Raw genomic sequence first — 72089 nt, 5'->3', positions numbered from 1 at the left:
CCTAGTCCAACCTTCGAAGCGTCGGTGTAGACTACGTAGTTCACTCCAGGCTCTGGCACAGTTAATACAGGTGCGGTGGTCAATTTATCCTTCAAGAGTTGAAAGCTCACTTCAAACTCCGGGGTCCAATTTACCTTGACTCCCTTCTTGAGTTGTTGGGTCATTGGTCTCGCTATCTTGGAGAACCCTTCTATGAACCTTCGGTAGTATCCTACCAAACCTAGAAAACTCCGAATCTCGTTCGGTGTGAATGGGGACTTCCATTGTTGCACGGCTTCCACTTTGGCGGGGTCCAGTCGGATTCCTTCTGTCGATACAATGTGTCCAAGAAAGTTTACATCGTTCAGCCAAAATTCACACTTGCTGAATTTGGCGTATAGCTTCTCGGTCCTCAATGTCTCCAAAACGATTCGTAGATGCTCCTCGCGCTCCTTCTCGTTCTTCGAGTATACTAGAACGTCATCTATGAAGACTAAAACGAATTTATCGAAGAATGGGTGGAATACTCGATTCATCAGGTCCATGAATACTGCAGATGCATTGGTTAGTCCGAACGGCATCACAACGAACTCGTAGTGTCCATATCTTGTGCGAAACGCAGTCTTCGGTATGTCCTGTTGGAACATATATACTAAAAAGCATTTTTCGAGTTCATTTTGAATTTGATAAATTGCTTGTATATTGTAAACACTCTTCATTTAATGAGAATAATAAATGTTTTCTTCACACTGTGTATTTTACTTTAATGGGTATTGACCGTATTTAATTATATATTAAATTATATAATTAAAGAGCCGGAAAGTAAAATCAGTCTAAGTCTTCTACATTGAAGGTTGGGTCGTGGAATAGGTCATCACAGTAGGTGGCCCAACCGGTACCTTGTAGAAGTAAAACTTTTTCACAACCTAGATAGGCTTTGGCTACCTATCGTGAAAGGTTGCAGTGTCCATCCGAAAGTCGTCTTTACCTTGAGAATGACTAGTGACACTGGTGTGGTATAGCATTCAATGGATCTAAAGTATAGACACGTCTTTGTCGCTATCTACTGTAAGACGATGTCTTGGAGATTTAATATTTCCTAATCTTTGTAATAATATAGGACACACGTTATTTAATCATACGCTGCTTTTATTTATCAATAGGTGCGGGTTTTTCGTAACCCAATTTTCTTGATATCTTGAGTAGTAGTAATTAATAACTAGTATGGTGTCAGTTTTATTATTACATTGAATCGTGTGCCTGCGTGGTTTGACTATATCCCCAAGAGGTGTTCGAGAGAAATTCTATTATTCGGAAACCCGACCGGTTTGGATTTAATCCAAGAATAAATAGAAAAGGAAAAGTATATTTTGATATACATCTCGTACTAGACAAACTCTTGGAAATAAAAAGATATTAATTAATTTAAAGTCTATAGAAGACTACAAATTAATTAATGGATATAGAAAATGTTAGACACGGGAAATAATATATTAAAGAGGTTAACCCGGATTGCTTGTAATCACGGATTGGATGGGCGGTCAGTATTTCTTCGATAGTGGCACAAGAAATATTCCATTGGTCTTATATTGAATTATGGGTTATAATTTAATTAGTAAAGAAGGTCCAATTGGGGAGGCCCAATCCAAGCCCCATAGATCCCTAACCTAGCCCATCATAAACTCTATAAATAAGGATGTAAGGAGAGGAGACAATATACATTACACAAAAACCTAAACCTAGCCTCCAAGCTTGCAATTTTCGAGCTCCTCACTAATAGGAGATTTCGAAATTTGCATAGTGTGTGCAATTGGTTTTTCTTGTCTTCTCCTTCAAGATCCTTATAATTTCTAAGAGATTCCTCCCACAAGGAATTTAGATCTATTTTGTCAAGGGTCATAGGTTAGAAGATCTTTGGTCTTGCAATCAACATCAAGCTTCAAGATCTACACGTGGAGAAGTAGCGAGCCACTTCGATTCTTTGGAGAATCATAATTGTAAGTATTCAACATCATAATTTAATTCTAAATTATGTGATTAATTGCGCAATAATATGTCTCTACATGTTCAAGCATGAAATTGAATCGACCCACATAATCACCTAGATAGATTCTTTTGTGGATTTATTTAATCTTGCAATTTCCGCTGCGATTATCCCCAACATGTCCTCCCTTCGAACTCTTAGTTGGTGATATCCGGACCTCAAGTCCATCTTTGAGAACACGCCGGCTCCTCGAAGTTGATCAAACAAGTCATCTCTCCTTGGCAGTGGATATTTTTTCTTGAGGGTCAATTTGTTCAACTCTCTATAGTCGATACACATTCTCATCGACCCATCCTTCTTTTTAACGAAAAGCACTGGTGCGCCCCATGGCGAGACATTAGGCCTAACCAAACCTAGGTCCATGAGCTCTTGAAGTTGTATCTTGAGTTCCTACAACTCTTTGGGCGCCATTCGATACGGTGCATTGGATACAGGTGCGGCTCCTGGTTCAAGGTCAATGGTGAACTCCAATTGCCGATCTGGCGGCTGTCCAGGTAGCACTTCGGGAAAAACGTCTGGAAATTCTCATACGACAAAGACGTCTTCCACTTTTCTTTCCTCTTTCTCACCTCCGTGGAGATAGACGAGATATGCAAGACGCCCTTTTCTCATCATTGTAGTAGCTTGGAGCGCGGAGATTATGGCGGTTCGCTGGTTCCTCGAGATTCCATGGTATACGGTGGGTTCCTTTCCCAGAGCTTGTAGGAATATTTGTCTCTCTTTACAATGACTCGTCGCAAAATTCGCGGTCAACCAATCGATTCCTAGGATTACATTGATATCTCCCATCGCCATAACTTGCAGGTCGTGAGCGACTAACTTAAGCTCTCCTAATACAATTTCTACGTTCGAGCATGTTCGGGATATTTATATTGTCCCAGCCACTGGTGAAGACACTAACATCTTATCGATCAACAATTATCACATTAAAAGTCATGCATACTTCAGAATAAGCAAGTAACTAAATAACATTTCGCATCTATTTTCAACCATTTTCTTCAAACTCACACTTTTTCCTCAAAGTTTCCATATCGCCTCTTATAACGGTGTTGATCTTGAGTCTGGTGCTAACAAGAAACTATTCCATCATCTTTTCTCCAAGCATTCGATTATAACAAATATCTAAATTCTCCACTTTGTTATTCATGCATTGATCATCAGCTACTCGTAAGCATATTTCATTTATCAAGAGTTTATTGCTTAAGTTCTATCTTCTAGCAGCTTGTGGCAGGTAGTTCGTTGTTGCAGAATATCTAACGTCTCGTTTATTGGTTATGTCGACGCTTTTAGTTGGTGTGTAAATTTCCACGCGTGATTGGCCATAGGAACTTATTCCTTCTGTGTATCCGAAAAGTACAACTCTAACATTTCCTTGAGTCTAGTATCAATAATTCGAATATTGATCAAACAGCCTTACTTGGATAGAAATTGATTTCAACTCGAAGAAGCACAACTAAGAATGTCTTTAATCGGAAAGGCTCAAACTTAATCAAGGAAACAAGAACAACATTTCTAGCTCGACACTTTCAAATCTCATAATTGACAATTGGTTCGAAATAAAGCAAGGACTAAGTTCCATTGAACTTAACCCGTCCATTTTGAGGATTAAATGGTTTACATGTATCAAATAAAACCCATAGAGCATGAGAATTTACTTCTGGCGACAGCTCGAAGAACATGAGATAGGTCATGAAAACAGGATGAAACTACAATAAATCTCAAAAATTCCATAGCAGAGTGCCCAATCAAAATTTGGAAAAAAATTCTGGACAGCAATGAATGATATCGTTCAAACATGTCGAGGCCTAGAATAATCAGTCGTGGCAGGATTTAGAAACATAGACATAATGTCATGAAGTAGCACTAAAATGGTTCAACGACATCATGTTCTTGAAAAAAAATGGAATCACATCAATGGATTTGCGGTTTGTTAAAGGCAACTCAAAGTGAATGGAACTTTTCAGAAATTTAATACGATCGACCCGTTAAGGAAGAAGAGAACATGATAGCCTTAACTTAGTGTTGAAGAAAGAAAAATCATTGAGTATGAAACAATATACGAGCTAAAAAGAATTTCACTTCTGCCAGAAAGAGCTTGCCACAAGCATGGTTACAAAATAAAGGGGTGAACCAAAGTTCCAAGAAGAATATTCCATCCTTTGAAGAAAATATGTCTGGAGATGTTATCATACTGAAGGTCATAACTGCAAACAACTTTTAGGATTAAAGTTCAATGACGGAAGCTCATAAAATCAAAGTATCGTCCTTATGATGAATCAAAGGAGACTAGTCAATCAAGATATCCAAAGTTACAAAGGCAAACACCAACTTTCGAGACAAGTGACTCATGACTCGATATAGGAAAAGAAATAATGGGTATTACTTGCAAATTGTGAGTCCAACAAGGTCTTAGATAAATAAGGGCTCACTGTTAATCGAGAGGTTTTGAAAAAATTTCTTAGGATCCAAGTAAGTATTGTAGACTAAAAAGAATCGTTCATTCTAGCTACAAGGGTCGCACTCCCTCGCACATTTTTCCCGAGCCTGAACATGGAAACGTCGTTCTATGAAACCGTGGATTCCAAGTTGAGATTCATTGTATCGTCGAAATTAATAACTATTTTTGGTGGTCGCATCTTCAAAGTCTTCTTCTTGTCATGCCACATAGTCATTTTCGATTGCCATTATACACGTGGTCTTAATGTGTCATAAACATCGTCGTATTTGAGTCGCGTCGCCACTTTGGCATGGTATACATGACTGCATAGTTTTATTAGATCTTAGGTATGATCTTACCATTGTAAGGATACACCAAAGTTCGAAATATATATTTTTTCGTTGGTTCTATCACTCAGGAAAGTGATATTGCGATTGTCCTCATACAACTAAGTTCTAGCCTACTTCTTAGGCACTTGACAATTTCAAGCATAGCTTGAAGTCTCATACTTCAACATATATTCGATCATTACTTAAATATTATTCAAGCTTCATAGGGCTTCCACGTTCGCAACAGAGTTCAAAAATTTCACATTTCACTATCATAGTGATTCTATACGATACCTTGTACTTCATCGGTCATAGATTATCACCACATGAAACTTCATTCAGACATAGCACAATCAAGCATGTTTATCCCCATAAGTCATATGGCGTTCCATAGCATAACATCCATCGTATATTAATATATGCAAAGATTAACACTTAGTCAATGCATCATCCACAAAATCGCATTTCCAACTTCATGCAGTTCATGCCATCTATTTCACAATCACATAATTGCAACCACACGCGTCATACTTCGCCTTCACATTTTCAAAATCATATAATTTCAACCAAATATGCATTATAATTTTCGTCTTCCCAGTAATCAACATGTACGTCCTTCAAGTTAAATTTGCAGTTTGAACATGTAATAACAAATCTCAACATCAAGCCACACGTGTTCACAATCATACTTCAATATGTGATACATCATGCCTCATTATTAAACAAAAGCAATTACACATTCGCATAGTGTCTCCAGTTTCATAACTTCACCACATTTTTTAAAAGCCATAGTATTTTTTACTACACATTTCCCGTAGGAGTTGCTTCGTAGCAGCCAAGTAATCACAATCATGCCTCACGTTTCACAATAATTATGCATCCCCGATCATATAGAATTATATCTATCCAAACTCATAGCAGTTCAACATATATTCGCTGAAAATTCTCTATCGAGCACAAATACAAATTTTCGTGCATAACAATATTCATTATATTCGGCATGGTCGCATTAAGAACTTTCACATTCATGTATATTCATCATTTCATGCTCCAAGCAAAATCTCAAAACGTCACATTAACTTCCATTTCATTGCAATTCCCGACATTTCATGAATCAATATTCATCAAGGTACTTGTTACCTCATTCTTCGTGGTTGAGCGGAGACGAGTCGTGGTGCTGAGCCATCGATGTTTATTCACTTAACCAATTAACACAAGAATAGATTTTTGACTCAATAAGACTCTTGGGTCCAGAGCAGAAAGAACTGAGGCTCTGATACCAAACTGTCATGACCGCCCTTCTAGGGTATAATAAATGTGACGATCGCGACCTGGGCGGACTTAAATGCGACAAGAACGTAGGCTAGGGTTTCATTAAAAGGGTTTGACCAACGTAATTAATGAACAATAAAACAATAAGGCGACGGCTTACCAATGAAATCCAATGAAGAATATATATCACAATTTATGCTGAAAACGACAAGGGTTTAATATAATCCAAAATGTATCATGTCTCGATATTCTAAACAAAATGGAATAAGTTCAAACTCAATCAAACGATAAGAAGCCCATGTTTCAGCGGAAGCATCCAAGAGAAAAGTGAAGTCATGTATGAAGACACAGCTCCACTCGATGTTTCAAAATGATCATATTATTATTCAATTAATTTGCTCAACACCGCCAACCGCTCATCGCCGCTCAACCTGCATATAGGGAAAACACATGCAGGGCTGAGTACTTTAAACATACTCAGTTGACTCATGCCAAAACATTTTAATACATATGTCATCCTTACCATAGTGAACTCGAGTTTGCAGTTATAAAAGAATATCATCGAGTATCACAAAATAATTTCATAGACTGGTCAGTCAAACAATTTTTCCCATTTTCTTAACAATCCACAATTCACATCAATTCCATAGTGCGACGAAAATGTGGCCACACTATTCGCCCACGAGACTGGCCGACTAGCAAGGACGGCTCCCGATCCCAACTGTGTACACTAGCCTGATAGGGTTTGCGGCCCTACTCAGACCCGAATTCGTTTATATAGCCCTATAGCCTAATGGAGCGAACTCACAAACTAGGCATCAGGCACACAACATCATCAAAACAATCATAGGCATGGCATAACGTTTTAAACCACCCTTATAACACCATAATCATTATTTTGGTAATAAAAGAGTTTACTAAATAAAGCCCACCTCGACTCCTTAGATCTCAAGTACGCTCTTACCCTTGCTATCACGCCGAGAGCGCGAGTTATCACCTTTAAATTATGTGTATCACAAGTAAGTCTCAATCACCTACTCAAAATCATGCATGTTCACAACGTTTCCCTTTTTCCCATCGATTAATTTTATATTATCATTCAAAAATCAAGACATGCTCATCATATCAATTTTATTCACACCACAACTCCAGATCTATCATCAAAACATGTCACGCATGAGTGTCCTTCAACACATCTCACACGCACACACATAAACACACACGCACACATACCGATGCGCACACACACGCGTGCACATCACTTCATGTTCATCAATTTTTTTCCATTTTCACTCAATCTATATGCATGAGGGTTCAAGAACACCTATTAATCGGATAGATGAGAAAATATAGATCAAATACCTCTTCTTGAATAAAACGATCGGTAGAAACAAAGTAAAATCTTGATTCTTCAATAATTCTTGAGGCTTCAACTTGAACTCTTTACAAAAGGTGAAGAACTCTTGGAGAAAAATAGAAGAAAATTGAGAGAGAGTGGGAGAGAAAGTGGCGTGGATTGAGAGAGAGTGGGAGGCGTGTATTTTGATTCTAGGTTTAGGGTTTCACTCTTATTTATAGAGTGCAAAATATAATATCTTTAATTAAATAAATTAAAGATTTGAGAAGATTTGGAGGAGGGAGTTGGCGTGATTTTTGGTAGAGAATAAGGAGGAAATTTCGAAATCTAGGCTATTTAATTAGCCTATGATTTTATTTGGTATTTTACGAAGTAGAATAAAATATCACGGAGCAGAATAAAATAATAAATTCTCCCAGTAAAATATGGAGTAGGCGATTTTTTTAGCTCCTCTCACAAGGAATTTAATTAAATTCCTAAATTAAATAGGATATGGCAAGATCTCTTTAGATATGGTAAGATATGCTAGAATATTTATATTTATTCATGGAAGAGAATAAATAAGGGATCAAATAGTATAGTAAAATAATTCCTTCTCCCATAAATAGAAGATTTTCGAAATCTCCTTGGAATAAACATGGGTATCGATTTTTCTCATGGAAAAATAAGAAATAATTGGACTCCTCTCCAATAAATCATGGGGGTTGAAAATTCCAAATAATGTGTATGATATTTATGAAAATCCCATTTAATCTCACTCATCCCTTAGAAATTAATTCGCCACAATATATTTCACCCCGCATCAAAATATTTACGCAATCACGTCATAAATTTCAATCATTACCACTTTCACCTCATATTCTCAACACATTGACCTTTCAACAGCCACGTCATATATTCCACATATTTGACTATTCAACAGTCACGTCATATACTCAAATAAATCTCAACTCCAAATCGCAATTAGGTCACAAAGAATCATGCAATTAATTCACTCATCATTTAATCCACATAGTTCACGGCATTAAAAGCATTTAATGCAAAAATTTTATGGTTCGAAATTTAGGGTTCAAAAAGTGGGGCGTTACAGATAGGGAGTTTGAATCATTCCCCTAGAATTTAGCAATCCATGGTACCACCACATGCATTGAATTTTAATTTTGTTGTGCATCAATTACTTATGCATTGATACATTATTCAATCTTACGTGTACATCAAGTCTTCTAATTGAAGCATCATATTACATCGATTATTTCGATATGTTCAATCCTTATTCTACATTAATACGCTGTGTTATTAGACATTCAATTTACATCTAGACTAATAAATGTACGCTTGTCTTATTAGAATTAGATTGGCCAACTTCGATGATGACTTTGAAGAAGACATCCCCTTATCATTTATATCAATTTCTAGAGGAAATGCATGTGGATAGGGAGGCTGGCGTACTTCCGCGCCAAAACGTTTACATTGTTTATAATATTTATGTTTTAATGTACAATTTGACTTTAGTACATTAATGATAGGATTGTGTGCATTAAACAATTATACACTATTTACGGTATGAACAATACATTAATTGTATAAAAATGCGTACATTATTTATCAAGTTTGTTGGTAATGTACATGTAGGGAACAATAATATAACGTATTATAACATAGTAATGTACCATTGTAATAGAATAATTGGAAGATGTACCTACAAGTAATTCCCTTATAAATAATGTACGAGAACTCATTATTAATAATAATGTCATTCAATAGTAAATGATGTAGTCATTCATTGCCTAAACGAACGATGTGTATAAAATACATAACTAATGTACTCATTCACTAGTGAATAATGTACGAAAACTCATTAATAATGTAATCCTTCAGTAGTAAATAATTTAGATGTCAAAGTTGTTGTAAAAAAAATAAGTTTGGGAAACAAACGATAAATATCAACATGTCTTGATCCCTTTACGTTTCTCTTTGCCTATATCCGTATATTTTTGTGGACATGATCTCGAATCATGATGGCACACCGCACCACATGTCCTACACTTTTGAAGCAGTCTGCTCGCCTCCTTTATAGCCTTTTCCCTTTGGGAGATCTAAGACTAGCATGTGTACACAAGGGGTGTGATCCCCTTGCTTAGTTTTCTTAAGTTGCTAACTTGCTAACCATCAACGTAGTATATTAAAAATATCAACACGATGAAACTGAAATGTCAACATAAACATAAGTTGATATTTTAATACATTGTGTTGACATTGATATTTAAATGTCAACACAAATATGTGTTGACATTTTAATGTGCTCGTGTTAACATTTTAAATACACTACGTTGATAAGTTAGCAAGTTAGCAATTTAAGAAAAGTTAGTATTTTAACGCACCCCCTGTACACAAAAAACTAATATAATTGTTACCAAACAGAATCCAAAATAGTATACTGATACGCTCGGATTTTGTACTGTTTTAAGGCCATTATTTGGTCCGTTTTTTATGTCAAAGTCACTCTACACGTCCATTATTTGCATATTTTGTCTATTTTGGTATTTTGACGTGTTTTGTGAGAAATGTGCATAATTGAGCCGAAAAAGGGAGCCAAAATGCCAAGTTTGGAAATCTGGAGTCAGACGGTGACCGGCGAACGCCGGCGCCCGGCGGGCAGATCAATGCAGCAGTCCGCCTCGGAAAAATGTGCTTGGAAGAGAAGTCTCGTCCGGCGACCGCCGGAAGATGTGCGGCGGTCCGCCGCCGAGAGAACAGACTCTCTGGAATCCAACGCGGCGACCGTCGGCCAAGGTGCGGCGGCCCGCGGGAGAAAGGCGGCGAATCCGAGAAGCCCTAGATTTGCACCCAGTTTTACCATATTTTGGAGATTTTTTCCTTCTACAACAAGGCATGGCTTTTCCCTATAAATAAGGCCTCAAGCTTCATCAAAAAGAGAGAACTTCTAATTGCAAAATACTTCATAGAGATCAAGACCTAGAGTACTTCATTGGTGCAAGGAGTTGGAGAAGGATTTCAAGAACATAAAGAACGACAAGGATTCAACCCACGGGTTTTATTTGCTTTAGTTTTATGTTCAAATTGTCTTCCCTTCAATCTATGTTTTTAGCTTATTCAATTATGTGTAACTAAACTCATAGGATTCTAGGGATGTGTTAGTAATGACTTTGGTTATACAAATTCCTTTTTCTATTTAATATCCGTTTTGTTTTTACTTTGTTTCTTCCCTAAGTAGTTTTGATGCTGCATGATTGAGTGACACAATCGTGTATGATTTAATATAACTTGCTTCATAACTATGACAGAGTTCTAGCGGGTTAGATTCACATTGTGTTCGTCTTCCCCGTGTTCGATATCCGGTACTAACCTTTAGCTATACTATATATACTCTGTATACTTGCAGGTTTATTTAGTGCTAATAAAAAGTGCATCAAGTTTTTGGCGCCGTTGTCGGGGAATTGGAGTGATATCTTCAAACGGATAATATTGCTACTTTGGACTTTAATTTCTTTCAGTTTTTAATCTTAGTTTTTAAATCGTTTTTGTTTTTGCTTCTTGCAGGTTTTGTATGCGAACGCGCTCTGGGAAGGACAACCTAGAACCGTTCGATTTAGAACTTGAGAGAACTCGTAGGAAAATAAGAAGTGAAAAAGGATCAGGAACAATGGGTGACCGAATGGACATCGAAAAACTGCAGGAAATGGTGAAGCTACTGATGGATGAGAGAGATGCGGAAAGGGCGGTCCGAGAGGCTCTAAACAAGAAGAATCAGGAGATACAACCCGTGATGAACATGTTCAATCATGGGAATATGATTACCTTTCCCGAAGGACCTCGTATTGACGCTAATAATTTTGAGTTACGCATGCCCCTTATTCAAAGGGTCGAGCAAACTCCTTTTGCAGGTAGGGCTACAGAGGATGCTACCGCCATCTCTCCAAATTTGTGGAGATCGCAAACACTCTCAAACTGAACGGTGTCGACGATGATGCCATAAGGGTAAGACTCTTCCCCTTTTCATTAACTGATTCTGCTAAAGAGTGGTTTGAATGTATGCCCAGAGAAAAGGTCTCCACATGGAAAGACATTGTAGCTGCCTTCCTCGACAAGTATTATCCGCCGGGCACAATTTTGAAGCTCAAAAGCGAGATCTTCCAATTCATCCAAGGCCAGGACGAACCCCTCTATGAGGCGTTTTCTCGTTTCAAAGCCCTTCTCCGAAAGTGCCCTAACCATGGTTTCACCGTGGACCACCAGGTAGAGATTCTCTATAATGGGTTTAACGAAAAAATTTGTGATATGCTTGATTCAGGTGCAAATGGAGGGTTCTTAAGGAAGTCAGGTGAGGAAGCCATGGCAATGATAGAGGAATTCGCCACCAACAGCAGGGGGTGGTCGAAAGAAAGGCATAGACCTAAAAAGGATAGTTGCAGTTGAAGAAGCCGAGGAAAGCTCCTTTGCAAAGAAATTGGCCGAGCTTCGAGTTAGGGTGGACCAAATGGATTCATCAAGGAAGGAGAACCCGATTCCACCAACCTCCATTATTGCAGTCTCTAAGCCTGAAACTCTTACCCCGACAGTGGAAGAAATCAACTACATGCAAGGAGGCGGCTCCAATAGAAATTACAACAACAACTATCGCCCAAACCAGGGGGCGGTAATTTCAATAATTATAATGGAAACCGACCTCACCCTAATCTCTCTTATTCTAACAATAATTACTTGCAATACCCCGCATGATTTAATTTTAGCAAGGGAGGAGTAGTTGACACACTCAAGAATGAGGAAAAGTATGAACAAGGGATCACAAGGATCTTGGAGTAATCGCACAAGACAGGAAGGTTAATGACACCAAGATCGGAGTGGTCGAAGCTAGGATAAACAACCTCGAGCAGGGAATGAACACGATCTCAACAGCCATAGCATAGCCAACATCAACACACAAATGGAGCAAATCCAAAAGAAATTGGATGAGGATAGGGCAAAGGCAGCCGCACTAGTGGACGACGTCAACAAAAAGTGGGTGGCAAAGCAGCAAACTGGGGACTGCCAAGACGCCGGCGGGCCGCCGCACAGCACGCGACGGGCCATCACTGAAGCCCAGAATGCAGTCTGCCCAGCCGCCGGCAGACCGCTGGACTCTACGCGGCGAGCCGCCATCGAGAAGGCAGAAGCACCCGCCCAGCAGGGACTCGTGCGGCACAATGGGATTGTGCTACCTTTCCAGCCAAAGAGGAAGTTTAAGCTCGAAGAGCAGTTCAAACACTTTCTGAACATGTTTTGTAAAGTTCATACTAACATTCCTCTAGTTGAATCGTTGCAGGAAATACCTAAATATGCGAAGCTATTAAGGGAGGCAGTGATAAGAAAGAGAAAGCCGACAAAAGCCGACCTTAAGCTACCACATCATTGCAGCGAGATCATCCAAAAGGAGAAGGCAGTGAAGCAGAGAGATCCGGGCCAATTCATTATCCGATGCCGGATTGGAGATGGAAAGGTTGACAAGGCCCTATGCGATCTAGGATCTTCCATCAATCTCATGCCGCTGAAGTACTACGAAAAGCTCAACATTGGGCCACTCAAAACTTCAGATGTAACACTCAGGTTGGCCGATAACTCGACCATAAAAACGTTTGGTATGATTGAGGATGTCTTAGTGAAAATAGATGATTTCATTTTTTTCGCCGATTTTATTGTGCTTGACATGAAAGTAGACAAGAATGTCCCTCTAATCTTAGGGAGAGATTTTCTCGCTACTTGCAAAGCTTTGATTGATGTAGGTCGTGGCGAGATCACAATTAGCGATAACCATAGCCAATCCACCTATAAGATCGAAAGCGAGATGCTCAAGTTTGAGGAAGCTAAGCAGGCAAAGATGGAACGGCAGTGTAAGGCAATCATGGTCACGGATTTGACCAAACCTCAAGACCCCTTTGAAGTGGAGGATCCTACTACCTCCACTATCTACATTGTCAACGAGGTAAGACGTTCTCCCAAAAAGGACGATACTAACCTCTCCACCTCTATCCCGCAGAAAAAGAAGCTAAAGAGGAAGAAGGCAACCAATGAGGACCCCGAGATTTATGTTATCAAAACAAATAAGGGGAAATACAAGTGGTGGAAGAAGCTAGGGACCAAGTTGCTCCCTATGCCCATTTTCAACACTAGGATCGCTGATCCGCCCAATTAGTGGGCCACTTCAAGTCGAGCTAACGACTAAAAACAAAAGCGCTTGTTGGGAGGCAACCCAGTTTTTCGTTGATTTAATTATTTTCTTTTATTTTTTATTTTATTTTATTTTTTTCATTTTCGTTTTTCTCTAAACAAAAAAAAATATTCTGGAGCAGGGTTGGCGGTCGCCGCGTTAGTTGCCGCGGCCCGCCGAAAGAAGAACAGTAAGGATAGACCATCCACGGTGGTCCGCTGAACTGCATTCAGCGACCGCCGCAGCGTGTTAGACGCGAGATTCTCACATAAGGTATGTTTCTTCTTTCCTTCTTTCATTCTTTTTCTTTCTAACCCTAGCATCCACTTTCTCCCCTCTTTCTAAATTCTATTTCTCCACATTATTCACACACCCACACTCCAAATTGACATCATTCAATTAAGTTCTTTGGATTCTACCGAATTGTTCTTGTGCTCAATTGTCAACCAACGCAATGTACGTTCTTCTTATAATTTCTGAGCTTTGATCTTGAATACTTTCATTGGATGACTTTGTTGTTGGTATATATTTTGGTAGTTTACCATGGAGTTTGATGGGGGATGATATTCTTTTGATAATTTGTTGGTGAATTTGTGAGTTGGATTTTTTTTGGAGTTAATCATTGTTGGGTATGCTTGAATTAGCTTCTTGTCGTGGATGAAATTTGAATTCCTCGTTGTTTTGATTGTTGATACGCATAGTTCATGTTCATAGCATTGTGAGGCTATTTTATCTTGCATGACTTGTGTAGATTCTTGAGCTTATATTGTTTTGCATGTTCTTGGTCTATGGTTGAAAATTCTTGCAAATTATTGGGGGATAGAGATCTTGATGGGGGATGATTTTTGAATCAAGGTGGATTACTTGGTCTTGCATGTAATTATGTTTACACCTTGATTTGGTTCAAGTTTGGGGGATTGCCAAATACTATGTGTTGTATCCTACTATAATTTTCTTCATTCTATGCTCACATTGCGAATTTGTAGGTACAAAGGCATCCCAAAGGAATCCTCACGATGGGGGATAACATGAGCTTCAAAGAACGTCAAGCTAAAGACGAAAAATAAGCGCTTGTTGGGAGGCAACCCAACCATTTATTTCCAGTTTTTGAGTATATTTTGGTTTTTGTTTCGTTTTATGCTTTGAAAATTTTTCGCAGGTTCTGACCCTTACGTGACGACCGCCGCAAGCGCTGCGGCGGTCCTCCACCAGCTCGCTGGAACAATCTGACGATGTGCGGCGACCGCCGGACAGGCCGCGGCGGTCCCCCACCTGAGCACAGTTTCCAGCGCGATTTTTCGAATTTTCGCCCCGTCAACCTCTACGCGAAATTTTTCAAGGTATGTTTTCTTTTTAGTAGTTCACTCACGTCCCTACCGACTCTACAAACTTATTTTACACTTTGTTGTAAATAAGTTTGGGGGAATGAAGTGGTGGACCGTGAGTTTAGGTTTTTGTTTTAAAGCTTTAAGTTTTTGTTTCAATAACCCCGTAGGTGAATTTTGTGTTCAAAAAAATGTTTTCTTGAATCCATGTCGTGAACTTAACATGAAGAACTTAGAAACACGCATGCTTAGGGACACACTTTAGATTGAGTTGCCGATGATATTACATCCCATCTATGTTTAAGTGTGGCTTAACGTGTTGATTTGATGGTTTGGTGAAAAGGTGCATAATTAGTGAATTGCTTGTTCGCCTTGAATCATGCTTATACCTTGTGAGGACTTGAGCCTATTATTTCATTCTTGTGTGATTTATCTGCATTCATATATTTGTTTCTAGAACTTGCTCCTAGTCTTGCCTAAGTTTACATAGTGTTTAAGTTGATTTAGGAGGATGATTGGCCATCTTTTCTTAGCCTACTTTTATCCAAAATTTTGACCCTCTCAAAAATTCAAAATTTTTCCCTTTGAAGCCAAGTTTGAGCCTTTAAGCCTATTCTTTGGAAGCCAAAATAATGGGGGCAATTCCTTGGGTTAGTTAGTTTTTGCTATCTTATTTTGTAAAGGAATTGGAGAGATAAGGAGGAAAGTATAAAAAGTAGTGTGCTTCATATAAAGAAAGTACAATTTGTGAAATTGAGAAAAATTCCAAATATGTGCTTGATCTTAGAAAAAAAAAAGGATGTGTAAGAAAGAAAAAAAAAAGAAAAAAATGTGTGAAAGGTTGTGAAAACTAAAGAAAATCAAAGGATTGGAAAGTGAGTTGAAGGAGATAGATAAAGTGATAAAAGTGTCTTGGGTTTAGAAAAGTGGAATTATCATTACTCTACTTGGGATATTTTTATTTTTAGTCACTTTTTAGCCAAATATTCCTCACTTACCAAAGAGCCTACATTACAACCAAAGATAAAGACATTTCGGACTTTTGAAGTTTAATCACATTTAGTAGAGGAGGGAGTAGACTTTGAGCAAGCCTATGGTAAACTTTGCATGATGTATGATTTGAGTGCTTATGTACACATTATCCTTATACACTTTGAGAGTAAGAGAACACTTCCCGTCTTTGGAAGTTTGCCACGTGCGAGGGCTTGAATTCAAGGTGTTCCACGAGTTAGTAATGAAAGTGCACTAATGAGCCTTGCTTGATTTGATTGTGTTAATACATGTTTAAACTGTTCTTCCATCTTTTGAGGCAATTATGACATCTAGTCCTTGTGCATTCCGTGCGTCTATTCTTGTGTCTTTATTGTTTTGTTCGAGGACAAACAAAAATGTAAGTTAGGGGAGTTGATACGCTCGGATTATGCACTGTTTTAAGGCCATTATATGGTCCGTTTTTTATGTCAAAGTCACTCTACACGTCCATTATTTGCATATTTTGTCTATTTTGGTATTTTGACGTGTTTTGTGAGAAATGTGCATAATTGAGCCGAAAAAGGGAGCCAAAAATCCAAGTTTGGGAATCTGGAGTCAGACGGCGACCGGCGACAGCCGGCGCCCGGCGGGCAGATAAATGCAGCGGTCCGCCTCGGAAAAATGTGCTTGGAAGAGAAGTCTCGTCCGGCGACCGCCGGAAGATGTGCGGCGGTCCGCCGCCGAGAGAACAGACTCTCTGGACTCCAACGCGGCGACCGCCGGCCAAGGTGCGGCGGCCCGCCGGAGAAAGGCGGCGAATCCGAGAAGCCCTAGATTTGCACCCAGTTTTACCATATTTTGGAGATTTTTTCCTTCTACAACAAGGCATGGCTTTTCCCTATAAATAAGGCCTCAAGCTTCATCAAAAAGAGAGAACTTCTAATTGCAAAATACTTCATAGAGATCAAGACCTAGAGTACTTCATTGGTGCAAGGAGTTGGAGAAGGATTTCAAGAACATCAAGAACGACAAGGATTCAACCCACGGGTTTTATTTGCTTTAGTTTTATATTCAAATTGTCTTCCCTTCAATCTATGTTTTTAGTTTATTCAATTATGTGTAACTAAACTCATAGGATTCTAGGGATGTGTTAGTAACGACTTTGGTTATACAAATTCCTTTTTCTATTTAATATCCGTTTTGTTTTTACTTTGTTTATTCCCTAAGTAGTTTTGATGCTGCATGATTGAGTGACACAATCGTGTATGATTTAATATAACTTGCTTCATAACTATGACAGAGTTCTAGCGAGTTAGATTCACTTAAAACGGCACTGTTAATTGAGAGTGAGGACTTTTCAAGGGTCTTAGGAGCTTTTTGGAGTTACGTGTTAGGATTGACAATCCTAATCTTGTAATCAACATTTGTATCGCATGAGTATAAGCAGGTGACTCGTCCTTTCAAAGTATAAACTGTGCTAGGGTATTGTAGTTGGAATTTTGTATAACCATAACTGTGAACACACATCCCTGGGATTCCCTTATCTCTATTGTCTTCCTCTTGATTTATCTGGTTTTAGTTGATCTGTGCTTTCTATTGTTTTTAGTTTTTCAAAAGTTTTCAAAACCCAATTGTTTTTCCAGATAGTATTTGAGTCTTAGTAGAAGATAGACACATTGTGTTCGTCTTCCCCGTGTTCGATATCCGGTACTAACCTTTAGTTATACTATATATACTCTGTATACTTGCAGGTTTATTTAATGCTAATAAAAAGTGCATCATATACACTATACGATTACTTTTGTATATTATTCATTGTTAGGCATGTACACAGGTACATCATTTAGTATGACGCATGTACATTAAATGTCAATTTTCGTATATTAATTACTGTTGGAAATCCAAAACACGTAAAAATGCGAAATTCAATGTATATGTTGCTATTATCTGATCACGTTCATATTTTCTAACGGTTTAGATCATAGTTTGGAGTTTGTACAATATTTAGAGTTTACATTTGATCACATTCCTATATATATGTGGCAGTAAAGAGTTGTGAATTGATAAAGAAATTGTAGGAAATGGTGATATGATATATACATGAAGTATAAATTGAATTAGGAAGATTGATACACTCTCCGTGTGCAATGATAGTCTCATTCTATCTCATCATGGATTTTAAAAAATTGTTTGACTTTGTAAAGAAAAATGGGTAATGGTTAATAGAATGTGAATCCAACTTTTATATACTTCCTTCGTTCTATAGAATATGCCATTGGTATGGACACGAGTTTTAATGCATAATTGGTAAAGTAAGAGAGAATGAGGAAAAATAGTTGAAATTGTGTAGCAGATAATGGAGTCCATAAACAATAAAGTAAAAAATGAGAAAAATGTTGTCATAAATGGATATGTACTATTTATGTGGGACGGAGGAAAAAAGAAATATGACGTATTTCTATGGAATTTATGAAATATTAATTTTATAATAGAATAGTAGTAATAATTGAGGTGAACGGTAGGATCCATTTATCTATTGGAAAATATAAATGAGATTTAAAATAAATGAGACTTTGAATAGTGGAAATCAATATTTTTTAACTGAAAGGAGTACGAGCGAGTGAGATTGACTTTGATGAAGAAAACCAGACATATTTTCTTTGTTCTAGTATCATCTATCCCGTTATACCCCTGGCGTTTCTATTATGTCAAATTCGGTTCTCCTCATTCCCAGCTAAGAAACGGCCATGGCGTCAGACTATCACACAAATTATGCAATAATTTTCTTCTTTTTACTTGTCTCATTTCACTCTGCAAGTGAGTCCACTTGTCTCTCTTCCATTTTCAGCTGCATTTGTCAAGATCCAATCAGATTTCTTTTAATTTTTATCTTAGAATCATTTGATTAAATTTATCGATTTTTGTACACAATAAAATCAGATTCTGAGTCGTTCATCGGAGTGAATTACGGGCAGGTGGCGGACAACCTGCCGCCGGCGGATGCGACTGCGAAGCTCCTGCAGTCGACGAGCATCGAGAAGGTCCGGCTGTACGGCGCCGACCCGGCGATCATCAAGGCGCTCGCCAACACCGGCATCGGGATAGTCATCGGCGCATCCAACGGCGACATTCCGGCCCTCGCCTCCGACCCGAATTTCGCCGGAAATTGGGTCAATTCCAACGTCCTGGCCTTCTACCCGGCCAGCAAGATCATCGTCGTCACCGTCGGAAACGAGGTCGTCACGCTGCCCGATCAGAATCTAGCATCGCAGCTGGTTCCGGCGATGCAAAATGTCCAAAATGCCCTCAATGCAGGTATTTGTGATTCTAAATAGTTTAAAACTCCTATTTATTTAGTATAGGTTGTTCAATTATTAGCATTTTGAATGTGTTTTTCTTGATGAAGAGAAGACATAGTATAAGATTTATAATTGATGATCTGAAACAGCATCATTGGGTGGGAAGATCAAGGTGTCGACGGTCCATTCAATGGCGGTGCTCAGCCAGTCGGAGCCCCCATCTGCAGGGGCTTTTGGATATGGTGACACAATGAAAGGGTTGCTACAATTCCTCAGCACGAATGGCGCCCCTTTGATGATCAATCCTTACCCCTTCTTTGCATACCGGGATGACCCCCGCCCTGAGACCAAGGCCTTCTGTTTGTTCCAACCCAATGCTGGCCGTCTTGACTCCAACACGGGCATCAAGTACATGAACATGTGGGATGCTCAGGTTCATTTTCTTACATTGTTTATGCCTTGATGTGTTGCTCATTTTCTTGAAATATCTTCATTCATGATTACTTCCAAACCATCTAATATGTGAAATATCATTTCTGGTCTCCATCTGGTATTTAGACAGTTGTTCCCTATAATTTAGTTCGAATTTTGTTGCATGTGATGCCTTTTGCTCATTGAACACAGCTAAAATTAGTAATTGTTTTTTTGTGGGAATTTCCTACTGATTTGTTGTTCTTAGGTTGATGCGATCCACTCGGCCCTCAAGGCGTCGGGGTTCAAAGACGTCGAGATTGTAGTAGCTGAGACAGGTTGGCCTTATAAAGGAGATTCCAATGAAGTTGGTACAAATTTGGAAAATGCAAAAGCCTATAACGGGAACTTAATAAACCGCCTCAGGTCGAAGGTCGGGACACCCCTCATGCCGGGGAAATCCATTGATACCTACATATTTGCGCTCTACGACGAGGATTTGAAACCTGGCCCTGCCTCGGAGCGCTCGTTCGGACTATTCAAGCCCGACCTTTCAGCGACCTACGATGTTAACCTCGCAAAAACCACACAGGTGGGCCGTAACATTCTATAGAGTTGTTTACTTTGAATTATAGCTTAGATAGATAAATTTAGTACTCCCTATATGAACTTTTGAAGGTGAGATAGAAAGTAAAAATGTTCCAAGTATTGTTAGTGGGTAATGGGTTTCACCTCATTAGAATGAGAAAAAAGTTTCGTGAAATAGAGAATGTATCATTTTAAAGGATGGAGTAAAATGGAAAATGTTCATACTCCCTCCGTCAAAAAAAAAATATTCTCATTTGTGGATGTCACGGGTTTAATAAGAAATTTGGTAACGTAAGAGAGAAAGAAAAAAAGTAGGTACAGTAACAGAGATGTGGAGAAAAAGTAGGTCTATGAGAAATGAGAAAAAGTGGGTAAAATATGAGAGGGAGAGTTCCATTTATAGAAATAGGACTATTTTTTGTGGACATCCCAAAATGGTAAAATGAGACTATTTTTCGTGGGCGGGGGGGGGTACTTTTAAGAGACAGATGGAGTATAAATTAGTAATAATTTATGATGGATTGAACGATTTTGATCTAACACGTGGGATGGTGTTGATTTGTTTAGACTCCGACCAGACCCACGAACCCAGCTCCCACAACTAATCCAGTACCAAGCCCAGTCTTAGCTGGTTGGTGCTTGCCTAGACCTGGCGTTTCTGATGCTCAACTGCAAGCAAATCTCGATTATGCTTGCGGACAGGGCATCGACTGCGGACCGATTCAGCCTGGTGGTGCATGTTTTGAACCTGCAACTGTTGCATCTCACGCTGCCTACGCTATGAATCTTTTTTATCAATCTTCGAGCAGGAATTCCGGTGACTGCGACTTCATGCAGACGGCAGCAGTCACGTCTACTAATCCTAGTAAGTTATCACACGCAGCCTCTCGTTTCCTTTTAAATCTTATGTATGAGATATTGAGACCGTGTCTTGTGGGATTTGCAGGCTATGGTTCTTGTGTCTACCCTGTTGGGAGCACATGAAGGCAACACGAACACGACACGACCCGATATTATTTCGAAGCTCGAGGATGAGGGCCTGTGGTGTAGCTATTGAGGTAATTAATTCTATTAATAAGTGTGTAGTATATGTTATTTTCAGGGCTTGGAATTGGACAATTTATCAACATCAACAAAATAATGTGTATGTTGATGATGTTTTTATTAAGTACTGCCATTTATTTTGGTAGTAAAGTTTGAGTATTGATTTTTTACGGTTGGAAGTTATTGCATTTAGGGCAAATTAGTCGCTGGGTATTCCTATTATTTCAACTTGGCAATGATTGAAGAAAGTGTGGTGAAATATGTCAAAAGATGCCTCCCAACATCATGATCCTTTGATGCACCTGTCTCTCTCGGACACACGAAAAAAGAATGTATTCCAATGTCACGATGATTGCAAAATATTCATTCAACTCCTCAATCATATACTTTTGGTTATCACACAAATATACAAATTGTATTGGAACCACATAACATAGTTTAGCCTTAGATCTTGTATTTCCAAAATAACACTATTTGGTCATCAATAAAAGATTGTGGTAATTTTAACATTTTAAGGTTTAGTTCCATCTAAAAGGTAAATTTAATTATATTACTCCCTCCGTTCCAATTAAGTTGAGTCACTTCTTTTTTACATCGTTTTAAAAAAATTGTAATAAATAGTTAAAGTGGATATATAGTAAATTAAAAGTGAGAATAATGTTGATAAGACTTTTCTCTACATTATTCTTACTTTTATTTTACTTCCTCCGTCCTTGAAAATATGTCACTTATTTCCATTTCCGTCGGTCCCTTAAAATTTGTCACCTTTCACTTTTACCATTTTTGGTAGTGGTCCCTACATTCCACAAACTCATTCACACTCACATTTTATTATAAAATCAATATAAAAATAGGACCCACATGCCACCAACTTTTTCAACCCACTTTCTATTACATTTCTTAAAACCCGTGTCAGGTCAAATGGTGACAAATTATTAGGGACGGAGGGAGTAATTTTTTTTTTTCAAAAAGAGTGCAAAAAAAGAAGTGACTCAACTTTCCTGGACAAAGGGAGTAATTATATCTCCAGGTCTATATAGCTTGGCAACTTAAAACTTTCCCATCCTTAAAAAGTAGAAACATTTGATTCAGTGCGAGTTTTAATGTATAATTAGTAAAGTAAAAGAGATCAAATATGTAGCGTAAGTAGTGTTACTGTAGAGTGAACTCCACATCATTAATAGTGTATTATAATGGTATAAGTTGTAAATAAAATTATGTGTGAGGGTAATGTGTTGCTTAACTATTCAAAAATTAGAAAGTTCATATTTTTCACGGACGGAAGAAGTATATATTTCTGTCTTTGAAAATAGAATATTTTGAAACAACATTAGTTTTAATGTACAATTGGTAAAATAAGAGAGATAGGAAGAAAAATGAATAAAGTAATAAAAAGGAAGAGAAAAATGAATGGAAATAGAGTTAGTGGATTGCGAGGTTCACTTCCTAAAATAGAAAATTTAAAATGTTACTCTTTTCGTCCCACGTAAGAGTCCTATTTTGTCTTTTCTGTCTGTCTCACAATAAGAGTCTTATTTCATTCATAAGAGAAGGAGAAAAAGTATGTGAGAAGTAGTGTTAGTGGAATGATGTCTAGGGTTATTATTTGTTGAAAACTTTCCATAAATTAATATGATCTATTTTTTGTGGACGGACAAAAATGGTAATTGTGCTCAATTTTTTGAGGACGGAGGGAGTACTAATTATTTATCAACAATTATAATTTTATTTATCAACAATAATAATTTAAATAATTTCAATATTTTTTATTAGTGCATAGAATTATCTCAAAGAAATTTCAATATAAAAATATTATTAATACTAATTATTTAAACACAATAATAATATTATTTATCAACAGTAATAATTTAAAATATTTCAATATTTTTTATTAGTGCATAGAAAAATCTTCAAAAGTTTGCATAAAATAATATAATTAATACTAATTATTTATCAACAATATTAATTTTATTTATGAACAATAATAATTTAAAATATTTCTATATTTTTTATTAGTGCATAGTGTTATGACAAATAGGGCAATTGTGAATCGAGAAACAAAAGAACGTAAAGAGACACAGAATTTACGTGGTTCACCAAGTTGTGTTGGCTACGTCCACGGGCAAAAACGGAGAAAAAATTGTATTATGACTGCAGTTTTCAGATACAGATTATGTGCTCTACTCCCATATATATAGGCACACATTAGACAGACCGGGCCTAGGAAATATAATCCTATCCCAATTAGGAAACCTAATCCTATACAAATTCAAGGCATACTAACAAATCTCCACCTTGACTTGAATTCTCCCTTGCAGACGCATCATCATAACACCAGACGAACAAACTTCTTCATTCTTGCCTCAGATTTTCCCTCCACGGGCAACTAACAGCTCATGACATTAAGCAAGTCCAAACAATGTTGGAACTTGCTCTACGGGACTGACTTGGTGAACATATCAGCAGGATTATCAGCAGTACCTACTTTCTTCACCTCAATTCTCTTCTCATCTCTTAGAAAATGATACCTCACATCAATATGCTTAGTCCTTTCATGATGGACTTGATCCTTGGCTAAACAAATAGCGCTCTGACTGTCACAGAACACAACAGCTTGATCTTGATGTAAACCAAGATCACCAACTAGCCCATGCAACCATATTCCCTCTTTAGCAGCTTCTGTCAATGCCATATACTCTGCTTCAGTAGTAGACAAAGTAACTGCAGCCTGCAAAGTTGCTTTCCAACTAACAACAGAACCACTAAGAGTGAAAACATAACCGGTCATAGATCTTCTACTATCGACATCTCCAGCGTAGTCAAAATCAGAAAAACCAGTCACTAAACAGTGAGTATCACCTCCATAAATGAGACCAACATCAGACGTACCTCTCAAGTAACGAAAAATCCTCTTCACAGCCTGCCAGTGCTCCTTTCCAGGATTTCCCATGAACCTGCTAACAACGCTGACAGCATGCGCTATATCTGGCCTAGTACAGACCATGGCGTACATCAAACTCCCTACTGCATTAGAGTACGGGACTCGAGACATGTACTCCTCCTCAACTTCGGATTTCGGTGCAAGATCAGATGACAAATGAATGTTTGTGGCACTTGGAGTATCAATAGCCTTAGATGCAGACATGCCAAATCTTGACAAAATCTTCTCAATGTAGCTCTTCTGTGACAGAGAAAGCTTTTTCTTTTCTCTATCTCTAGAAATCTCCATGCCCAGAATTTTCTTCGCAACACCCAAACCCTTCATATCAAACTCAACACTAAGCTGAGCTTTCAACTTCTGTACTTCAGACTTCGACTTCGCAGCTATGAGCATATCATCCACATATAGAACAAGATAGACCATAGAACCATCGTCAGCTTTGTTGTGATAGACACAACAATCATACGGACTCCTGTTGAATCCCAGCTTGATCATGTAACTGTCAAACCTCTTATACCATTGCCTCGGAGACTGCTTTAGTCCATACAAGGACTTCTTCAACTTGCACACATAATCCTCCTTGCCCGGAACCACAAATTCCTCTGGCTGAGTCATGTAGATATCCTCCTCAAGCAATCCGTGTAGGAAAGCCGTCTTCACATCTAGTTGCTCCAGCTCCAAATCATAATGTGCAACTATCGCAAGTAACACTCTGATGGAAGTATGTCTGACCACTGGTGAGAATATCTCATTATAGTCAACCCCCTCCTTTTGCGTGAACCCTCTTGCAACTAGACGAGCCTTGTATCTAATGCCCTCATCTGGTGTAGTGCCTTCCTTCTTCTTGAAAATCCATTTGCAAGTAACAATCTTTCTCCCCTTAGGCCGTGGAATCAATTCCCATGTCAGGTTCTTCAAAAGTGATTCTATCTCTTCTTGCATTGCAGCGAGCCACTTGGCACGCTCACTGCCTGAAATAGCTTCCTTGTAGGTAGGTGGTTCATCTGCCGAAGGCTCATCTTCGACCTCATTGGCAACCTGCAATGCATATGCCATCATATCCTCAAAACCATACCTCAACGGAGGCTTCACATTTGTCCTCCTAGCTCTGTCAATAGCAATGCTTCTCTGACGAGCTTGTGGATGAACATCCGAACTAGAAGTATCGGCGACTTCAACAGTAGTGTGTTGATCTTCTCCACCTTGGAGTTGTGATTCACTCACATCGTGAGTGACTTGCAGCTCCACCTGTTCATCAACACCATCCAAATCCTTTGTAGCGATAGACTTCACAGTAGAGTTAAGCATAGAATTTTCATCAAATACCACATTCCGACTGAGAATAATTCTACCCTATGAAGATGACCAAATTCTGTACCCCTTAACTCCATCTCCATAACCAACAAATACTCCCTTCTTAGCTCTTGGCTCCAATTTACCTTCACTCACATGATAGTAAACAGTACTCCCAAAAACTCTCAACATAGAGTAATCTGCAGGTAAATCAGACCATACCTCGTACGGTGTCTTGCAGTCAATGCCAGTGTGAGGTCCACGGTTGATCAGATAACAAGTCGTGTTTACTGCCTCTGCACAAAACTTCCTAGTCAAATCGGCTTGGAAGAGCATGCATCTTGCTCTCTCCAACAACGTCTGATTCATGCGTTCTGCCACACCATTCTGCTGTGGTGTATGTCTAACGGTGTGATGGCGAACGATCCCTTCACTCCTACAAAACTCATCGAACTCAGACGAACAAAATTCCAGACCGTTATCTGCTCTCAATCGCTTGATCTTCTTCCCAGTCTGGTTTTCAATTAGAGTCTTCCACTCTTTGAACTTCTTGAATGCCTCACCTTTATGCTTCATCATAAACACCCAAGTCATTCTCGAGTAGTCATCAATCATCGACACAAAATACTTGTGTCCTCCAATAGACTCAACACGTGAGGGACCCCAACAATCCATATGAATGTAGTCAAGTGTCCCCTTCGTTCGATGAACACCTTTCTTTGGAAACTTGCTGCGATGAAGCTTCCCAACACACAATGTTCGCAGAAATCAAGTTTCTGCACCTTATGGCCCAAAAGAAAATCACGATTCGACATGATTCTCATGCCACGTTCTCCCATATGACCGAGCCTCATATGCCACAGCTTGGTCATATCCTTGGTTGCAACCTCGGATGATGCAATATCAGCAGAATTTGCTACGATGGAACCTCTCAGAACATACAAGGTACGCCGTTTCAAAGCTGTCAGAACCACCTTCGAACCTTTCAAAATACGCATTACTCCACCTTCACCTTTGAAACTGAACCCCTTACTATCAATGTACTCAGGGATATCAGATTCTTCGTCATCTGTGGAACATGCCTAACATCGTTCAAGGTGCAGAAGACCCCATCATGAGTCTTAATCTTGATTGAGCCGATGCCAACCACCTTGCAGACAGCACTGTTGGCCATGGTAACATTGCCTCCATCTATCTGCTCATAAGTGTTGAAATACTCCCTGTGAGGACAGAGATGATATGACGCTCCAAAATCCAAAATCCACACATCATTACAGTGTGGCTGTTCATCCGCAACCAAGGCCAATTCTTCTTCCGAATTTGTGTCATCAGCTTCTGCCACAGTCGCAGAACCGTTAGCATCTTCCTTCTTGCCCAATTTCTTCTTTATCCTTGGACAATCAGCCTTCCAATGCCCTGGTTCTTTACAATATCTGCAGATGTCATCTGGCTTAGGGCCTTTAGGACCTTTTGAACCTTTTGAGTTCTGCTTCTTTTGTCTGAATTTCTTCTGTCCTTTACCCGTAACAGATAATCCCGATGGCAGATCTTCTGTGGCTGAACTCGTTGCCTGTTGACGATCCTCTCTGATGTGGAGAGCAGATCGAACATCCTCCAACGAAAGAGTTTCCTTGCCAGTCATAAAAGAAGACTCAACAAAATTTTCGTAAGATTCAGGCAGAGACACAAGCAAAATTAAAGCAGCATCCTCGTCTTCTACTTTAACTTCAACATTACGCAAATCTAGCAAAATTTTATTCAAATTTTCCAGATGATCCCGAAGGGGCGTACCTTCCTGCATGCGTAACCGAAACAAACGTTGCTTCAACAGAAACTTGTTGGTTAGAGACTTCGTCATGTATAGACTCTCCAACTTCGCCCAAAGAGCAGCAGCCGTCTCCTGATCCGCAACTTCGATGATAACATCGTCAGACAGGCTCAATATGATGGTCGAGTGGGCCTTTTCGTCTAGGGTTGTCCACTCCTTATCATCCTCCGTAGCCTTCTTTGTTTTGAGCGGCTCCCACAAACCCTGCTGCTTCAGCAGAGATCGCATCTTGATCTGCCATAAACCAAAACTATTTCTCCCGGTGAATTTGTCAACCTTCACGTTCAGAGCAGACATCTCGATTTACCGGACAAAACCCTCGCAGCGGAATTCAAAACCCTAGTTCGAAAACCAAGGCTCTAGATACCAGTTTGTTATGACAAATAGGGCAATTGTGAATCGAGAAACAAAAGAACGTAAAGAGACACAGAATTTACGTGGTTCACCAACGTTGTGTTGGCTACGTCCACGGGCAAAAACGGAGAACAAATTGTATTATAACTGCAGTTTTCAGATACAGATTATGTGCTCTACTCCCATATATATAGGCACACATTAGACAGACTGGGCCTAGGAAATATAATCCTATCCCAATTAGGAAACCTAATCCTATACAAATTCAAGGCATACTAACACATAGAAATATCTTGGAAAATTTTCATAAAAAAATATAATTAATACTTATTGTTTATCAACAATAATAATTTTATTTATCTACAATAACAATTTAAAACATCTTAATCTTTTTTGTTAGTGTATAGAAACATCTCGATAAATTTGCATAAAAAATATAATTAATACTAATTATATATCAACAATTATAATTTTATTTATCAACAATAATAATTTAAAACATTTCAATATTTTTAATAGTGCATAGAAACATTTCGGAAAATTTGCATAAAAAAATATAATTAATACTAATTATTTATCAACAATAATAAATTTATTTATCAACAATAATAATTAAAATATTTCAATATTTTTTATTAGTGCATAGAAAAATCTCGGAAAATTTGCATAAAAAATATAATTAATACTCCCTTCGTCCACAAAAAATAGAGCAATTTGTGTATGGTACGGATTTTAATGTAGAATTGGTAAATTAAGAGAGAAGGGAAAAAAGTAAGAGAGGAGGAGAAAAAGTAACCACAATAATAATTTTATTTATCAACAGTAATAATTTAAAACATTTCAATATTTTTTATTAGTGCATAAAATTATATCAAAAAAATTTCAATATAAAAATATTATTAATACTAATTATATAACCACTAAAATAATTTATTTATCAACAGTAATAATTTAAAACATTTCAATATTTTTTATTAGTGCATAGAAATATTTAAAAAAAATTGCATAAAAAATATAATTAATGTCACACCACAACCCTTATGACTTATACACTTACTATAAATAAATTCAAAATTTAAAATAAACAATCCACACGTCCAGCAAATAAAACACATATTATATAATTTCGAATACCAACATTTATCAAGTCTATATTTCAAAACATTCTAAACCGTAGTGGGACCCTCTCACCACTCTATATACTACACATTTATCTACATGCAAAAATGATGAGGAGGAGAAGGTTGCCAAAACGCGTCAGCCGCCGAACTTGATAACACGTGCAGTTCCTACGACCCACGTCAACCAAAAACTTCAGTGATATCTTATTCCTGAAAAATATTAGTGGTTTATATGAGCCACAACTCAGTGTATATAAATCTTACCTTTAATTCCATATCCCAAAATCGACGCGCATATTCTTTAACCAATATATATATATATATATATATATATATATATATATATATAACAATAACCAATTAATAATAAAACAAATTCATATGCATATGCAGATGCCACTTTGTTCAACTTATTATTCTGTGACAAATCAAGCCTGGTATCTGCCCGGGATTCCATTGTATATGACCCGAAGGTCCCATTGCCTTTGTACATATATATATGACCCGAAGGTCCATTGCCATTGTATAATATGACCCGGAGGTCCCATTGCCATTGTATACATATATATGACCCGAAGGTCCATTGCCATTGTATATATATGACCCGTAGGTCCATTGCCATTGATATCAGACCCAGGGAATGACTGTCACAGATCCTTTTTAATCCAATGATTCAAATAATTCCAAAACCATGTGGAAAACATATCAATTGCATCAATTACATATTTCTATCATATTCTACCATTGATATCAAATAACACATAATCATATCAGGATCACATTATATAGTCCAATTATTCACTTTATATAAATACCTAGCAAAGAAGCACATAAGACATGTAAAATTAAAAGTGTGATTTATACACACCTGATTAAGATAGATAATCCGGTTGAGCACTTGTTCCTGTTTCTCGATCTATAGCACTTGGTCCTTCAACAAAAATAGTATCAGACTATTTTTCTTACGAAGGAGTTCACCCCTTTGTTTTATATATATCTTTCTTTTTTTTTTTTCCAACACTATAGCCGATTTAATGGATGAATGATTTAATATCCAAACTTTCTTTTAAATACACTAATCATCAAATGAAGTAAGTATGTGACACGTTCATCTACATGTCACTACTAAAAATTTCCTTTTATTTTCCTTTTTCACATTTGCCATGTCATTAGTTTTTATTTTTATTTTTATGCATTATCTCTTTTTATACTTTTTCTAATATGACACCCTCACACAACATATATTTAAATATATTATAAATGCATGATATCATGAATGCATATATACCCGTAGGTTTTATTAGTCAAATATCTCCTATATATATATTAGGTTGCATTATACTATGTAATAATAAAAATATATATACCATATGCTATTAATTTAACTATTAAGAATGATATAACAATTAGTCCTAGAATGACAATGAAAATATGTAATTGTGCAAAATGATGCAGATGCAGGTTTCGGGTTAGGGATATCACAATTAATACTAATTATTTATCAACAATAATAATTTAAAACATTAGTCTAAAACATTTCAATATTTTTATTAGTGCATATAAATATATCGGAAATATGTGAGAAGTAGTCTTATAAATGGTAAGCAAACCTCACATTTCATCAACTTATTTCGTTTTATTATAAAACTAATATATACTCCTCTTTCCCATTAGAAATGAAACGTTTTCCTTTTTGGATTGTCCTAATAAAAATGAAACATTTCCTAAAATGGAAACAGTACTAACTCTACTTTTCTTCTCTTACTTTACTAAAATCTCGTGCCAGAACCCAAATGTTGCATATTTATTTAGACGGAGAGAGTATATAAGTGAGACCCACATTCTATTAACTTGTTTAACTCACTTTTCTATAAATTTCTCATAATTTGTGCCCAAACCAAATAGAATTTATATTGTGGAACGGAATGAGTATTATTTTTAAGGAACATACTCCCTCCGTCCCAAGGTAGTTGAGTCGTATTTTTTTTTTGTCCCAAGGTTTTAGGATCATTTCCTTTTTTGATAAAAACTTTATTCTTTCTTTTACTTTACTCTCTCTTCATCTCACTTATTCTATTTTCTCTCTCTTCATATCTCTTATCTTATTCCCTAAAAACTCTATTCTCTTTGCTTTAACTTAAAAAAAAAATCAATTTCTTAAATCTCATTCACAAAAGATACTTCATCCATTATTTGTTAATAGAGACATTTTTTTTAGACACGGAGTTTATGAATAGTGTATTAAATGGATGGTGGAAAAAGTAAGAAAGAGTAGAGTAAGAGAGATGAACAGAGAATAAAGTAAAAAAAGAATTACTTTTTGACAAAAGATAAAAATGACTCAATTAACTTGGAACTTCCCAAAAATAGAAAAATGACTATATTAACATGGAACGAAGGGAGTAAGTATGTCCTAACTTCCTTGGAACGGAGGGAATACCAAAATAAAAATAATTTATATTTTAAAAGACGGAGGTAGTCCCTCTCCAGTCTACACCTACAACAGGTAGTTTCATCTTCGCATTTTCCTTGGTCTATCAAAATTTAGTCCTAATGACTCGAGTTATGCAATTGCTATCACTTTTTAAAAGTTGATAGTTTGACGAGCATACGTCTTGAATGATTTAACTTTTGGTAAAACTAAAAGCTTGATCGAGCTTGATATAAAGCTAAATGGTTGTGTCCAAAGTGGAATGATGTCGGGTTCCACTTGCCTATAAAAATATTAAATAATTTAAAATTTATATTACTATTAATTAATTATTAAAATAGAATAGTTAAATAGTACTCCCTTTCTCTTTTAAAAATATAAACTATTTTTCATTTGATTTATCCCACTAAAAAATACTATAAACTTTCAATTTAGAAATAAATTTTTTTTTCTAATCAGTTGAGATCCTTATTCTCCATTAATCTTTACTTTAATCATTTTTTTCTTTTTATCTCTCTCTTAATTTACTAAATATAAATTAAAATTCATATCATTTTAAAAGTTTCTTATTGTTAAAACTCGAGAAAATATTTATACTTAAATTAGAATTATTAATTATACTGTATTTAAAGATAAGTTCGAGTAATCTATATGGTTGTATAATACTCCATCCGTTATATAGTAGTAGAATCATTTCATATTTGACACTCATTTTGAAAAAATAATTATAAATAGTTAAAATGGAGAAAAAGTAAAGTAAGAGAAAGAATATTGTAGATAAGACTCTTCTCTATTACTCTCTCTCTTACTTTACTCTTTCTCTCTCTCTCCACTTTAACTATTTATTACTCCATCCGTCTACAAAAAATAGAGCACATTTACCGTTTTTGCCATCTACAAGAAATAGAGCACATTCATTTATGGAAAGTTTTCAATAAATAATAAACCCTACACATCATTCCACTAACACTACTTCTCACTTACTTTTTCTCTTTCTCTCTTATTTTTTTTCCTTATCTCTTACTTTAACAATTCTACATTAAAACTCGTGTCATACACCAATTGCTCTATTTTTTATGGACGGAGGGAGTATCATTTTTTTCAAAACGAGTGTAGAAAATGAAATGACTCTGTAAAACGAGTATATTATTTGAATAATCCTCCATATTCTCCTCGCTTCAGTACATTGCAAGTGATTGATATTTTTAGGCACAAAATTTAACAAATGATATCAATTGAATTATGTGGAGAGAATAAAATAGAAGAAAGGATAAAATAAAAGATATAAAAAAAATTAAGATATAAGAGAGAGTAAAGTAAAAGATAAATATTGTATTTTTAGTTAAAAACTTGAAAATCAATCAATTGTAAGAGTATTTATGCTTTTCTTCATAAAAATTTATGCTCCAATGGAAAGGGTATATGGGGAGGTATTATACATTCTTTGATTGTTAGAAGGTATCTTTACCTCTTTTTGGTAGAATGGGTAAAATATTAGTTATTTTTATTTGCCTTTTTAATTTATCTTCTTTCCTTGGAGTACATTATTTTTTAAGAAGGTATAATTACCTTTTTGAGAAAAAATAAATAAAAAATATACCTTCTCAATTTACCTTTCTTCCTTAGAGATACTCTAATGGACAATAACGAAATCAATCAATTATGATGAATGTTATTTTTTGGTGAATTTTTTTTTTATAAACTTTATACTAGTACTTAATACTCCTATTTCATTCTTTCAATCTAATGTTGCATTTAATGTTTAGTTAAACATTGAATATTAAATAAGAAATAAATTCAATATTTTTAAAATAATACTACAAATACGTGGAGTATTAATTTCACGATTGTAATATAATAATATAAATAATATTACAACAATTTAAATAATCCATTTTTCGATAACATTATAAAGATTTAAATAATTTATTTTGAGATAATATATAAAAATTTAATAATATCATAAAAAATTTTAGTAATTCAAAAATTATTAAAAATAAGTACTTCCTCCGTCCCAAGGAAGATGACCCATTTCTTGAACAGCACGGGATTTTATGCAGTTATATTTTGTGTGTTAAGAGGAGAGAGTAAAGTAAGAAAGAGTGAATAAAGTATAGATAAAAGTATTTCCATTTTAAATAATGAGTCATCTTAATTGAAACAAATCAGAAAGGAAAGTGGATCATCTTTAATAAAACTGAGGGAGTACATAAATATTATAAAATCACAAGTTAAGTCTTCAAATTGAATAAAATAGATAAATATACACCTCAAAAGCTTAAAAAGTAGAATAGTGAAAATAGATATTGAATTTGATATTTATAAAACCTTTTTAACTAAAATATAATTTATAATATTAAATATTAAAGAAATGATTCTCTCTCCTCTGTAAAGTAGCAAGTCTGAGAAGTGCAACTCATTTCTCACCTCCTCCATCTCCACATCTCCATCTCCCCCCCGCCCCCCCAAATCCCCTTCAATTCCTTAATCCTCTTCGATTCTCAATTGTGTGAAATTGCAAAGTTAGAGTTGAAATGAAGCTGAATTCTTCCAATTGAAAAAGAAGATATGTCCGTTGCTGAGCTGAAGGAGCGGCATTTGGCGGCGGCCGAAACCGTGAATTCCCTCAAGGAGAGATTAAAGCAGAAGCGCCTCCTCCTTCTCGACACCGATGGTTTGCAATTAATTTATTTCTCTCCCTCTATCTCTATCTATTACTAAGCAGATCTAATTCTAACTCTAATTCCAATTCTAATTCTTCTGCTGCTGTTTCAGTTGCCCGCTACGCCCGCTCTCAGGGTCAAACACGGGTAAGTTTTGGCCCCACTGATCTGGTTTGTTGCCGGACTCTTCAGGGCCACACCGGAAAGGTAATCCTTTACTTTTCAAATGCAATCGCCCACTTTTAATCACCTAATTTGTATCTTCGACATTTCCCTAATTTCAATCACCTCATCTGTTATTATCAATTATTCTTGGTAATCAAGTATTAGCTCCCCATTTGGCAATGAGTGAAATGATCCCTTCAATCAAAATTAGTAGGAGTGTAATTTAATGAGTTAATTTGTAGTATATCATTATGTATGTTGCCCTGGATTAGGTTGCTTCAGTTTTATTTTTATAAGAAACCTAAGGTGATCATGGATGTGCATTCCCTTCCATATTTTCTGGAGAAAACCTTCAATCCTATTGTCACCATAAAATCATTATTCATTTAGAAAGCAAGATTGTCATAGTTTTATCTTCTCTTATGGCATTGCTTGGTGAGTTACCTAGAAATTTTTTCCTATAATTGATCATACTATATCATAAAAACCATGAATAGATGTTGAACCAAATGCATAAATTCATCCAAGAATTTACCCAGACTCTTGTGTTCTGTCTTACATAATGTGTATCTACTTTTAGAAATAGATAAATGTACATCTATTTTACAAATAGGTCATCTTTGTTTGGACGGAGGGAATACTAAATAGCACCATTTTCTTAGGTTTTCTCACGCGGAACAAAAGAAAGGTCAACTCGTTCAGATAAAAGTCATGGACTGATGGTTCTGTTTAGCTCTAGAGTGAATGTAACAAACCCTTATTTTTGTGCAATCCCATTAGTAATATGTCAGCTTGAAATCAATCCCATTATCACTTTTGTCCGTCTTTGCTGTGATGCCAAACATGTCAGCTTGACTTCCCAATTTATGCATCCGCATAGAAAGAAACTGTCTGCCCAAAGAGATGATTTTGACAAATTATTATCTATATCTTGAGTTCATTTTTGTAAGCAAAATCTCAAATGTTTCTTAGGTGTATTCGCTGGATTGGACCCCAGAAAGGAATCGTATAGTCAGTGCATCTCAAGATGGAAGATTAATAGTTTGGAATGCTCTCACTAGCCAGAAGACTCACGCAATTAAGCTACCTTGTGCATGGGTCATGACTTGTGCCTTCTCTCCCAGTGGGCAATCTGTTGCCTGTGGTGGCCTAGATAGTATGTGCTCTATCTTTAATCTGAACTCTCAAACTGACAAGGATGGGAATCTTCCAGTATCAAGAGTGCTTAGTGGGCACAAGGGTTATGTATCGTCATGCCAGTATGTTCCAGATGAGGATACACACCTTATAACTGCTTCCGGTGACCAAACATGTGTTCTATGGGATATAACTACTGGCTTAAGGACGTCTATGTTTGGAGGTGAATTCCAGTCTGGGCATACTGCTGACGTTTTAAGGTACTGGTTATCTTGTTAGTGCTTACATGAACTTTTTTCTTTGGAGCTTATCTATTTCTATTGTTAGTGACTGTAATAATGCTTTTTCTTGTTCAGTGTTTCTATTAATGGATCCAACTCTAGATTGTTCATATCTGGCTCTTGTGATTCAACTGTTCGTCTGTGGGATACTCGTGTTGCCAGTCGAGCTGTTCGTACTTTTCATGGTCACGAGGGAGATGTTAATACAGTGAAGTTCTTCCCTGATGGGCATAGATTTGGATCTGGTTCAGATGATGGAACTTGCAGATTGTTTGACATTAGAACCGGCCACCAGCTACAAGAGTACAATCAACAACACGATGATAATGAGGCTCCTCATGTAACTTCAATTGCATTCTCCACATCTGGCCGACTTCTGTTTGCTGGATACACCAACGGAGATTGCTATGTCTGGGATACTCTATTGGCAGAGGTATAAGTATACATGCTCTAGTCTGTTGAGCCTCCATTTGTGATGGATTGATTGAAAATTAGATATGGTGCTCAAGCTCAACTTTCAACCCGATTGCCCTGTAAATAGGTTGTGTTGGACTTGGGAAAGCTTCAAAATTCTCACGATAGTCGGATCAGCTGTTTGGGACTGTCTGCTGATGGCAGTGCCTTATGTACAGGAAGTTGGGACTCAAACCTCAAGGTTAGTCTTAATTTGTTACCAATTAGTGCATGCTAGTCTGCTTATTTTTTGCATTATGCAGTCAAAACTCCTTGTAGCTACCCACAAAAGCATATATGAAAGAATATATGCTACTATTAGTCATTAGATAAGAATTGTGGATCCTACTATTAACTTTATACCTGTTACAGATCTGGGCTTTTGGGGGGCATAGAAGAGTGAACTGAGGAGTTGGAGACTGATTCTTGTGGAAAATGTGCAGTCGTCGTCATCCCTCTCCATCCAAAATACACGATTTTTGATGTCCAAGTTGTGGGGTGTGGGTTGTGATACCATTGTTATATTTTCTTGTAATCTTTGTAATCCCTAACAGACAGTTTGAGTAGATAAATTAAAATTTATGTGCAAGAGTTTTTGATCAATTGCAATGAGCTGAAAGGAAAAACATGTTAGCGTTTTTAATAGCCCCCATAATAGATGCAGTTACAGGAGTCTTGATTTATAGAATTAAGTACTCTCTTCGTCCCTGAAAAATAGATAGTTTTTGAAATGACACAAGTTTAATGTCAATTGGCGAAGTAAGAAAGATATAGAAAGAAAGAGTGATAGGATTATTGTTAGTGAAGAATGAGACTCACTAAGAGAAAGATAAATATTTCCTTAATAGAATTGGTTTATTTTTTAGGGACATCCTAATATGACAAATATGGTTTATTTTTAGGGACATCGCATCTCTTAATTTGACAGTTAGTCAAATTGTCAATAAGCAACCATCTACAGAGGTAGAGCTAGTGAAATTGTCAACAAGCAACAGAGGTTGAACATCTACTTCCTTATCAGTTAGTCAAATTGTCAATAAGCAACCATCTACAGAGGAGCTAGTGAAATTGTCAACAAGCAACAGAGGTTGAACATCTACTTCCTTAACAAGCTATGACGTAAAAAAGTAGACGTATATGAATTGATAGACATGTACACATTGGATTCGTGGAACATACGACACAAATGAAAGAAGTAAGACCAATATTCTACATAATGATTGTTCATGATTCTTACCAAAATAGTGTTATAGAATTTTGCAGAGATTGCAAATTAAATAATTTAATAGACGTGAATCTATTTAAACTCAACCAAAATAGTGTTAGGATTTTGCAGTAAAGATTGCAAATTAAATACATTGATAAACATGAGTCTGCTTAAAATCAATTCATACAAGTTGCATGCTAGAAACATACTGATTTACATGCTCCCTCGGTTCACCAAATGTTGACTATATTTGTCATTTCGGTTCATTCACAAAATATCGTCCATTTTGCCTTTTTTTTAATCATTTTTGATAAGTAGATTTCACTTTCCACTGACTCATTATAATCACATTATAACTAATATTCTCTCCATCCCAACTAAGTTGAGTCGTATTCCTTTTAGGGATGTCTCAACTTAGTTGAGTCATTTTTTATTTTTGACAAAAAAAAAAACAAAACATTCAATCACTCTTATTTTATTCCATCACCTCGTTTACCCTCTCCTTTATCTTTTCAACTTTATTCTTTTCTCCTATTTTTCAATACAATTTTTTAATCTTCGTGCTTAAAAGTTTTGACTCAACTTAGCTGAGACTGGAGGGGAGTGTATAAAAGTGAGATTCACATTTCATCTTTTCTTCACTTGTCTTAAAACCCGCACCGAATCAAATAAGGACAACATCTGGTGAAAAAAGGGAGTAACATAGTAGAATAAAATCTAAACATACTACTTGAACATTCAAACAATTTGTTAGTTAGAGACTCCGCCAAACACATAATTCTTCTCTATTTTTCACCAAATAAGGGTGAGAGGAGAAAGAGTCTCGCAGAGAGGAAAGAGAAGGTATATAAAGGGGTAAGTATGAAAACCATATCAAACACTAGTAAAAAGTGGCACTATTTGAATAGACCAGAATAAACTTTGATTGCCATGTCAGACTTTTTGATTTTTGTCATTAATGAAAAACAATAAGATCTTCCTGATCTTCCCCACCACTTTTACACATCCGTTTTATAAAAATTATAATAAATAGTTAAAGTAGAAAAATAATAAAGTGAAAGAGATAATAATATGGAAAAAAGTCTTATCTACATTATTTTCTATGTTACTTTACTATTTATTCCCTTTAACTATTTTTTATAATTTTTACAAAATGAGTGTGCAAAAGTGACTGGGACTCCTAAAGTGAGACGGAGGGAGTATTATAAATAACTTAGGAAAATAAATGCGGGCCGAAATCAAGATAGTTGGTAGATATTGTTTTTTTAATCATTTGTTTGGTAGAAAGATAATATTCCAAATTATGAATTAGATAAATTGTGATATGATAAAATCATCCTTGTGAGATATAGATATATTTTAAACTAAAAGTTTAATAATGCACCGATTGATTTAAGTTGTCACGACCGCACTTTGCTAAGAATAGCAAAGCCGGGAAACCGTGACTAGGGGTGGGGAATAAGAAGAGGGGAATAGAAAGGGGATAACAATGACTGAATATTCACTTAGAAATAAAAGGAAAGACAATTTCAGATTAACTTTTAACCAAAAAAACTTGAATCGAAATCTTACTATTCAATAATTATTTATCAGAGTATAGAAGAACAATACACAGCGGAATGGATGCGGTCACATGTATGAAGACATGCACCTCCGAGAGTCTCTACTTAAAATAAAAAGGAATCATCAACTCTGCCACCGTCACTGCTCAACCTGCACATTTAGAAATATATGCAGGGTTGAGTATAAAAATACTCAGTGAACACATTGCCGAAATATACATACATAAAATGAAAATATTGTCATGCCATCACAGTAACACTCGAGGGTTTTCTCTTAAAAGGCCCGAGCTTACTAAATTCTTTGTGAGCTAAAGTTCGACTGATCAGTCTAAGTTCTTTCTGTACTTTTGCCATATCTGAACACCAAGTGCCGTGCAGATGGCGCTCTCCCACGGTCACCTACATCTTTCTCCAGCCGGGGAGGTGGCCACCTCCCAACGGCCTCCACTATATCATCTTTGTGCCGTGGAAGGTGGCCACCTTCCAACGGTCACCTGTGTACACTTATCCGAGTAGGGACACCACCCTCACTCGGACCCGAAGTCGATTCTTACGTTCCAACCAAACAGATAGGCTTCATAAACATAAAAGAAATCATTTATGGCAAGACAACATTATTTGTATAACTAAATATCATCTCAAAATATTTGACATTTTATCCACATTAGTATGTAGGATAGAAAAGTTCACCTCGTTCGTTTAATTTCTTTATCTCGGATTTCCATACTCCGACCTTAACTTGCTCGTAGAGCTAGCCTTTTGGAAATAATAACACCAAAGTGTATAAATGAGGATTAGGGGAAAGATTACATATTTTCTCTCTCCTATAAAGAATGGATATTATGAAAAGAATGAATTTCATTTTCTTTTTCTTGTTTCTTTCGTGCATGTATACATATTTAGGAATCTATATTTTATTTCATTTTGTACGTGTAGGAAACGAAAAGAGTATTATGTTGTTACTCGGAGATGCGTCGTTCAAATGGCTCATCAAGACTTACACTTCTTTAAATCAACTCTTTTAGATTGTCGAAAAAAAACGAAGATTAAACGAAAAAAAATCGAATACCCATTCGACATCCTTACAAGTTCAACTAAAATGATAGGAAATGTTTTGGAGGGGGGGGGGGGTGTTACAGATGTTACTATTCATAAAAATTATATATTTAATTGTTTAATAAAATATACTTCACCAACTATTACATAACGAACTTTGCAGTGGAATTATACTATCAAAAGCTTTACAGAAACATGCCACCATGTTATAGACTTCCACAATTGACTAGTGATTCATCAAGGATGTAACTGATATGCTACTCTGATACAAACTCTATCACTTAACCTGCAGGGTGGAAGAAGAGGGAAAGTGAGCTTAGCTCAGTAACAAAATCCTCACTACAAAAAAATCAGCACTTTTAGAAAAGAGGTATTAACAATTTATATTAATCGTTACTTGGTTTTAAAAAAAAAAAAAATTCTTTACATATGAATCAGGATTTACCTAATTTCTTTATAAGTTGAGTATTTTCACTCTTTTGTTTTTCTTATAAACAAAGTTTTCTATATTCTTTAGTTTTCCCCTACTGACAATTGTTAACTTTCATTATTATCATGTTACGCCATCATGTAGCAACTTATAATTTCGTATATTTCAAAATTACTGTATAATTATCTTGTTACCAGTATATTGCACCACAAATCATCATTTTTCTTTCAATTAACACTAAATCACTTAATTTTGTATCTTATATAATTTTACATTACATCTGAATCCTCAATCATCCCGAACACACACATCACATTCTTTATCTACATACTAACACAGATAAATTATACTCCCTCCGTCCCAAGATAAGTGACTTGTATACCTTTTTGGGGTGTCCCACTATAAGTGACCTATTTCCATTTTTACCAAAAAGTCACCTCTCTTACTTTATTCTCCACCTACTTTATTCTCTCTTCTCTCCTCTACTTTTCTCTCTCTCATACTTTACTCTCTCTACTTTAATTTATTTAAATACCATTCCTTAAATCCCGTGCCCAAAAGAAGTAAGTCACTTATCTTGGGACGGAGGGAGTAGATATCATCACATTTCAAAACATATATATCGATCGCCAACGTTATCACATGTCAAAACACAACTAGCCTCATTAAGTGCTTAGTGTCCGAGACCAGGGTAGACGAACCAAATCGAAAACCGATGCAGACGTAGATTTTGTCATCGAAAGGACTCCGCATAGACCACCCATTTAGGGTGCTGACATATAATCGCATGCAATTATCTTCGTATACATCTCATAAATATATCTCATTTATCACATTCACCTCAATGCTCATTTCCACATTTATCGCACCATCTTCACAGCTAGAGTCATATTCATTTTCATATCAAACTTGTCTAATCATTTATCATGCCAACACATATATTACTACACGTCATAACACACTATTTCTAATTTCATCATGAACTCATATTTATACTATTTCTTCACAGCACATTCTTATTAGATTATTAAATATCATAACAGTTCATATCGTTCACATTATAAGCATGATTAGGAATCATAATTAAGCGTCTCTTTCATCTATAGTTTACAATTTAACACACATTATCTTAACTAAAAGATCAAACACCATAGAGAGGATACTCTACCTCGTAGGCTTATGACCATGATGAGGCTATTTCACCTGGACGCTTCGATTTTCACGATAGGCTCCTTTGCTTGATTTGCGTACTATAAATATTATAACTATTAGTAACTCATATTCAGTAATTATATTCTAAAGTAACAACTTCCTTCTCAACTTCATATTCTCTAATGCTCCAGTTTTCGGCTCTCGTCCTTAGTCTAAAAATCCATAATTTCTCATTACTCTTAATTTCCACTCTTAAGTATGCATTAACATCATAATCCACTCATCCAACACCTTATCTCATTCTAATTTATACATATGATGTTACTATTCCCGTAATTTCTACATATGATGTTACTATTCCCGAGATACTATTCATGGGTTATTTCCAAAGATTTCTTAATAACATCAAATTACTAACTCAATTAATTCCAATCCAAATTTTATACTCTGCTTATATTGTGACACACAATATATATCAAGATTATACTTATTTTATGTCATTAAGCCATCTAAATAATTCAACAAACCTACTTGTTACTATTCACATAATATAATTTTAGGTGAAATCGTTGTTTTAAGAAATACTAGGCATTCTCATAACATTCTCATGTATTTACACTAACACTTATATTTAACCATGATCATATTTTTATAACTGGAGTCTGAAGCATAAGAATAGTCACATCTACTATATTAGTTCAACCTCTCCTTCAATCTATGCAGTTATTACTAATTATCCAATTATACTTCAACTATCAGTTCTAATCACATCCCTCAACTTATTCCATACCTCTAATCATAATTAGATGTTCATACTGTCTTAGTGAAAATTCTCTAAATTTGAAAACCAAGTTATCATCATCAATAAATTCCGATAATTTCAATTTACACATCGTTAATTATCTAGATTCCAATTCCAACACAATATTTATTAAAATAAAAAATCACAATATCAGGTTCCTATATATTAATATTTCAGTCACTATGTAATACTTACCTTAGGGTTTGACTCTCTTTCATTATTCGATTCTTGAAAATCATATAACCTATATACACCTCCATTTCAACCAATTAGTAAACCCAATTCAGGATCAAAGATCCCTAATCTCAATTTCAATATCACCATGATACCATAACATCTTTAACTTTGAAATTAATCATCAAAACATGACATAGGATATCAATATGCTACATTAATCAAACATAAAACCATTTATGTATCAACACCTATGTAGCTCGAAATTTTCAGATTTCTAACCTCAGTATATATTGAATTTCTTGTTATAAAAGTAGTATAGGAGAAAGCCCTTACTTGATTTGCCATGTTTTATGCGATTAAATCTCCGATTGCCGACGAACAAGCCGAATAAATGAGGGAGCAAGTTCTTGGCTATGGAGGTTGAAAGGAGTCTACTTCCATAACATCTATTTTGAATATTAGGTTGATGTGGGTTTGAATCTCAATTCCTGACATGGAGATAAACTTATGGGAATTGGGACTTGGGTAAGCTGTGTGCGCTTTCGGCCTTCCCGTGACTTCGCCGGCGATTTCGATGTGCCGGTATGCAGCTGAACGGAGAGAGAACAAGGCTGTGGTGAAGATTATAGAGAGGGACGTAGAGGGTGAAAGGGAGAGATCCCTCTAATTTTATTTCTATTCCCAAACCTTTCTCTAATTTTCTTCCCCACATTAAACGTATCACTCCACATTCCACCTCAACTATTTATTCTTTTTCTTTCTCTTTTTCTTTATCACATATTTATCTTCTTTTCAAATTTTCTATTTACTTTTACTTCTAATCTAAATAAGTAAAAGCTTGTATAATTCCTCTAATTTTAATTTCTAATTTCTAATCCTCTAAAGTTGGAATATTGCAACTTCTAATTCTTATATTTATTTTTATTTCTATTTTGTAAATTTGGGGTATTACAACTCACCCCCACTTAGAGAATTTCGTGCTCGAAATGATACCTGATTAAAAAAAGAAGGAGTATCGTTGTCACACCATATACTCAGGCTCCCACGTGGTTCTTCTAGTTTATGACTTTGTCACAACACTATGTCTAGTATCTTTCTATTTCTAAGTTCTTTATCTTCTTTCTCTCAATTCTAAACTCCAGGTTATTACTCATAGGTCAAATCAGGTAGTATCTCTATTAATTAGTCGAAAGAATATAAGAAGGTTCTAACTGATACTTCCTTGATAATGACACATGCAATATATATATATATATAGGTTTGTGTTAAAATGACAACCCCTCTTAAAATGACAACGTGACAACGCTTATACAGCAATATTATAAACGTTACACAGTAATATCCAACACGTTAGACAGCAATTTATAGATTGCTGTCTAACGTGTTGGATATTGCTGTTCAAGAAAAATTGCTGTTTAAAGGCCAGCATATTGCTGCCCGTCTTTTTTGGCGTTTTTTTTTTTTTTTTTTGCCACGTGTCAGCTTATTATTCGTCCACGTGTACAAATGATTGGCTAGGAATGGTGGTATGGTGTTATTTTAAGGGGTGGTGGCACCCTAACATGCCCCTATATATATATATATATATGGGAGTATTAGGGTACTATTACCCCCTTAGTGTCTTTTTCCTTCTTAATATCAACCATTAGATTAGTAGGACGGACGGACTAGATGAAGCATCACAAAATCATCCCGTGTTGCATTATTAGTCTCATTTTGTGCATTATACGGGTATAATTGTAAAACAACAATGAATTAAAACGGAAGGAGCGAGATTTCAGCGAGATTTTCATAGACCTTCCATCTACTCACTCTCTCTCTCACTCCTCAAACCCACGATTCAACATCGTCTCCCCGAATCCCCCCCCCCCCCCTCCCCCCAATTTCCAAACCTTAGCCGCCACTCCAAGCCACCGGAAATCAACAACTACACAGAGAAGACGAATTCTGCCGGATTTTGCTCACTCGCTCGACGCAGCAACGTTTTAATCGGTGGAAGACTTGCAATCAACAACAAGGTAGGGTTCCTGATTTTGGATTTTTCAATTGAGTTTTTCTTCATTATTAATTGATTGGTTTGCTAAATTGGAGTAACTACACAGAGAAGATGACTTCTGCCAATTTTTTTCTCACTCGCTCGACGCAGCAACGTTTTAATCGGTGGAAGACTTGCAATCAACAACAAGGTAGGGTTCCTGATTTTGGATTTTTCAATTGGGTTTTCTTCATTACTGATTGATTGGTTTGCTAATCGGAGCAACTATACTGAGAAGACGAATTTTTCCGGATTTTGTTCACTCGCTTGACGCAACAGCGTTTTAATCGGTGGAAGACTTGCAATCAACAACAAGGTAGTGTTCCTGATTTTAGGTTTTTCAATTGGTTTTTTCTTCTATGTTGTAACAAATTCATTATATATACCGTTTGTTACATTATTGAATTCTATCTGCTGCATCATTTAGGTCTGCCATTGTTGTAGATTTAATTTATGCTACATCATATGGACTTGTTGGTACATAACTAATTTGCATGAAAAATGTAATAGCATTTGATACATTTTTTATGTTTTTCCTTGAATCATCTACTTCAACTTGGTTGTATTGAAGTTAATAGTTAATTACTGCTTTACAATAGGGTATTGCTCGATTTTTTAGAGGAAATCTTATTGTGCTTTATTCGATTGCTTTCAATTGCTTTATTCGATTGCTTTCTTACATTATTTGCTTGCTTTTGTACATTATTGTAATTGTCGTGTCTAATAATCCTGTTTATTATAATTGTAATGTACGACTATAGTTATTTAATGTATATTTCTTACTGAGTAATGTACGAATATAGTATTTTAATGTATGTTTTTCTGATTTTGTTTGTGATAAGATGGGCCACCATGATTTGAGAAACTCTACAACACTGAAAGAGATAGAGAATGACAAGGAGAAGCATACGTGGAAGAGAAAATATTGACATTTTTTAGTTTGTTTTCCAGATATATTGTTTTTTATACTTGCTTTAAGACGTACATTATTTAGTAGTTAAGTATTACATTGTTTTGGAGTTGTCCTACTTTATAATTTTATCTCTACTATTATTATGCCATAAGTTTACTATATACGTTTGACCCATGGATTGGTAAACCCAAAGGGCATAAATTCAAGTTCCCTGTAACATTATTCTCTGCAATATGTACATTATTCATTGTTACGAATGTACATTACTAGATACTATTGGTACATTATTCACTATACCAAATCTGAATCAAACATTAAAAACGAAATTTAATTCATGTGGTGGTACTATACCATAGCTCCATGGGTTGCTAAACCCAAGGGGAATGATTCAAACTCTCTGCCCTTTGTGATGGTTTCGTTTGTGAGTGGGTACTAAAACCTAGCCCCATGGATTGCTAAATCCAAAGGGCATGAATTCAATTTTCTGTCAACATTATTCTATTCAATTTGTACATTATGCATTGATCCGTGCACATTATTAGATAATATTATTTACTCGCCAAACATTAAATACTTACACAAGTACATTATTCTCTTCAATCTGTACATTATTCACTGCCCTTGGCGTATATTATTTAGTTCTACTTAGCCTAAACATTTATTCACTGAATGTACAACAAGTGAATAAACATTATTTAGTTCTTCAATCCGTAAATTTTGATGTATGGTTTAGTAATATGCCCTAGCCCTATGGATTGCTAAACCCTATGGGAATGGCTCTAACTCCCTTCCCATAGTCAAGGTTTTGTTAGTGAGTCGGTACTACACCCTAGCCCCATGGATTGCTAAACCATTTGGGGAATGGATTTAACTTCTATCACACATTAAACTCATTGTAATGTACATTATTCAAAGACGGCGTATACATTATACAACTATAATCGTACATTAATACAATCTGCATTATATACTTAATATATTACATTATTTGTCGAAAGTTTAAAAACTATAACTTACGATTAAACGAAAATCTGTAAATCAATGAACGGATTAATTAAATTACTTTCTTATTGTTGAAAAAACGAAACCAATCGAGGAATACTTCCAGAATTCGGGTTTAGGCGAGAAACTACACCACCAGACGTGTTCAACGTAGAAAATTGAGTCAGTTATGTCAGAGAAGAAAGAGAAATTATGAAGGAATATGAAATAAAAACAAACTAAAAAACTTTCTTCCATAATTGAAAACACCAAAACTTATGAAGGAAATCGATAGAAGATGCTCAAAATTATGGCAGAGGAATGGAATTTGAATTTTGTGATGTGCAGCAATGTAAACCGTAAAGATGGAGGAGAGAAGAAGAAGAATTAAATATGGAAAATAAATTAGAAAATATAACTACCAAACTTAATGGAGAGAATTAAGGAAATGAAATAACCGTGCAAAAAATCACTCCCAACAATGCCCTTTTCCAATTAATTTAATAATATAAATAATGAAAACAAGCTTAATTTTCGGCCATCAGATCTTGAAAATGGAGGGTGGAGATTGAGAAGGAAAAAGAACAAAAAATGGAAAAAGGATGTGAATACATCCCTATATATATATATATATATATATATATAGGAATGTGATCAAATGAAAACTCTAAATACTGTACAAACTTAAAACTATGATCTGGACCATTGAACAATGTCAACAGATCACAAAAAAGCATCAACAAAAAAATGTCAATAGAATTTCAACAGTAGTCAATGATTGATGTTTTGTTGATACTATGTTGACATTAAAATCTTGAAATTTTACACTGTGTTGATATTGTATTGAAATAGTGTTGAAGCTGTGTTGAGGAGTTTTGAGTTTGTACAATATATAAGTTTGCATTTTATCACTAATATATATATATATATAGGGGTGCACTAGGGTGCCACCATAGATAGGATAACACCATACCACCAATATAGTCCGTTAGATCTCGTTTATGGACACCTAAGATTAAGTTTCGAGAAAAAACACAGGTTTGCAGTGTACAGTATTAGATATTGCAGTCTACTGTATTAGATATTGCAGTCGTGGTAAAATGCAATATTGCTGTGGTAAGACTGCAATATTTAATGAACAACACTGCAATCTGGTAACGTAAAATTAGAAATTTCCTATTTTACCCCTCCGTGTTTTTACACGTGGCAGCATGACAAGCACACGATTTTCAGATCCAATGGCCTAAAATGGTGGTATGGTGTTACAATAAAGAGGGTTATATATATAGGGGCATGTTAGGGTGCCACCACCCCTTAAAATAACACCATACCACCATTCCTAGCCAATCATTTGTATACGTGGACGAATAATAAGCTGCCACGTGGACAATTTTTTTTCAAGGATAAAAAAAGACGGGCAGCAATATTTAATACCTTATACAAAATTTTTTCTTGAACAACAATATCCAACACGCTAGATTGCTGTCTACCGTATTGAATATTGTTGTATAAGTAGTGTCACGGTGTCACTTTAAGAGGGGTTGTCATTTTAACACAAACATATATATATATATATATATATATATAGGGGATCATTAGGGTGCCACCATAGTTAGAGTGACATCCTACCACTAATTTGATCCGTCAGATTTGATATATGGACGCTTGAGATCAATTTATTGAAATAGAGTCTGAATTGCTGGATAATGCAGGGGATATTGCTGTGTAGGGGTAATTTGGTCAATTACCTAAATTGAAACCTACACAGATTTGAATTAAATAAACGCTGTCGCTTCTTCCCACTACACCATTAATCTCTCTTCTACCAAAAAACCGACGCTCTCTCTTCATACTACACCATTAATCTCTCTCTCCCAATTTGGAACCCTAACGGGCGATTCATTTTCTCTTCGACAGCGAATTGGAAGCAATGTTTACGACGGCGAAGTCGAATCACAGTTGACAAAGATATTCAGAGATACAGTGGTGATATGATGTTTTTTTCAGAATCACGAGTTTAGTTAGGGGTCGATTGCTTTAATATATCTCTTGATTTTGATTGCATTCATCTATCTCTAATTGTTATGCTCGGATCGTTTTTTGCTTTATTAGGTTTTGTTGATTCCCTAGCAATCGAGTTTTAATCTAAAATCGGCGATTATTAGCGAATTTTGGCTGTGAAAAGAAGCGATTGTGGCTTGCGGTTGTCGGCGCGGTTTCTGGGACTCCCCATCGGTAAAATTTTGCTTCATTATGTTTTATTTTTGCTTTCAGTTTTTTGGAGAATTTTTAATTGGTGATTTTGGTAATTTTCGCAATTGTATAGCTATTTTGCTCGGTGTATTGGTAACTTTTGCAATTGTATGGAGATTTTGCTCCATGTATTGGTGATTTTTGCAATTGTATGGTGATTTTGCTCCATGTATTGGTGATTTTTGCAATTGTATGATGATTTCTTCCAATTTTATTGCGATTTTGTTATGTTGATTTTTGATTTGTTGTTGTTATATGCAAATTTGTTCGTAGTACCTGGTTTTTTATTTCTGATATCATACATAACTCTGCATTGCATTATAAAGTATTGGTGATTGCATATTAATGTACATGTGAATGCAATGTAGTGAATTGTTTCGGTTGTCCTCTGTTTTGTTGATTATGCCGTATATATTGCAGTGCATTGTAGTCTACTTTGCTGGACATAGTAATATTATTTGCATTTGAGAAAAAGAATAATTTAAGGTATTTGAAATGCACACCACTTGCTATCTTGCATTGCATTGTACACTATCTTGCAGAGTAACATACATGTGAATGCATCGTACACTATCTTGCAGAGTAACATACATCATCGATTGGAAATGCGACCTAAGAAACAAGAAGTCGAAGTCCTTCCTGCTGCTTTGTGGCATATTCTATACAACAATGCTGTATAGAAACGATAACATGGACATTGACTCCGTTATGAGTATTGCATCAAGAGGAGGGGAAAAAGAAGGGATCGATAGACGATGAGAAGATGGTCGTAGACCACCACAAACCGTGACTAACTAATGAACATTTTTTTGCTGCAAATATTAAGTTTAGTTTCAGTGGTGTTTTTTGATGTAGATGATGTTTTGTTTTGGTTATTCCTTGTACTAAAAAAATATGACGATTTTATTTTGGTGTAGACAATGTTGGTGGCGTAATTTGAATTGTCTTTGTCCCTTAGTTGTTTAATGTCTGCTAATTCTATAATGTTTGTGTGCTTAATATGAAATGTAGTTAGGGAATACATCAAAAATTATACAACAATACTTTATGTTTTGTACTGCAATATGTGAAACGGTGCACATGCAAAAATTGATCTCATTAAGAGGCAATAACCAATGAAAGGGAATGCAATCTGAGAATAATAGTACTCCACATTACCAATTAATTGTAGTGTACTATGAAAGTAGTAAAGTATTTCAATGAAGTAAGCAAACCAGAAAGCAATAGTAAGCAATACTTTGAGAACAAATCTGCAATCGTTTCGATAAACTACAACAACAAAAAATAAAATAAAGTAATACTCCATATAACTGCATAAACTACGTGGTAACGCTGCAATATCCAATGAATAACACTGCAATATTTAATGAATAACACTGCAATGTATTATGTAAGAAGTAGTACGGCTAAAAGATTGAAATACTGCTAGATGAACTAATTGATCTCCTTTTCCTTTTGTTTGCCACCATTGGCATGGTGACACAGTTCTCTACATTTTCCATACCGACACAATGGTATGTTGTTCAACCTCACAGTCCTCTCCTTGCAAAACTGCTTCCCCTTCATATTTGAATTGCAATATAATGCAATTACACATTATGTGGCCAGCAACTTCCAATACACAATACAACAATCTGGTAAATGCTTCGCCTTCATAGTTGAACTGCAATATAATGCAATTACACATTATGTGGCCAACAACTTTCAATACATAATACAACAATCTGGTAAAGAGCATGGTATAGCCAAAATGCTTCCCCTTCATAGTTGAATTGCAATATAATGCAATTACACATTATGTGTCCAGCAACTTTCAATACATAATACAACAATCTGGTAAAGAGCAAGGTATAGCCAAAATGCTTCCCTTCATAGTTGAATTTCAATATAATACAATTACTTATTATGTGTCCAGCAACTTTGAATACATAATACAACAATCTGGTAAAGAGCAAGGTATAGAAAAAAATGTTTCCTCTTTATAGTTGAATTGCAATATAATGCAATTACACATTATGTGGCCAGCAACTTTCAATACATAATACAACAATCTAGTAAAGAGCAAGGTATAGACAAAATAACTGAGTAGAATTGGAATAAATGTGAATTTAAATAGAATCAGTAGGTTCATCAACAAAAAAAAGGCTAAAATCTAACAATAATCGCAGACTAAGTTTGAGAGAAACCAAATAGGAAGTTTCTTATGAAATCAACCAATAATCATCCAAACACATACAAAGCGGACGACAAACTGAATCAATGACGAAATATGGAATCAATGTCGAGGATTACTCAATTCGCATAGCAAGGAATTTACTCAATCACAAATATTACAAAATCAACAAAATTAAGGAATTGTTTACCTTCTGCAAAATTACTCATCTCCAAATCACAATTGATGATCGTCCCCATTACCATATGACATGAATTGAAGAATTGATTCAATCAATCGCCTCCAAGGGAAGATAAAATATTTAATTCAATCGATGAACTTAGAAAATTACTATCATCTCCAAATCACAAATTGATTCACAAATTGATTAATGCCACGTGTCATTTAATAATGCACATTTTCATTCTAATAATGCACAGCGGCTAATAATGCAACATTATAGACTAATAATGCACATTTTCATTCTACTAATGCACAGCGGCTAATAATGCAACATCATAGACTAATAATGCATTGATCACAACCATCCAATTTAAGGATCCAAGGGCTGAGATTAAGAAGGAAATAGGACACTTAGGGTGCAAAGGAGCCTAACGCACCCATATATATATATATATATATATATATATATATACAGGATTGTGTTAAAATGACAACACCTCTTAAAGTAACACCATACCACCATGGCTAGCCAATCATTTATACATGTGGACGAATAATAAGCTGCCATGTGGCAATCATAAAAATTGCTCAAGGATAAATTTTCACGGACTGCAATATCCAATACACTAAACTGCAATTTTTCCCGACTGCAATATCCAATACGCTACACTGCAATCTATAGATTGCAGTCTAGCGTTTATACTATTGCAGTCTAGCATATATAATATTGCAGTCTAGCGTGGTGTCACAGTGTCATTTTAAGAGTGTTGTCATTTTAACGCACCCCTATATATACATATATATATAGGGGAGCACTAGGGTGCCCCCTTAGTTAGAGTAACAACGTACATCCAATCTGGTGCTGCCATGTGGCACAAAACATGCAGTATTTTAGACACAAAAATGCAATCTAGTTGTATATGCATTTCCGCAGATTGCATTTTAGTTGTAGGTAAATTACATTTTATAATGTTGAGTTTTGCATTTTCACATAAATTGCATTTTATATTGTTGAGTTTTGCATTTTCACATGTATAAATGCAATCCGTCTTATTATAAAATGCAATTTATGTGAAAATGCAAAACTCAACGATAAAAAATTCAATCTGCATATAACAAAAATGCAATCTGGCGAAATTCATTTATAGCTTTCACAAATATATCGTGCTTCCAGGGTGAGCAGTGTATGGAGTCTCATGAGCTTCACTCATGATCTCGTTCTTGAGTTCCTCGTTGTCAGGCACGCATAGTCTTCCTTCAAACATGAGGGCATTATCGGACTCCTCACTAAAATTTCCCGATTTGCCCGTTCTCACTTCCACTCGAATCTCTTCGAGTTTCGCATCCATTCGTTGCGCTGCAACGATTCTTGTTTTCAAATCTGGTTCCACCACTAAGGTGGCGATTCGTCCTTCCACCGTTTCAGGTGCCCTTATCACTTCTAATCGCAATTTACTAAACTCTCGTATCAAACTTTCTTCTTCCGTCAGGGAAGCTAGTTGCGAATGGTCTTTTCGGCTCAAAGCATCTGCCACCACATTTGCTTTGCCGGGGTGGTAACTGATACCACAATCGTAGTCCTTCAGTAGTTCGAGTCATCTTCGTTGTCTCATCTTTAAGTCCTTCTGCTCGAAAAAGTATTTCAAGCTCTTGTGGTCCCGAAATTTGGTACCTTCATGAAAAGAGTTCCGGGTACAGTTCCATCATCTTATCCTCGAGCTCCCACGTGGTTTCCTCGTGTTCGTGGTTTCTCCAAAGTACTTTCACGCTAGCAATAGATTTGTTCCTCAAGATTTGAACTTTACGGTCCAAGATCATCTGAGGTCGCTCCTCGTAACTCAAATCTGGATTCAAAGCAAATTCCTTATAGTGAATCGCGTGTTTCGGGTCGAACACGTACTTCCGCAACTGCGACACATGAAAGACGTTGTGTTCATTCCCAAGGTTTGGCGGTATCGCTAATCGATAGGCTACGGGTCCAACTTCTTCAAGAATTTCATAAGGACCGATAAAACGTGGTTTCAACTTTCCTTTAACACCAAAACGCTTTATCCCTTTCGACGGGGATACCTTGAGAAAAACCTTGTCGCCGGTTTGAAATTACAAGTCGGTCCGTCGGACATCAGCGTAAGACTTTTGTCTGTCTTGGGCTTCTTTCATTCTCACACGGATTTGTCGAACAATTTCTATCATCTACTCGACTGCGTCGGGTCCAAGTACTCTTCGTTCGCCAACTTCATCCCAGTAGAGCGGTGATCTACACCTTTTTCCATATAAGGCTTCATACGGCGCCATGTTAATCGTTGCTTGGAAACTGTTGTTGTAAGCAAATTCAATTAGCGGTAGTGCGGTCTCCCAACTTCCGCCTCGGTCGAGCACTACGGCTCTTAGCATATCCTCGAGAGTTTGTATCGTCCTCTCGGATTGCCCATCGGACTGCGGGTGAAACGCCGTGCTAAAGTTCAATCGTGTTCCAAGCTCGCGCTGTAGACTAATCCAAAATTTTGAAGTGAACTTCGGGTCACGATCAGACGTAATCGACACTGGGACTCCATGCAATCGCACGATTTCTTTCATGTAGATACGCGCTAGTCTGTCCGATCCATGAGTTATCGGAATCGATAGGAAATGCGCACATTTGGGGAGTCGGTCTACAATCACCCAAATGGCGGTGTTTCCTTTGAGAGTCTTTGGCAAGGCCGTCACGAAATCCATGGTGATGTGATCCCACTTCCACTCTGGTACTTCCAACGGTTGTAATTTTCTGTACGGACGTTGATGTAAGGCCTTCACCTGTTGGCAGGCTAAGCAATGCTCCACAAATGCCACGATATCCCTCTTCATGCCATTCCACCAAAATGACTTCTTCAAGTCTTGGTACATCTTCGTGCTTCCAGGGTGAGCAGTGTATGGAGTCTCATGAGCATCACTCATGATCTCGTTCTTGAGTTCCTCGTTGTCAGGCAGGCATAGTCTTCCTTCAAACATGAGGGCATTATCGGACTCCTCACTAAAATTTCCCGATTTGCCCGTTCTCACTTCCACTCGAATCTCTTCGAGTTTCGCATCCATTCGTTGCGCTGCAACGATTCTTGTTTTCAAATCTGGTTCCACCACTAAGGTGGCGATTCGTCCTTCCACCGTTTCAGGTGCCCTTATCACTTCTAATCGCAATTTACTAAACTCTCGTATCAAACTTTCTTCTTCCGTCAGGGAAGCTAGTTGCGAATGGTCTTTTCGGCTCAAAGCATCTTCCACCACATTTGCATTGCCGGGGTGGTAACTGATACCACAATCGTAGTCCTTCACTAGTTCGAGTCATCTTCGTTGTCTCATCTTTAAGTCCTTCTGCTCGAAAAAGTATTTCAATCTCTTGTGGTCCCGAAATTTGGTACCTTCATGGAAAGAGTTCCGGGTACAGTTCCATCATCTTATCCTCGAGCTCCCACGTGGTTTCTTCGTATTCGTGGTTTCTCCAAAGTACTTTCACGCTAGCAATAGATTTGTTCCTCAAGATTTGAACTTTACGGTCCAAGATCATCTGAGGTCGCTCCTCGTAACTCAAATCTGGATTCAAAGCAAATTCCTCATAGTGAATTGCGTGTTTCGGGTCGAACACGTACTTCCGCAACTGCGACACATGAAAGACGTTGTGTTCGTTCCCAAGGTTTGGCGGTAGCGCTAATCGATAGGCTACGGGTCCAACTTCTTCAAGAATTTCATAAGGACCGATAAAACGTGGTTTCAACTTTACTTTAACACCAAAACGCGTTATCCCTTTCGACGGGGATACCTTGAGAAAAACCTTGTCGCCGGTTTGAAATTGCAAGTCGGTCCGTCGGACATCAGCGTAAGACTTTTGTCTGTCTTGGGCTTCTTTCATTCTCACACGGATTTGTCGAACAATTTCTATCATCTACTCGACTGCGTCGGGTCCAAGTACCCTTCGTTCGCCAACTTCATCCCAGTAGAGCGGTGATCTACACCTTCTTCCATATAAGGCTTCATACGGCGCCATGTTAATCGTTGCTTGGAAACTGTTGTTGTAAGCAAATTCAATTAGCGGTAGTGCGGTCTCCCAACTTCCGCCTCGGTCGAGCACTACGGCTCTTAGCATATCCTCGAGAGTTTGTATCGTCCTCTCGGATTGCCCATCGGACTGCGGGTGAAACGCCGTGCTAAAGTTCAATCGTGTTCCAAGCTCGCGCTGTAGACTAATCCAAAATTTTGAAGTGAACTTCGGGTCACGATCAGACGTAATCGACACTGGGACTCCATGCAATCGCACGATTTCTTTCATGTAGATACGCGCTAGTTTGTCCGATCCATGAGTTATCGGAATCGGTAGGAAATGCGCACATTTGGGGAGTCGGTCTACAATCACCCAAATGGCGGTGTTTCCTTTGAGAGTCTTTGGCAAGGCCATCACGAAATCCATGGTGATGTGATCCCACTTCAACTCTGGTACTTCCAACGGTAGTAATTTTCTGTACGGACGTTGATGTAAGGCCTTCACCTGTTGGCAGGCTAAGCAATGCTCCACAAATGCCACGATATCCCTCTTCATGCCATTCCACCAAAATGACTTCTTCAAGTCTTGGTACATCTTCGTGCTTCCAGGGTGAGCAGTGTATGGAGTCTCATGAGCATCACTCATGATCTCGTTCTTGAGTTCCTCGTTGTCAGGCAGGCATAGTCTTCCTTCAAACATGAGGGCATTATCGGACTCCTCACTAAAATTTCCCGATTTGCCCGTTCTCACTTCCACTCGAATCTCTTCGAGTTTCGCATCCATTCGTTGCGCTGCAACGATTCTTGTTTTCAAATCTGGTTCCACCACTAAGGTGGCGATTCGTCCTTCCACCGTTTCAGGTGCCCTTATCACTTCTAATCGCAATTTACTAAACTCTCGTATCAAACTTTCTTCTTCCGTCAGGGAAGCTAGTTGCGAATGGTCTTTTCGGATCAAAGCATCTTCCACCACATTTGCTTTGCCGGGGTGGTAACTGATACCACAATCGTAGTCCTTCACTAGTTCGAGTCATCTTCGTTGTCTCATCTTTAAGTCCTTCTGCTCGAAAAAGTATTTCAAGCTCTTGTGGTCCCGAAATTTGGTACCTTCATGGAAAGAGTTCCGGGTACAGTTCCATCATCTTATCCTCGAGCTCCCACGTGGTTTCCTCGTATTCGTGGTTTCTCCAAAGTACTTTCACGCTAGCAATAGATTTGTTCCTCAAGATTTGAACTTTACGGTCCAAGATCATCTGAGGTCGCTCCTCGTAACTCAAATCTGGATTCAAAGCAAATTCCTCATAGTGAATCGCGTGTTTCGGGTCGAACACGTACTTCCGCAACTGCGACACATGAAAGACGTTGTGTTCGTTCCCAAGGTTTGGCGGTAGCGCTAATCGATAGGCTACGGGTCCAACTTCTTCAAGAATTTCATAAGGACCGATAAAACGTGGTTTCAACTTTCCTTTAACACCAAAACGCGTTATCCCTTTCGACGGGGATACCTTGAGAAAAACCTTGTCGCCGGTTTGAAATTGCAAGTCGGTCCGTCGGACATCAGCGTAAGACTTTTGTCTGTCTTGGGCTTCTTTCATTCTCACACGGATTTGTCGAACAATTTCTATCATCTACTCGACTGCGTCGGGTCCAAGTACCCTTCGTTCGCCAACTTCATCCCAGTAGAGCGGTGATCTACACCTTCTTCCATATAAGGCTTCATACGGCGCCATGTTAATCGTTGCTTGGAAACTGTTGTTGTAAGCAAATTCAATTAGCGGTAGTGCGGTCTCCCAACTTCCGCCTCGGTCGAGCACTACGGCTCTTAGCATATCCTCGAGAGTTTGTATCGTCCTCTCGGATTGCCCATCGGACTGCGGGTGAAACGCCGTGCTAAAGTTCAATCGTGTTCCAAGCTCGCGCTGTAGACTAATCCAAAATTTTGAAGTGAACTTCGGGTCACGATCAGACGTAATCGTCACTGGGACTCCATGCAATCGCACGATTTCTTTCATGTAGATACGCGCTAGTCTGTCCGATCCATGAGTTATCGGAATCGGTAGGAAATGCGCACATTTGGGGAGTCGGTCTACAATCACCCAAATGGCGGTGTTTCCTTTGAGAGTCTTTGGCAAGGCCATCACGAAATCCATGGTGATGTGATCCCACTTCCACTCTGGTACTTCCAACGGTTGTAATTTTCTGTACGGACGTTGATGTAAGGCCTTCACCTATTGGCAGGCTAAGCAATGCTCCACAAATGCCACGATATCCCTCTTCATGCCATTCCACCAAAATGACTTCTTCAAGTCTTGGTACATCTTCGTGCTTCCAAGGTGAGCAGTGTATGGAGTCTCATGAGCTTCACTCATGATCTCGTTCTTGAGTTCCTCGTTGTCAGGCACGCATAGTCTTCCTTCAAACATGAGAGCATTATCGGATTCCTCACTAAAATTTCCCGATTTGCCCGTTCTCACTTCCACTCGAATCTCTTCGAGTTTCGCATCCATTCGTTGCGCTGCAACGATTCTTGTTTTCAAATCTGGTTCCACCACTAAGGTGGCGATTCGTCCTTCCACCGTTTCAGGTGCCCTTATCACTTCTAATCGCAATTTACTAAACTCTCGTATCAAACTTTCTTCTTCCGTCAGGGAAGCTAGTTGCGAATGGTCTTTTCGGCTCAAAGCATCTGCCACCACATTTGCTTTGCCGGGGTGGTAACTGATACCACAATCGTAGTCCTTCAGTAGTTCGAGTCATCTTCGTTGTCTCATCTTTAAGTCCTTCTGCTCGAAAAAGTATTTCAAGCTCTTGTGGTCCCGAAATTTGGTACCTTCATGGAAAGAGTTCCGGGTACAGTTCCATCATCTTATCCTCGAGCTCCCACGTGGTTTCCTCGTGTTCGTGGTTTCTCCAAAGTACTTTCACGCTAGCAATAGATTTGTTCCTCAAGATTTGAACTTTACGGTCCAAGATCATCTGAGGTCGCTCCTCGTAACTCAAATCTGGATTCAAAGCAAATTCCTTATAGTGAATCGCGTGTTTCGGGTCGAACACGTACTTCCGCAACTGCGACACATGAAAGACGTTGTGTTCATTCCCAAGGTTTGGCGGTATCGCTAATCGATAGGCTACGGGTCCAACTTCTTCAAGAATTTCATAAGGACCGATAAAACGTGGTTTCAACTTTCCTTTAACACCAAAACGCGTTATCCCTTTCGACGGGGATACCTTGAGAAAAACCTTGTCGCCGGTTTGAAATTACAAGTCGGTCCGTCGGACATCAGCGTAAGACTTTTGTCTGTCTTGGGCTTCTTTCATTCTCACACGGATTTGTCGAACAATTTCTATCATCTACTCGACTGCGTCGGGTCCAAGTACCCTTCGTTCGCCAACTTCATCCCAGTAGAGCGGTGATCTACACCTTTTTCCATATAAGGCTTCATACGGCGCCATGTTAATCGTTGCTTGGAAACTGTTGTTGTAAGCAAATTCAATTAGCGGTAGTGCGGTCTCCCAACTTCCGCCTCGGTCGAGCACTACGGCTCTTAGCATATCCTCGAGAGTTTGTATCGTCCTCTCGGATTGCCCATCGGACTGCGGGTGAAACGCCGTGCTAAAGTTCAATCGTGTTCCAAGCTCGCGCTGTAGACTAATCCAAAATTTTGAAGTGAACTTCGGGTCACGATCAGACGTAATCGACACTGGGACTCCATGCAATCGCACGATTTCTTTCATGTAGATACGCGCTAGTTTGTCCGATCCATGAGTTATCGGAATCGGTAGGAAATGCGCACATTTGGGGAGTCGGTCTACAATCACCCAAATGGCGGTGTTTCCTTTGAGAGTCTTTGGCAAGGCCGTCACGAAATCCATGGTGATGTGATCCCACTTCCACTCTGGTACTTCCAACGGTTGTAATTTTCTGTACGGACGTTGATGTAAGGCCTTCACCTGTTGGCAGGCTAAGCAATGCTCCACAAATGCCACGATATCCCTCTTCATGCCATTCCACCAAAATGACTTCTTCAAGTCTTGGTACATCTTCGTGCTTCCAGGGTGAGCAGTGTATGGAGTCTCATGAGCTTCACTCATGATCTCGTTCTTGAGTTCCTCGTTGTCAGGCACGCATAGTCTTCCTTCAAACATGAGAGCATTATCGGACTCCTCACTAAAATTTCCCGATTTCCCCGTTCTCACTTCCACTCGAATCTCTTCGAGTTTCGCATCCATTCGTTGCGCTGCAACGATTCTTGTTTTCAAATCTGGTTCCACCACTAAGGTGGCGATTCGTCCTTCCACCGTTTCAGGTGCCCTTATCACTTCTAATCGCAATTTACTAAACTCTCGTATCAAACTTTCTTCTTCCGTCAGGGAAGCTAGTTGCGAATGGTCTTTTCGGATCAAAGCATCTTCCACCACATTTGCTTTGCCGGGGTGGTAACTGATACCACAATCGTAGTCCTTCACTAGTTCGAGTCATCTTCGTTGTCTCATCTTTAAGTCCTTCTGCTCGAAAAAGTATTTCAAGCTCTTGTGGTCCCGAAATTTGGTACCTTCATGGAAAGAGTTCCGGGTACAGTTCCATCATCTTATCCTCGAGCTCCCACGTGGTTTCCTCGTATTCGTGGTTTCTCCAAAGTACTTTCACGCTAGCAATAGATTTGTTCCTCAAGATTTGAACTTTACGGTCCAAGATCATCTGAGGTCGCTCCTCGTAACTCAAATCTGGATTCAAAGCAAATTCCTCATAGTGAATCGCGTGTTTCGGGTCGAACACGTACTTCCGCAACTGCGACACATGAAAGACGTTGTGTTCGTTCCCAAGGTTTGGCGGTAGCGCTAATCGATAGGCTACGGGTCCAACTTCTTCAAGAATTTCATAAGGACCGATAAAACGTGGTTTCAACATTCCTTTAACACCAAAACGCGTTATCCCTTTCGACGGGGATACCTTGAGAAAAACCTTGTCGCCGGTTTGAAATTGCAAGTCGGTCCGTCGGACATCAGCGTAAGACTTTTGTCTGTCTTGGGCTTCTTTCATTCTCACACGGATTTGTCGAACAATTTCAATCATCTACTCGACTGCGTCGGGTCCAAGTACCCTTCGTTCGCCAACTTCATCCCAGTAGAGCGGTGATCTACACCTTCTTCCATATAAGGCTTCATACGGCGCCATGTTAATGGTTGCTTGGAAACTGTTGTTGTAAGCAAATTCAATTCGCGGTAGTGCGGTCTCCCAACTTCCGCCTCGGTCGAGCACTACGGCTCTTAGCATATCCTCGAGAGTTTGTATCGTCCTCTCGGATTGCCCATCGGACTGCGGGTGAAACGCCGTGCTAAAGTTCAATCGTGTTCCAAGCTCGCGCTGTAGACTAATCCAAAATTTTGAAGTGAACTTCGGGTCACGATCAGACGTAATCGTCACTGGGACTCCATGCAATCGCACGATTTCTTTCATGTAGATACGCGCTAGTCTGTCCGATCCATGAGTTATCGGAATCGGTAGGAAATGCGCCCATTTGGGGAGTCGGTCTACAATCACCCAAATGGCGGTGTTTCCTTTGAGAGTCTTTGGCAAGGCCATCACGAAATCCATGGTGATGTGATCCCACTTCCACTCTGGTACTTCCAACGGTTGTAATTTTCTGTACGGACGTTGATGTAAGGCCTTCACCTGTTGGCAGGCTAAGCAATGCTCCACAAATGCCACGATATCCCTCTTCATGCCATTCCACCAAAATGACTTCTTCAAGTCTTGGTACATCTTCGTGCTTCCAAGGTGAGCAGTGTATGGAGTCTCATGAGCTTCACTCATGATCTCGTTCTTGAGTTCCTCGTTGTCAGGCACGCATAGTCTTCCTTCAAACATGAGAGCATTATCGGATTCCTCACTAAAATTTCCCGATTTGCCCGTTCTCACTTCCACTCGAATCTCTTCGAGTTTCGCATCCATTCGTTGCGCTGCAACGATTCTTGTTTTCAAATCTGGTTCCACCACTAAGGTGGCGATTCGTCCTTCCACCGTTTCAGGTGCCCTTATCACTTCTAATCGCAATTTACTAAACTCTCGTATCAAACTTTCTTCTTCCGTCAGGGAAGCTAGTTGCGAATGGTCTTTTCGGCTCAAAGCATCTTCCACCACATTTGCTTTGCCGGGGTGGTAACTGATACCACAATCGTAATCCTTCACTAGTTCAGATCATCTTCGTTGTCTCATCTTTAAGTCCTTCTGCTCGAAAAAGTATTTCAATCTCTTGTGGTCCCGAAATTTGGTACCTTCATGGAAAGAGTTCCGGGTATAGTTCCATCATCTTATCCTCGAGCTCCCACGTGGTTTCCTCGTATTCGTGGTTTCTCCAAAGTACTTTCACGCTAGCAATAGATTTGTTCCTCAAGATTTGAACTTTACGGTCCAAGATCATCTGAGGTCGCTCCTCGTAACTCAAATCTGGATTCAAAGCAAATTCCTCATAGTGAATCGCGTGTTTCGGGTCGAACACGTACTTCCGCAACTGCGACACATGAAAGACAATGTGTTCGTTCCCAAGGTTTGGCGGTAGCGCTAATCGATAGGCTAGGGTCCAACTTCTTCAACAATTTCATAAGGACCGATAAAACGTGGTTTCAACTTTCCTTTAACACCAAAACGCGTTATCCCTTTCGACGGGGATACCTTGAGAAAAACCTTGTCGCCGGTTTGAAATTGCAAGTCGGTCCGTCGGACATCAGCGTAAGACTTTTGTCTGTCTTGGGCTTCTTTCATTCTCACACGGATTTGTCGAACAATTTCTATCATCTACTCGACTGCGTCGGGTCCAAGTACCCTTCGTTCGCCAACTTCATCCCAGTAGAGCGGTGATCTACACCTTCTTCCATATAAGGCTTCATACGGCGCCATGTTAATCGTTGCTTGGAAACTGTTGTTGTAAGCAAATTCAATTAGCGGTAGTGCGGTCTCCCAACTTCTGCCTCGGTCGAGCACTACGGCTCTTAGCATATCCTCGAGAGTTTGTATCGTCCTCTCGGATTGCCCATCGGACTGCGGGTGAAACGCCGTGCTAAAGTTCGATCGTGTTCCAAGCTCGCGCTGTAGACTAATCCAAAATTTTGAAGTGAACTTCGGGTCACGATCAGACGTAATCGTCACTGGGACTCCATGCAATCGCACGATTTCTTTCATGTAGATACGCGCTAGTCTGTCCGATCCATGAGTTATCGGAATCGGTAGGAAATGCGCACATTTGGGGAGTCGGTCTACAATCACCCAAATGGCGGTGTTTCCTTTGAGAGTCTTTGGCAAGGCCGTCACGAAATCCATGGTGATGTGATCCCACTTCCACTCTGGTACTTCCAACGGTTGTAATTTTCTGTACGGACGTTGATGTAAGGCCTTCACCTGTTGGCAGGCTAAGCAATGCTCCACAAATGCCACGATATCCCTCTTCATGCCATTCCACCAAAATGGCTTCTTCAAGTCTTGGTACATCTTCGTGCTTCCAGGGTGAGCAGTGTATGGAGTCTCATGAGCTTCACTCATGATCTCGTTCTTGAGTTCCTCGTTGTCAGGCACGCATAGTCTTCCTTCAAACATGAGGGCATTATCGGACTCCTCACTAAAATTTCCCCATTTGCCCGTTCTCACTTCCACTCGAATCTCTTCGAGTTTCGCATCCATTCGTTGCGCTGCAACGATTCTTGTTTTCAAATCTGGTTCCACCACTAAGGTGGCGATTCGTCCTTCCACCGTTTCAGGTGCCCTTATCACTTCTAATCGCAATTTACTAAACTCTCGTATCAAACTTTCTTCTTTCGTCAGGGAAGCTAGTTGCGAATGGTCTTTTCGGCTCAAAGCATCTTCCACCACATTTGCTTTGCCGGGGTGGTAACTGATACCACAATCGTAGTCCTTCACTAGTTCGAGTCATCTTCGTTGTCTCATCTTTAAGTCCTTCTGCTCGAAAAAGTATTTCAATCTCTTGTGGTCCCGAAATTTGGTACCTTCATGGAAAGAGTTCCGGGTACAGTTCCATCATCTTATCCTCGAGCTCCCACGTGGTTTCCTCGTATTCGTGGTTTCTCCAAAGTACTTTCACGCTAGCAATAGATTTGTTCCTCATGATTTGAACTTTACGGTCCAAGATCATCTGAGGTCGCTCCTCGTAACTCAAATCTGGATTCAAAGCAAATTCCTCATAGTGAATCGCGTGTTTCGGGTCGAACACGTACTTCCGCAACTGCGACACATGAAAGACGTTGTGTTCATTCCCAAGGTTTGGCGGTAGCGCTAATCGATAGGCTACGGGTCCAACTTCTTCAAGAATTTCATAAGGACCGATAAAACGTGGTTTCAACTTTGCTTTAACACCAAAATGCGTTATCCCTTTCGACGGGGATACCTTGAGAAAAACCTTGTCGCCGGTTTGAAATTGCAAGTCGGTCCGTCGGACATCAGCGTAAGACTTTTGTCTGTCCTGGGCTTCTTTCATTCTCACACGGATTTGTCGAACAATTTCTATCATCTACTCGACTGCGTCGAGTCCAAGTACCCTTCGTTCGCCAACATCATCCCAGTAGAGCGGTGATCTACACCTTCTTCCATATAAGGCTTCATACGGCGCCATGTTAATCGTTGCTTGGAAACTGTTGTTGTAAGCAAATTCAATTAGCGGTAGTGCGGTCTCCCAACTTCCGCCTCGGTCGAGCACTACGGCTCTTAGCATATCCTCGAGAGTTTGTATCGTCCTCTCGGATTGCCCATCAGACTGCGGGTGAAACGCCGTGCTAAAGTTCAATCGTGTTCCAAGCTCGCGCTGTAGACTAGTCCAAAATTTTGAAGTGAACTTCGGGTCACGATCAGACGTAATCGTCACTGGGACTCCATGCAATCGCACGATTTCTTTCATGTAGATACGCGCTAGTCTGTCCGATCCATGAGTTATCGGAATCGGTAGGAAATGCGCACATTTGGTGAGTCGGTCTACAATCACCCAAATGGCGGTGTTTCCTTTGAGAGTCTTTGGCAAGGCCGTCACGAAATCCATGGTGATGTGATCCCACTTCCACTCTGGTACTTCCAACGGTTGTAATTTTCTGTACGGACGTTGATGTAAGGCCTTCACCTGTTGGCAGGCTAAGCAATGCTCCACAAATGCCACGATATCCCTCTTCATGCCATTCCACCAAAATGGCTTCTTCAAGTCTTGGTACATCTTCGTGCTTCCAGGGTGAGCAGTGTATGGAGTCTCATGAGCTTCACTCATGATCTCGTTCTTGAGTTCCTCGTTGTCAGGCACGCATAGTCTTCCTTCAAACATGAGAGCATTATCGGATTCCTCACTAAAATTTCCCGATTTGCCCGTTCTCACTTCCACTCGAATCTCTTCGAGTTTCGCATCCATTCGTTGCGCTGCAAAGATTCTTGTTTTCAAATCTGGTTCCACCACTAAGGTGGCGATTCGTCCTTCCACCGTTTCAGGTGCCCTTATCACTTCTAATCGCAATTTACTAAACTCTCGTATCAAACTTTCTTCTTCCGTCAGGGAAGCTAGTTGCGAATGGTCTTTTCGGCTCAAAGCATCTTCCACCACATTTGCTTTGCCGGGGTGGTAACTGATACCACAATCGTAGTCCTTCACTAGTTCGAGTCATCTTCGTTGTCTCATCTTTAAGTCCTTCTGCTCGAAAAAGTATTTCAATCTCTTGTGGTCCCGAAATTTGGTACCTTCATGGAAAGAGTTCCGGGTACAGTTCCATCATCTTATCCTCGAGCTCCCACGTGGTTTCCTCGTATTCGTGGTTTCTCCAAAGTACTTTCACGCTAGCAATAGATTTGTTCCTCATGATTTGAACTTTACGGTCCAAGATCATCTGAGGTCGCTCCTCGTAACTCAAATCTGGATTCAAAGCAAATTCCTCATAGTGAATCGCGTGTTTCGGGTCGAACACGTACTTCCGCAACTGCGACACATGAAAGACGTTGTGTTCATTCCCAAGGTTTGGCGGTAGCGCTAATCGATAGGCTACGGGTCCAACTTCTTCAAGAATTTCATAAGGACCGATAAAACGTGGTTTCAACTTTGCTTTAACACCAAAATGCGTTATCCCTTTCGACGGGGATACCTTGAGAAAAACCTTGTCGCCGGTTTGAAATTGCAAGTCGGTCCGTCGGACATCAGCGTAAGACTTTTGTCTGTCTTGGGCTTCTTTCATTCTCACACGGATTTGTCGAACAATTTCTATCATCTACTCGACTGCGTCGAGTCCAAGTACCCTTCGTTCGCCAACATCATCCCAGTAGAGCGGTGATCTACACCTTCTTCCATATAAGGCTTCATACGGCGCCATGTTAATCGTTGCTTGGAAACTGTTGTTGTAAGCAAATTCAATTAGCGGTAGTGCGGTCTCCCAACTTCCGCCTCGGTCGAGCACTACGGCTCTTAGCATATCCTCAAGAGTTTGTATCGTCCTCTTGGATTGCCCATCGGACTGCGGGTGAAACGCCGTGCTAAAGTTCAATCGTGTTCCAAGCTCGCGCTGTAGACTAATCCAAAATTTTGAAGTGAACTTCGGGTCACGATCAGACGTAATCGTCACTGGGACTCCATGCAATCGCACGATTTCTTTCATGTAGATACGCGCTAGTCTGTCCGATCCATGAGTTATCGGAATCGGTAGGAAATGCGCACATTTGGGGAGTCGGTCTACAATCACCCAAATGGCGGTGTTTCCTTTGAGAGTCTTTGGCAAGGCCATCACGAAATCCATGGTGATGTGATCCCACTTCAACTCTGGTACTTCCAACGGTAGTAATTTTCTGTACGGACGTTGATGTAAGGCCTTCACCTGTTGGCAGGCTAAGCAATGCTCCACAAATGCCACGATATCCCTCTTCATGCCATTCCACCAAAATGACTTCTTCAAGTCTTGGTACATCTTCGTGCTTCCAGGGTGAGCAGTGTATGGAGTCTCATGAGCATCACTCATGATCTCGTTCTTGAGTTCCTCGTTGTCAGGCAGGCATAGTCTTCCTTCAAACATGAGGGCATTATCGGACTCCTCACTAAAATTTCCCGATTTGCCCGTTCTCACTTCCACTCGAATCTCTTCGAGTTTCGCATCCATTCGTTGCGCTGCAACGATTCTTGTTTTCAAATCTGGTTCCACCACTAAGGTGGCGATTCGTCCTTCCACCGTTTCAGGTGCCCTTATCACTTCTAATCGCAATTTACTAAACTCTCGTATCAAACTTTCTTCTTCCGTCAGGGAAGCTAGTTGCGAATGGTCTTTTCGGCTCAAAGCATCTTCCACCACATTTGCATTGCCGGGGTGGTAACTGATACCACAATCGTAGTCCTTCACTAGTTCGAGTCATCTTCGTTGTCTCATCTTTAAGTCCTTCTGCTCGAAAAAGTATTTCAATCTCTTGTGGTCCCGAAATTTGGTACCTTCATGGAAAGAGTTCCGGGTACAGTTCCATCATCTTATCCTCGAGCTCCCACGTGGTTTCCTCGTATTCGTGGTTTCTCCAAAGTACTTTCACGCTAGCAATAGATTTGTTCCTCAAGATTTGAACTTTACGGTCCAAGATCATCTGAGGTCGCTCCTCGTAACTCAAATCTGGATTCAAAGCAAATTCCTCATAGTGAATCGCGTGTTTCGGGTCGAACACGTACTTCCGCAACTGCGACACATGAAAGACGTTGTGTTCGTTCCCAAGGTTTGGCGGTAGCGCTAATCGATAGGCTACGGGTCCAACTTCTTCAAGAATTTCATAAGGACCGATAAAACGTGGTTTCAACTTTCCTTTAACACCAAAACGCGTTATCCCTTTCGACGGGGATACCTTGAGAAAAACCTTGTCGCCGGTTTGAAATTGCAAGTCGGTCCGTCGGACATCAGCGTAAGACTTTTGTCTGTCTTGGGCTTCTTTCATTCTCACACGGATTTGTCGAACAATTTCTATCATCTACTCGACTGCGTCGGGTCCAAGTACCCTTCGTTCGCCAACTTCATCCCAGTAGAGCGGTGATCTACACCTTCTTCCATATAAGGCTTCATACGGCGCCATGTTAATCGTTGCTTGGAAACTGTTGTTGTAAGCAAATTCAATTAGCGGTAGTGCGGTCTCCCAACTTCCGCCTCGGTCGAGCACTACGGCTCTTAGCATATCCTCGAGAGTTTGTATCGTCCTCTCGGATTGCCCATCGGACTGCGGGTGAAACGCCGTGCTAAAGTTCAATCGTGTTCCAAGCTCGCGCTGTAGACTAATCCAAAATTTTGAAGTGAACTTCGGGTCACGATCAGACGTAATCGACACTGGGACTCCATGCAATCGCACGATTTCTTTCATGTAGATACGCGCTAGTTTGTCCGATCCATGAGTTATCGGAATCGGTAGGAAATGCGCACATTTGGGGAGTCGGTCTACAATCACCCAAATGGCGGTGTTTCCTTTGAGAGTCTTTGGCAAGGCCGTCACGAAATCCATGGTGATGTGATCCCACTTCCACTCTGGTACTTCCAACGGTTGTAATTTTCTGTACGGACGTTGATGTAAGGCCTTCACCTGTTGGCAGGCTAAGCAATGCTCCACAAATGCCACGATATCCCTCTTCATGCCATTCCACCAAAATGACTTCTTCAAGTCTTGGTACATCTTCGTGCTTCCAGGGTGAGCAGTGTATGGAGTCTCATGAGCTTCACTCATGATCTCGTTCTTGAGTTCCTCGTTGTCAGGCACGCATAGTCTTCCTTCAAACATGAGAGCATTATCGGACTCCTCACTAAAATTTCCCGATTTCCCCGTTCTCACTTCCACTCGAATCTCTTCGAGTTTCGCATCCATTCGTTGCGCTGCAACGATTCTTGTTTTCAAATCTGGTTCCACCACTAAGGTGGCGATTCGTCCTTCCACCGTTTCAGGTGCCCTTATCACTTCTAATCGCAATTTACTAAACTCTCGTATCAAACTTTCTTCTTCCGTCAGGGAAGCTAGTTGCGAATGGTCTTTTCGGCTCAAAGCATCTTCCACCACATTTGCATTGCCGGGGTGGTAACTGATACCACAATCGTAGTCCTTCACTAGTTCGAGTCATCTTCGTTGTCTCATCTTTAAGTCCTTCTGCTCGAAAAAGTATTTCAATCTCTTGTGGTCCCGAAATTTGGTACCTTCATGGAAAGAGTTCCGGGTACAGTTCCATCATCTTATCCTCGAGCTCCCACGTGGTTTCCTCGTATTCGTGGTTTCTCCAAAGTACTTTCACGCTAGCAATAGATTTGTTCCTCAAGATTTGAACTTTACGGTCCAAGATCATCTGAGGTCGCTCCTCGTAACTCAAATCTGGATTCAAAGCAAATTCCTCATAGTGAATCGCGTGTTTCGGGTCGAACACGTACTTCCGCAACTGCGACACATGAAAGACGTTGTGTTCGTTCCCAAGGTTTGGCGGTAGCGCTAATCGATAGGCTACGGGTCCAACTTCTTCAAGAATTTCATAAGGACCGATAAAACGTGGTTTCAACATTCCTTTAACACCAAAACGCGTTATCCCTTTCGACGGGGATACCTTGAGAAAAACCTTGTCGCCGGTTTGAAATTGCAAGTCGGTCCGTCGGACATCAGCGTAAGACTTTTGTCTGTCTTGGGCTTCTTTCATTATCACACGGATTTGTCGAACAATTTCAATCATCTACTCGACTGCGTCGGGTCCAAGTACCCTTCGTTCGCCAACTTCATCCCAGTAGAGCGGTGATCTACACCTTCTTCCATATAAGGCTTCATACGGCGCCATGTTAATGGTTGCTTGGAAACTGTTGTTGTAAGCAAATTCAATTCGCGGTAGTGCGGTCTCCCAACTTCCGCCTCGGTCGAGCACTACGGCTCTTAGCATATCCTCGAGAGTTTGTATCGTCCTCTCGGATTGCCCATCGGACTGCGGGTGAAACGCCGTGCTAAAGTTCAATCGTGTTCCAAGCTCGCGCTGTAGACTAATCCAAAATTTTGAAGTGAACTTCGGGTCACGATCAGACGTAATCGTCACTGGGACTCCATGCAATCGCACGATTTCTTTCATGTAGATACGCGCTAGTCTGTCCGATCCATGAGTTATCGGAATCGGTAGGAAATGCGCACATTTGGAGAGTCGGTCTACAATCACCCAAATGGCGGTGTTTCCTTTGAGAGTCTTTGGCAAGGCCATCACGAAATCCATGGTGATGTGATCCCACTTCCACTCTGGTACTTCCAACGGTTGTAATTTTCTGTACGGACGTTGATGTAAGGCCTTCACCTGTTGGCAGGCTAAGCAATGCTCCACAAATGCCACGATATCCCTCTTCATGCCATTCCACCAAAATGACTTCTTCAAGTCTTGGTACATCTTCGTGCTTCCAAGGTGAGCAGTGTATGGAGTCTCATGAGCTTCACTCATGATCTCGTTCTTGAGTTCCTCGTTGTCAGGCACGCATAGTCTTCCTTCAAACATGAGAGCATTATCGGATTCCTCACTAAAATTTCCCGATTTGCCCGTTCTCACTTCCACTCGAATCTCTTCGAGTTTCGCATCCATTCGTTGCGCTGCAACGATTCTTGTTTTCAAATCTGGTTCCACCACTAAGGTGGCGATTCGTCCTTCCACCGTTTCAGGTGCCCTTATCACTTCTAATCGCAATTTACTAAACTCTCGTATCAAACTTTCTTCTTCCGTCAGGGAAGCTAGTTGCGAATGGTCTTTTCGGCTCAAAGCATCTTCCACCACATTTGCTTTGCCGGGGTGGTAACTGATACCACAATCGTAATCCTTCACTAGTTCAGATCATCTTCGTTGTCTCATCTTTAAGTCCTTCTGCTCGAAAAAGTATTTCAATCTCTTGTGGTCCCGAAATTTGGTACCTTCATGGAAAGAGTTCCGGGTACAGTTCCATCATCTTATCCTCGAGCTCCCACGTGGTTTCCTCGTATTCGTGGTTTCTCCAAAGTACTTTCACGCTAGCAATAGATTTGTTCCTCAAGATTTGAACTTTACGGTCCAAGATCATCTGAGGTCGCTCCTCGTAACTCAAATCTGGATTCAAAGCAAATTCCTCATAGTGAATCGCGTGTTTCGGGTCGAACACGTACTTCCGCAACTGCGACACATGAAAGACGTTGTGTTCGTTCCCAAGGTTTGGCGGTAGCGCTAATCGATAGGCTAGGGTCCAACTTCTTCAAGAATTTCATAAGGACCGATAAAACGTGGTTTCAACTTTCCTTTAACACCAAAACGCGTTATCCCTTTCGACGGGGATACCTTGAGAAAAACCTTGTCGCCGGTTTGAAATTGCAAGTCGGTCCGTCGGACATCAGCGTAAGACTTTTGTCTGTCTTGGGCTTCTTTCATTCTCACACGGATTTGTCGAACAATTTCTATCATCTACTCGACTGCGTCGGGTCCAAGTACCCTTCGTTCGCCAACTTCATCCCAGTAGAGCGGTGATCTACACCTTCTTCCATATAAGGCTTCATACGGCGCCATGTTAATCGTTGCTTGGAAACTGTTGTTGTAAGCAAATTCAATTAGCGGTAGTGCGGTCTCCCAACTTCTGCCTCGGTCGAGCACTACGGCTCTTAGCATATCCTCGAGAGTTTGTATCGTCCTCTCGGATTGCCCATCGGACTGCGGGTGAGACGCCGTGCTAAAGTTCGATCGTGTTCCAAGCTCGCGCTGTAGACTAATCCAAAATTTTGAAGTGAACTTCGGGTCACGATCAGACGTAATCGTCACTGGGACTCCATGCAATCGCACGATTTCTTTCATGTAGATACGCGCTAGTCTGTCCGATCCATGAGTTATCGGAATCGGTAGGAAATGCGCACATTTGGGGAGTCGGTCTACAATCACCCAAATGGCGGTGTTTCCTTTGAGAGTCTTTGGCAAGGCCGTCACGAAATCCATGGTGATGTGATCCCACTTCCACTCTGGTACTTCCAACGGTTGTAATTTTCTGTACGGACGTTGATGTAAGGCCTTCACCTGTTGGCAGGCTAAGCAATGCTCCACAAATGCCACGATATCCCTCTTCATGCCATTCCACCAAAATGGCTTCTTCAAGTCTTGGTACATCTTCGTGCTTCCAGGGTGAGCAGTGTATGGAGTCTCATGAGCTTCACTCATGATCTCGTTCTTGAGTTCCTCGTTGTCAGGCACGCATAGTCTTCCTTCAAACATGAGGGCATTATCGGACTCCTCACTAAAATTTCCCGATTTGCCCGTTCTCACTTCCACTCGAATCTCTTCGAGTTTCGCATCCATTCGTTGCGCTGCAACGATTCTTGTTTTCAAATCTGGTTCCACCACTAAGGTGGCGATTCGTCCTTCCACCGTTTCAGGTGCCCTTATCACTTCTAATCGCAATTTACTAAACTCTCGTATCAAACTTTCTTCTTTCGTCAGGGAAGCTAGTTGCGAATGGTCTTTTCGGCTCAAAGCATCTTCCACCACATTTGCTTTGCCGGGGTGGTAACTGATACCACAATCGTAGTCCTTCACTAGTTCGAGTCATCTTCGTTGTCTCATCTTTAAGTCCTTCTGCTCGAAAAAGTATTTCAATCTCTTGTGGTCCCGAAATTTGGTACCTTCATGGAAAGAGTTCCGGGTACAGTTCCATCATCTTATCCTCGAGCTCCCACGTGGTTTCCTCGTATTCGTGGTTTCTCCAAAGTACTTTCACGCTAGCAATAGATTTTTTCCTCATGATTTGAACTTTACGGTCCAAGATCATCTGAGGTCGCTCCTCGTAACTCAAATCTGGATTCAAAGCAAATTCCTCATAGTGAATCGCGTGTTTCGGGTCGAACACGTACTTCCGCAACTGCGACACATGAAAGACGTTGTGTTCATTCCCAAGGTTTGGCGGTAGCGCTAATCGATAGGCTACGGGTCCAACTTCTTCAAGAATTTCATAAGGACCGATAAAACGTGGTTTCAACTTTGCTTTAACACCAAAATGCGTTATCCCTTTCGACGGGGATACCTTGAGAAAAACCTTGTCGCCGGTTTGAAATTGCAAGTCGGTCCGTCGGACATCAGCGTAAGACTTTTGTCTGTCCTGGGCTTCTTTCATTCTCACACGGATTTGTCGAACAATTTCTATCATCTACTCGACTGCGTCGAGTCCAAGTACCCTTCGTTCGCCAACATCATCCCAGTAGAGCGGTGATCTACACCTTCTTCCATATAAGGCTTCATACGGCGCCATGTTAATCGTTG

At 38.8% G+C, this 72089-nt stretch overlaps 2 protein-coding genes and 2 long non-coding RNA genes across 7 annotated transcripts; 3 read left to right on the top strand and 1 right to left on the bottom strand.

The window, feature by feature from the left end:
* Positions 1-18576: 18576 nt before the first annotated feature.
* Positions 18577-21777, top strand: LOC125194128 (glucan endo-1,3-beta-D-glucosidase-like). Of its 4 annotated transcripts, none has more exons than XR_016137535.1 (7): positions 18577-18737; positions 18861-19235; positions 19369-19652; positions 19899-20222; positions 20786-21083; positions 21165-21276; positions 21466-21777. XR_016137535.1 is itself a non-coding variant. In XM_048092177.2 (6 exons), exons 1-6 carry the CDS (start codon positions 18668-18670, stop codon positions 21200-21202), a joined length of 1389 nt encoding a protein of 462 aa, XP_047948134.2. In that variant the 5' UTR covers positions 18577-18667; the 3' UTR covers positions 21203-21432. The 4 variants fall into 4 exon arrangements, 1 of the variants encoding a protein (XP_047948134.2); XR_016137533.1 differs by having other exon boundaries at positions 21456-21777; XR_016137534.1 differs by having other exon boundaries at positions 21443-21777.
* An 11903-nt stretch (positions 21778-33680) lies between these two features.
* On the top strand, positions 33681-36532 carry LOC125194129 (guanine nucleotide-binding protein subunit beta-2). The gene is made up of 6 exons (XM_048092179.2): positions 33681-33904; positions 34006-34100; positions 35031-35455; positions 35552-35909; positions 36018-36131; positions 36302-36532. The coding sequence occupies exons 1-6, from the start codon at positions 33799-33801 to the stop codon at positions 36335-36337; spliced, it is 1134 nt and encodes a 377-aa protein (XP_047948136.1). The 5' UTR covers positions 33681-33798; the 3' UTR covers positions 36338-36532.
* A 3314-nt stretch (positions 36533-39846) lies between these two features.
* LOC125191852 (uncharacterized) lies at positions 39847-43007 on the bottom strand. Its single transcript, XR_007171265.2, has 3 exons — positions 42649-43007; positions 41353-41434; positions 39847-40040 (listed from the first exon to the last, which is right to left on the bottom strand). It is a non-coding gene; the product is annotated as an uncharacterized LOC125191852 (long non-coding RNA).
* Positions 43008-44583: 1576 nt separating this feature from the next.
* LOC148928400 (uncharacterized) lies at positions 44584-45397 on the top strand. Its single transcript, XR_016137786.1, has 2 exons — positions 44584-44666; positions 45193-45397. It is a non-coding gene; the product is annotated as an uncharacterized LOC148928400 (long non-coding RNA).
* Positions 45398-72089: the final 26692 nt, after the last annotated feature.

Source organism: Salvia hispanica, chromosome 4 (assembly GCF_029641045.1).
Source record: "Salvia hispanica isolate PSC_SH4W2 chromosome 4, Shi_PSC_v1, whole genome shotgun sequence".
Classification (NCBI taxonomy): Eukaryota; Viridiplantae; Streptophyta; class Magnoliopsida; order Lamiales; family Lamiaceae; genus Salvia; species Salvia hispanica.
Note: the sequence above shows the minus strand (reverse complement) of the source record. Positions and strands in the feature narration are given on the sequence as shown.

Bases quoted from the DNA above. Each gene is read 5' to 3' on its own strand.
- LOC125194128 (XM_048092177.2), top strand. From the start codon at position 18,668: ATGGCGTCAGACTATCACACAAATTATGCAATAATTTTCTTCTTTTTA. The intron at 18,738-18,860 runs GTGAGTCCACTT...CAATAAAATCAG, and splicing joins TGTCTCATTTCACTCTGCAA to ATTCTGAGTCGTTCATCGGA. The intron at 19,653-19,898 runs GTTCATTTTCTT...TGTTGTTCTTAG, and splicing joins TGAACATGTGGGATGCTCAG to GTTGATGCGATCCACTCGGC.
- LOC125194129 (XM_048092179.2), top strand. From the start codon at position 33,799: ATGTCCGTTGCTGAGCTGAAGGAGCGGCATTTGGCGGCGGCCGAAACC. The intron at 34,101-35,030 runs GTAATCCTTTAC...AATGTTTCTTAG, and splicing joins TTCAGGGCCACACCGGAAAG to GTGTATTCGCTGGATTGGAC. The intron at 35,456-35,551 runs GTACTGGTTATC...TTTCTTGTTCAG, and splicing joins CATACTGCTGACGTTTTAAG to TGTTTCTATTAATGGATCCA.